Source organism: Vitis vinifera, chromosome 1, assembly GCF_030704535.1.
Source record: "Vitis vinifera cultivar Pinot Noir 40024 chromosome 1, ASM3070453v1".
Taxonomy (NCBI): Eukaryota; Viridiplantae; Streptophyta; class Magnoliopsida; order Vitales; family Vitaceae; genus Vitis; species Vitis vinifera.
Window position 1 is genome coordinate 14,508 of NC_081805.1, and position 72,089 is coordinate 86,596.

General features: G+C 36.8%; 3 protein-coding genes and 1 long non-coding RNA gene across 16 annotated transcripts; 3 read left to right on the forward strand and 1 right to left on the reverse strand.

Annotated features, from left to right (window-relative positions):
• Positions 1-1,533: 1,533 nt before the first annotated feature.
• On the forward strand, positions 1,534-18,440 carry LOC104879287 (uncharacterized). Of its 10 annotated transcripts, XR_002029734.2 has the most exons (9): positions 1,535-1,790; positions 2,531-3,169; positions 3,271-3,374; positions 3,473-3,545; positions 3,643-3,704; positions 3,842-3,964; positions 17,373-17,477; positions 17,578-17,758; positions 18,102-18,440. It is a non-coding gene; the product is annotated as an uncharacterized LOC104879287 (long non-coding RNA). The 10 variants fall into 10 exon arrangements; XR_002029752.2 differs by lacking the exon at positions 18,102-18,440 and having other exon boundaries at positions 1,534-1,790; positions 3,643-3,735; positions 17,578-17,980; XR_009465752.1 differs by lacking the exon at positions 18,102-18,440 and having other exon boundaries at positions 1,534-1,790; positions 2,531-3,374; positions 17,578-17,980.
• Positions 18,441-22,781: 4,341 nt separating this feature from the next.
• On the forward strand, positions 22,782-26,904 carry LOC100259472 (ACT domain-containing protein ACR4). 2 transcript variants are annotated; one of them, XM_010651771.3, is made up of 8 exons: positions 22,786-23,313; positions 23,990-24,062; positions 24,184-24,229; positions 24,330-24,444; positions 24,540-24,607; positions 24,700-25,293; positions 25,457-25,561; positions 26,331-26,904. In XM_010651771.3, the coding sequence occupies exons 2-8, from the start codon at positions 23,998-24,000 to the stop codon at positions 26,634-26,636; spliced, it is 1,299 nt and encodes a 432-aa protein (XP_010650073.2). In that variant the 5' UTR covers positions 22,786-23,313; positions 23,990-23,997; the 3' UTR covers positions 26,637-26,904. The 2 variants fall into 2 exon arrangements, with proteins under 2 accessions (XP_019077417.1, XP_010650073.2); XM_019221872.2 differs by lacking the exon at positions 25,457-25,561 and having other exon boundaries at positions 22,782-23,313.
• Positions 26,905-39,407: 12,503 nt separating this feature from the next.
• Positions 39,408-48,543, forward strand: LOC100257674 (uncharacterized). Of its 3 annotated transcripts, none has more exons than XM_010651756.3 (5): positions 39,408-39,649; positions 41,312-42,868; positions 43,365-43,478; positions 43,698-43,847; positions 48,163-48,543. In XM_010651756.3, the coding sequence occupies exons 2-5, from the start codon at positions 41,318-41,320 to the stop codon at positions 48,301-48,303; spliced, it is 1,956 nt and encodes a 651-aa protein (XP_010650058.1). In that variant the 5' UTR covers positions 39,408-39,649; positions 41,312-41,317; the 3' UTR covers positions 48,304-48,543. The 3 variants fall into 3 exon arrangements, with proteins under 3 accessions (XP_010650058.1, XP_010650054.1, XP_010650063.1); XM_010651752.3 differs by having other exon boundaries at positions 39,408-39,623; XM_010651761.3 differs by having other exon boundaries at positions 39,408-39,623; positions 45,185-48,181.
• A 3,195-nt stretch (positions 48,544-51,738) lies between these two features.
• LOC104879282 (uncharacterized) lies at positions 51,739-52,333 on the reverse strand. The gene has a single exon (XM_010651749.3). It carries the CDS (start codon positions 52,261-52,263, stop codon positions 51,916-51,918), a length of 348 nt encoding a protein of 115 aa, XP_010650051.1. The 5' UTR covers positions 52,264-52,333; the 3' UTR covers positions 51,739-51,915.
• Between the last annotated feature and the right edge of the window lie 19,756 nt (positions 52,334-72,089).

A 72,089-nucleotide genomic window follows, 5' to 3' on the forward strand; every position in this document is an offset into this window, starting at 1 on the left:
TTTGGATTAACTAACTTTTTATTAACGTAAGTTCTATAGTATTCTATCTATTTTGGACTTATTTTACACAAAATAGTATTGTTACTATTTTGGAAAGGTGCTGATTTTGATATTTGGTTTACTTGTTTTCATTGGTTTTGGATTGAATGTCAAAATACTGATTATAATGTATACAGGTGATAAACTTTAAACATTTGGTTGTACAGTAGGTAATACTAATTAAGAGATAGATTTTTTTTTTCTTTTGTGGAAGGTGTCTCTTCAAGAGACACCTTCAGCATAAATTCGAAATTTTCTACTGTGTATGGAAATTGTGGAAAGTGTCTCTTGAAGAGACACCTTTAGTATAATTTTATTTTTTGGGAATTGTAGAATGTCCCTTTTCAAAATTCGAAATTTTCATTGAAAAATTGTTGAAAGTGTCTCTTGAAGAGACACTTTCAGTATAAAGCAAATTTTTTTACAAATAATGAAAATTGTGGAAAGTGTCTCTTGAAGAGACACCTTTAGTATAATTTTATTTTTTGGGAATTGTAGAATGTCCCTTTTCAAAATTCAAAATTTTCACTGAAAAATTGTTGAAAGTGTCTCTTCAAGAGACACTTTCAGTATAAACCCAATTTTTTAAAAATTATGAAAGGTGTCCGAATATAATTTCATTTTTTTGTAATTATGGAAGGTGTCTCTTCAAGAGACACCTTCAGCATAAATTCAAAATTTTCCACTGTTTGAATGGAAATTGTGGAAAGTGTCTTTTGAACAAGTACTTTCAGTATAAACCCAATATTTTTAAAATTGTGGAAGGTATCAAGAGACACATTTCACAATTCCCAAAAAATGGAATTATATTGAAGGTGTCTCTTCAAGAGACACCTTCTATTATTTTAAAAAAATTGGATTTATACTGAAAGTGTCTCTTGAAGAGACACTTTCCACAATTTTCATACATTAAAGAGAGACATCTTTAACTTTAAAATCATTTCCACAAATAAAATACATATTGGATTTTGTGAAATTGTGTAAAGTGTCTTTCCAAGAGACACATTTAGTATAAATCTAATTTTTTGGAATTCTAGAAGGTGTCTCTTAAAGAGACACCTTTGGTATAAATTAAAATTTTTAGGAATTGTAGAAGGTGTCTCTTCAAGAGACATCTTTAGCTTTAAAATCAAATTTATAAGACATTCAAATTTTTGAGGAAAGTGTCTCTTCAAGAGACACCTTTAATGAATATTGGATTTTTTGCCACGTGGAAAGTATCTCTGCAAGAGATACCTTTAATACATATTGGATTTTTTGCCACGTGGAAAATGTTTTTTCAAGAGACACCTTTAATGTAAATCAAATTTTCTGAAATTGTAGAAGGTATCTCTTCAAGAGACACCTTTAGCTTAAATTCAATTTTTTCATGATTTTGAAAATTGTGGAAGGTGTCTCTTCAAAAGACACCTTCCACGTGGCCAAAACTGTGGTAAATCTATCAATATTTTCAAAACTACCATTTTTTAATTATAATTTTTTAAAATTGCCGCAAAAGTAAAAAAAGCCCCACCCACGGGTATTGCATTGCCAGCAGCGGCTACTAGAGCAGCTTATTCTTGAACGACTCGTCCGAAAACACTATCACCAGTTTCCGATGTCCTTCTTAGTCGCTTGCACAAGTCACTGCCACTCCTTGCGCACCCTATTAGGGTTTGCTTGCAGCAGAAGAAGCGTCATCTCTATTTACACAAAAGCATTCGATCATTCCTTCTCTCTACATTGCATTTCGATTGATCTCTAGGTTCCAGGTACTATTCCAATCTCTATTCCCAATTCAATCATTTCACTTTTAGATTAGATACAATCGTTTGAATGCCAAGAAAATAATGATAATATGATGGAAAATTTTCTCCCTCTAGGTCTAAGAATACTGAAAAATTGTAGTTGATCTGAGTTTTAAAATTTTTCTTCTTGTTGTGCATCTTTGGGAGCAAAGAAAGTGAGAGAGATAACATAGCAATCAAGATGAGGTTTTCTTTTATTTCTTTTCATTTTCTAACCCAAAACAGAGCGTTATAAATTGGGAATGCTATTGCTGGAAATTTTGAATTGTACGGTTTCTCTTTAAACAGCCGTGGAACTATTGACAATTTGGATAATAACTCAGACTGATATTCTTGTTAGATTAACAGTCTTTACTATTTCGGAATGTTTCTTCTATAAACATTTGATTTAGTTTAGATACAGAAAAAATATGAAGAAAGTAATTAAGATTTTGAATGATAAAATTTTCACTAATGATGATTCAAGAACACAGAAATGCGTAATGATGATTCAAGAATACAGAAAATGTTTTGTTACTTAAAATTCACCTTGAGGGTTTTTTCTTTTTTCCTTTTTCTTTTTGAAAGCAAAAGATGAAAAATAACATAGGAATGATAATGTTGTTTTCTTTTATTGCTCTATTTTCTTGGAAACTAAACAGAGGGCTAGGGTTTTTTCTTGAACTGCTTTTAACCTATTATTGTTGAATTTTATTTTTTTCTAGGATTCCATTCTTGACTACATGGAAAATGCCAGATGATTATTGGTTTACCAATTTCCTCATGATGTGAAAACCTTTTTTAATTATAGGATAACCATGGAGAATTCCTCACCTGGATGAGGAAGTATTAGAACAAATTGACTGATTCTGGAAAGGAGTCTAAGAAATAGAGGAATTTGTAGAAGGTGTCATCTGGAATGACAAATAAAATTGGTTTGATAAATCACAATAATAAAAAAAGGCAATTGATTTGGACATCCATTATTTGTCAAGTGGAATATCTTGCAAAGCCAATCCTTCTTCACAATTTCTTATGCATTTTGCTTATAAAAAATGGAAAATTCTTAGGCAGTTTCTACAATTAATCTTACGTGAGTGTATATTAATGTTAATAAAAAAAAAGGGAAAATGTCAAATGAAAAAAAATAAATAAATCAGTAGATTATAAAGAATAAGGGAGAAGAAATTAGAAGTGCGAGAACTGAGAAGAAATAATGGAAAGGAGAACGAAGAGAGTAGAACCAAGGAGCATTCATGGAGATCTTGCAGGAGCAAAGTGAAGATGTTGAAGCTACCTATGCTAGGGTGAACTACCACTGATGGTTTAGAAGTCTGAGATCCTGCGGTCAGAGTTAGTGTTAGGTTTTTTTTTCCTTTCCTTTGTTTTTGACTCTCCATGGGTTGTTTTAGGTTAAAAGACGTCGTTTTTTAAAAAAAATTTATTCATTTATTTATTGGTCTAGTCATCTTAGCAACAAAAACACCTTTGAGGCTTTCATCACAAGCTCTGGCACATTGAAGGTGCATTGGTCCGGTGCATTGAAGGCGCACTGGAAGCGCGCCTTAGGTATGCTTGAACTCACATATGCCTTTTGTCACTAGATTTATTTATTTATTTATTTATTTATTTATTGAATGCTTAAATGTGTTTTTGGAATGCTCTAGGGTCAGCCTTGAAGCATGCCTCACTAATAAAATTAGAATTGCATTGCCGCTTGCTCATGATATTGGTGTGAAGGTAGAAAATAATTAAGGGATGAATTACCACTCTATGATTAGTGAATGATGCTAAATCATATTATATTGATTTAAATCTAATACTTTTATTATTTTAGGAAAAATCCAAAACATGCTTTACAAATTAATGAACAAACATGAGCATCGAACCATTTAATAGGTATAGTTTCACTTTGTGCCAAATTTATCAGGTAAACTTATTATTTTAGTATGTCATCAATTCTCCAAAACAAGAATGGTGATTTAATTTTTGTCCTGTTTCTTCTTTTGTTTTGCCTTTTGATGAATTTTTCACAGGTTGGTGAAGCTTGCAACTAGGGCATTTTATGATGATATAACAACCAAGGGAGACAACCAACCTAAGACTGGGAGGAGCGATAACCGGGGCATTGTTGTAGTGATGCTTGATGCTCTCACAAGGTTTTACTATTTTACTAATTTTACTAATTTGATTTCTTCATTTTGTTAGTGAGACATGGAGCCAGAATGGGATATAATATTATGTTCTATGCTTGGTTCACTACCACGGTAGATATGGGATTGGGATAACAAGTTCTATGTTTGGTTCAGTACCAGGGTAGATATGGGATTGGGATCTGTTATCCCACTAATAAAAACATGGAGGTTTGACATATGGTTTGGAGTTTGGAACCTGCAAGCAAAAAGTAATGTTAAAAATAGTTTAAATGCATTAAAGATCTCCATATCAAACACTGCAATAATACGATAATATACAAATGCTTTACATGATAAATGATGAGTGAGTTGGACAATTTTGTGGGGAATTAAATAATAATGACCTGGGTTTACCTATCCAAAAAAAATAAAAAAATTGATGACCTAGGTTTGTTGCTAACATGTGCTACATAACGAATTATGAATCACATCTTTGTTTCTCATAGTCATCCTGATCAAAATATTATTGAAGAGCCCCCTTTCTTTGATGGTTAAAATTTTTTGTTTGTTTGTTTATTGTTACATGGAATCAAACTTGAAACCTCCATTATGCCTACCTAAACCCCTTGCCGCTCGAGTGAGTTGAATATGTAATATCATGGTTGTAAATCAATATGTCTAATTAAAAAAATGGCTGTAAATCAAAGACACCCAACCCAAGTTCCTACCAACCCCCAAGCTTCTAACAAACCTATCACATCTCCTTCATTTTTGTCTCCTGAAAACACACCAAATCTGGCTTATGCTTTCTCACTATAGACTTAATGACCATCCTTTTATTTGGGTCATGTAATCCTCTCACATTCTAAGATAAAATCCTAAGCTTCATAAGGGACCACAACAACTTGCCTTCCCGAATCCCCATCCCCTGCTTCTCTTCCAGCCATTCCGTCATAGTTAATAGTGCTAAAGAGCTTCTTCTACTCTCTATCCTTCCTTGAACAGGATATTGTTCCCCTTTTGCTTACTTTCGGCTTACTAGCAGAGCACCTCCTGATCTCAATCTCCATAAAGATTCTCAAAATATCCTCTTCGAAACCTTCAATCGAAACCCCCATAGACTTGCAGAACTAAAGGAATTTCTTATTCACCCAAGGGGGTTTCTCCCTCTCCACTTCTCCTGCTACAGTGATCTAAAGATGTGGCGTCTCCTCTTTTGATAATTTGAATTGCTCATGTAAGATGAGAGCTTCTTTATTTCGATCCCTTAGGGTTACCGCCTCAACCCCTCTCCCCAAGTGGGTGACCCTATCGTGATATGGCAGAGTAACAAAGCGTCCATCTTTGAGAATCATACACAATGATGCACTCATTAACTCAAGCTTCAAAAGATCTTCAAACTCCCCCTCAATCTCCATTCTCCAAACATTCCACATAGAATCCCCCAAACCCGAAAGAGAAAGAGAAGAAGTGCTAAAAGAGTCCTCTCCCCCTCCCAAGAGCAGGAAAACATAGGGGTACGAACCTGAAAAACACGTCGCCAAAGAAGCTTAGTTGAACCTTGGTTCCATAGGGGCGTCTCCTATAGTGAGACTTCCTCGTCATAAGCTGGCTTTGGGAGCCCTAATGAACAATCCCTGCTACCCGCTATTAATAGGGGAGAAACTTGGGCCAACTGCTTTTTAAACCCTCTCTTGCTTTTGTTCCTAATAGGAACAACCCAATACCCCACCTTTTTAGAGAAGCTCAGCCCACTCTCTTATTAAGAGACATAGCCCGAGAGAAACTAGGCTTCAGTGTGCTAGTAGGCCCACCCAAAGGAAAAAATTGTCTTTTAGTCTTCAACCTGGCCCACTTGGTCTTTGGGCCAAGTTATCCACCCTCGAAGACCCCTCCTTTGCCAAAAGGCTTCTTTCCTTTCAACTTTAAACCTTCAAAAACCCCACTTTTTCCAACGTTAGAAACCCCATTCACCTTAATGGCAACCTCTGGTAGAGAATCAATAGCTTGACCTTCAGAGTCTTTTTGCATGGGGTTGACCTTGGACTTTCGAGGCACCAAGCCATTATCCCTATCAACTGCAGCTATAGCAGGGATTCCTTCTCCATAGAAACCCTCATCCACATGCACCAAAGCGAGTGAATCAGTCCCCACTTCTTCCTGCTCAATGGAAACCTTGTTCATCGGCGCAACTCCTCTCTAGGGCTTCACATCAGTGGCTACCTATAAGGCTAAGAACCACACCAAGTCCTCCCACCACAATGGGATGGAAAAAGAAGCTAACCCTGCTATCACCTCTATTCTTCCGGGCACCTCACAATTTTCTATTCATATCAAAGCAATCATATCAAAGAATTTCTCTATGTGGGTTAGGGTATATATAGGTGGTGGTTATATGCATTTGATTTATTTCATAGAGTGGTTGGGTATTGGGTGAGGGAGGGAGTATTTTTTTTTACCCTCTTTTCTACTTCTTGCTTGTTTTATTTGTATGTGACCTATATACTCTTGTGCACTTTTTTTAATACAATTTCTTACTTATCAGGAAAAAAAAACAACAATCATATCAAATAAATGAATCACATGAGAGAAAAATACAAGAGTACCTAAGCTGCCCCTTAAAGCGCTTTCATAAAAACATCAAAGTTAGTTTGACAAATAATACAACATACAACATGCAATTCATCTCATTCAAAAAAACCAAACAATAACCAAAGCATAGGAAAGCATAATCATACATGAATAGGTTTGCAAACTAAGCATGTCTATTTATAGAACTAAAAGGACAAAAGATGTGGGGGACATACTTGAATAGCATGCATAGTTTACAAGTTGCTTGCATATAACTTGAGGAGTTAGTTTATAAGCAATAATAATTAGTAAAAGAATAACATGATTAAAACCTCATATACTATGCGATATATATACTGCTTAAATGAAATAGCAAGAGTCTAAAGAAATATCAACTATCACATATGATACACAATACTACCCATTGTTAAGGTTAATTAATGTACAAGATAGCTATGAATGCCAAAATTAGGGATTAAGACAAAAGTATGCAACAAAGGGGTAGAGTAGTAGCATCCATAAGAAAAATCCCAAATAAATATCTAGAAGCATTAATTCATCATGTAAAAAAATTAGGCAACATCCTCAATATGTCCATATCACAATACACAAGCCAAAGTCAAGTCAAGATGAGTCAATTAACTTCGGATTAAATAAGAAAGTGAGCATTGTACAGAAATTCTAGCACACAGTTAGAATAGAAAGATTCATAAAATAAATATTAAAAATAAATCTAGAAGGGGAATTTAATTACACAAAAAATCAGGAAACCTCTTCTATGTATCTAGATATCATCCAATTGGCCAAATAATTTATTGAAGTCTCATTTCATCCTGGTTCACAAAAACATACAAGAAGGTCCAAAACAAGACAGAATTCCATGGCATGCATAAACCAATTTTTTTAATCAATCACGAAGTGTAATAAAATCATATAAAAAATCAGAATTCATGTTCAAAAAGTCTAATTTACAAGAAAAACAATGGCAAGATTAGAAGGCACACGGATCAATTCTAAAAACAAGCAAACAACCCCTCTATTCAAATTCTAATTAATGCAGTGGGTACAACAAGGGAAAACTAGTTCTCTCAGTTGGGGAGTCCGTTTTTAATGAAACAAGTGCCTTAAATTAACTTTAAGAAGTTTAGAATAAAGGAAAAATATCAAAACAAATTTACATAATCACCCACAAATTTATTTTTACAAAAATATTTCAAGCGTCCAAAATTGGGTGAAAATTGAACCCGCTAGAAGATTAATTTATATCTCCTATTTGAAAATTGTTTTTTGACTCAACTAAAATTCTAAAAACATTTTCAAGAAGTCCACAACACCATACAAACATCAAAATAATTTTAGAAAAACCTTAAGCCATTTGATTCTAATTTTTTATTCTGAAAGCCAATGAGTTGAACAAACAGTGGTAGTAAAGCTTTTGTTCGAAAGAAACAAAAAATTATTTGAATGTTGGACTTTAGCAAGGTCTAAATTAATATAAATGAATTTAATCCATGTTTCCCGATCTTTCATAATCGTAAGGAACCTTATGCGAACAAAAAATTACTCCTTTATTTGGAGTTATGAATTTTTATTCATGTAAACCCGAAAATCAAAAACCTGTTTTTATTCTCAAATCTGCATACCAAATGAAACATGATTGCATGTTTTTCAAAAAATGATTTTTTTTTTTTTTTTTTTTTTATGATCAAGAAACATAAGATGAACTTGGAAGACAAAAAGATTGAATCTTTATGAAAAGAAATAGAGAAAGGAAATCATATGATAATCAAAGATGCTTAAAAAATAAAGAAAGAAAACCAAAACAATTCACAAATCCCTATCATCAATAAACAATCATCCTTAACAATCATCAATCAATGGAAATCAACAATCTGTGTGGCATATGCATCCACACCAACCAAAGATAAACCTAAATCTAAACAAGATGGAAGGAAAGGAAGAAGGTAAAGAGATGATCGTAAACAAGAAGTGCAAAAAAAAAAATAAAGAAAAGAGAACATACCTCTCCTAGCCTCTCAAGACTTTACCTTTACCTCTCAAGATTTCACATTTCTTTTCAAGACCTCACATTTCTTCTTCCAACTCCACTTTTCAATGGCATGTGAGTCCACTTCTATGTGCAACTACCACCTTCTTTTCTTTTGAATCTCCAAAACGTCCACACCAAGAGAATCCTCCAATGAGGCTAATTCTGCACCTGAATCTTGTCACCAACTTTTCTCCTTGATAACGATTGATTTAGGAGAAATTGTCAACCCTTTCTCTTAGCTTTCCACATCTTCAAGAATCACCTTGTTTTAATATCTGTGGCAAAATTTATCCTCAAAAAACCTGAAAAAAAACACCTAAGTGAACCTAACCTAAAAATGGTGCCTAAGTGACCTAAGCCTAGAAACATCTAAGTGAAGAAACCTAAACTAAACAAAAGGCCCTTGATGGTGGTTCAGAAAAATTAAGTCGTATGAGTGTCAATGGGCCACTAAGGGATGACCACAAGTCAAGAAAGAAGCATGGGAAAGCACCTAGTAGCACATGTGTTAAGAAAACAAAATGAAGGTTCTACACAAACACTTTTGTAGTTGTTCAACAATCCCTCCTATGTCCACTCTCCTCAATCTCGTCCCAAACAAGAGAGCTTGGTCATTATTTTCTTCAAACATATTTATGGTAAAATCCCTCCTTTTAGCCCTATCCAATCTACTAGGTCTTGTTCATTTATCTCCAACAAAATTCATATGGTATTTGTATGGCTAGTGACCAACAAAAAGATCAACACTAACTTACTATAGCTGAGAAGTCCTCATGAATCCCTTAGTCTTAATCCTTATACTATGTGTATAAAGAGTGGTGAATCAGTCACAATATCCTAGAAACTTATGGAATGCATTCTCTTTGTCCGGCAGTGTGGTCAAAGCATAGAAGGTGGTTGTTGATGTCAATGATCTGTCTCAATCCTTTGGCTTGTGATTCTTTTGAAGATTGAGATATAGAAGAATAGTGCTTGTAGTGTTCGTGATGCCGATATCCTCCCCTGGAGGTAGGTGCTGGTTCGGTGTCGAGTTGAAGACGTTTGAGATTAGCATAGAGGAGCACAAAGGAAAAGTGCATGGGAAAATCTGTGAAAGAGGCCCTAAGTTTTCTTCATGGATCAGATTTGGAGGGAAAGGTTTGTCCCTACTGTTAGAAGGGGTTGAGTCATGCTGTGGGCTAAAGGAAAGAGCTCCTTTCAAGAAGTTTTGGTCGGAAGGAAATAGAGGCTACTGTCTGGAGCTCCGTAGAAACAATGCAGGGCGTTTCTTGTTTTGTGTTGTTAGAGATGCAGAGAACAAGAGATTCTCCTTGGCTTTCCTTGAAGGAAGAGGGCTTGTAGGAGGATGGAAAGTTCTTGCTAGTAAGCTGAGAAGCTTGGGAGTCTCTCCCCTGCAGTGGAATGGAGCTCTGATGGAAAACCTCACACCTGCTCAAGCCCCTGGCAGTAGTATAATCAGAGGCTCTTCCTCTCTGCAGGATTGCCCTGCGCCACGTGACGCCGTCTGGATAAAAGCTGAGAAAGAAGCTCTCGTTAGAAACGAGGAGTTGCTGGGCAAGTGCCTTGTGGGCTTTTAGGAAGGAGACTCTGACCGCTTCCTTGACCTTGCTTCCTTCGGGTCGTGGGCAAAAAGCTCCTGGTTCTTAGAAGGGAACCTTTGACTATCAAATCTAAGAGAAAATCTCCTCCTTGTGGAATTTGAGTTTGCAGATGAAGCAAAGAGGGTGTTTCAATCAGGAGCGAGACGCTTCAGAGGAAGAAGCTTCTGCCTAGAAAAGTGGAAGCCTTCTGTGGGCTGTTTTGAGGGAGACAGAGGGGACCTGCGCCTTGTTTGGGTCAGAATTCTTGGCCTCCCTCTGCATCTTTGGGGAAGAAGTCTCTTCAAAAAGTTTGGAGACTCTTGCGGAAGGTTCGTGGCTGTGGACGAATCCTCGTTGAAATCAGAGGATGGAATCACCCAAGCTCGCTGCAGGTTGTAGCTGGTCCCCTTTGCTACGCCTTGCAGCTTTGGTGGGAAGACGAGGCCTGCATCTCCACTGTACTCCCCTCCCATGGAGCCGATGCTTGGAAGCTCGAGGATGATGAGGCGGCCCTGTCACGCGCCAAGGGGAGCGTAGGCGCCCAGCCCTTACCTTCAGTCACACCGCAGCCTGAAAAGTTGCTCCCACTGGTCATGGGAAGTCGTGCCCCTCCCTCGGACATGACTGGTGCAGCAGCCCCCCCTCCCATGCTTGCGACGTGGTCACAAGCTGGCGTAAGGGCACCATGGCCCATTCAAGCTTGGACTGTGCCTTTCCTCTTGGGCCTGGGCTTGGGAAGGCCCAAGCCTCAGCCTCTTTGGGATCACTTCATCCCCTCGGCCCAGCCCCTTCTCTTGTCTTAGGGCATGAAAGCCCCATCTGCTCGCCGCGACGGAGGAGAGGAGCCCCCGCTCCTTCTCCAGCCCCTGCTTCATCTCTCGTCTCCGACAGGCGCCCTCTGAAGGAAGCGTCACCCTAAATGGATGCGCCGCCGCCTGCAAATGGGTCCCCCTCCCCCCGTCGGAGCTCGTAACCCTCAAGGTACGATCTCTCTGCCTCCGATCTCCCCGAGAGGGGAGTCCTCTTCTTCTACTCCTTCCTGGGGCTCGGGGCTTGAGAGGGAAAGGGATTCTTGTCTTGGTCTACTAGAGCCGACGCTTAGAGAGGCGGAAGCGACGCCGATGAAGGATGGGTCGACAGAGATCCCGAACTCTGATCTGGAACAAAACGAGGCGAAACAGAGAAACCTATCAGCTGCTCCTCCGTGTGCAGAAGGATGGTCAGAAGGGGAGCTTTCCAAACTTTACCACTTCAGTAAAGTCTTGGGAATGTCTGTCGAAGGGCATGAAGTTGAAATCCTAGCCCTGCTCAAGAAATTGAAGCTGAGCACTGGAAGTAGCACCTTTAACAAGAGAAGGGAAAAGAAAAAAGCTTGTATCACCCCCTTCGAAAGAGAATTAAAAAGATTGGAATGCTCTATTAGTTATGGGGGGACATTAGGGATAACCAAAAAATCAGGCCAGAGCTCCAGGGTTTTGATTCCAGTGGATTAATGAGAATCAAAATTCTTTGCTGGAATGTCCGTGGGCTTAATGATCTCGAAAAAAAAAAGCTAATCAAGGGTGTGGTGAGGAATCAAAAACCAAATTTGGTTTGCCTCTTAGAGACGAAAGTGAAAGAAATGTCTCTGCAAATGGTAAAAAGCGTGGGTATAGGAAGATTTCTTATTTGGGCGTCAGTGGACGCTAGGGGAGCGGCAGGAGGCCTCCTTCTCTTTTGGGATAACAGAGTTATGGAGAATTTGGAGGTTGAAAACGGAGGGTATTCCATCTCTGTTCGATTTAGAAATTGTGTTGATGGCTTCTCTTGGATTTTCTTTGGAGTGTACGGGCCAGTGATTGGCAATGAAAAAGAAGATTTTTGGGAAGAACTTGGAGCCATCCGTGGCCGCTGGGATGACCCTTGGTGCGTAGGAGGGGACTTTAACTCTGTAAGATTCCCAGAGGAAAGAAGGAACGCCCCTAACCTCACAGTTGAAATGAGGAGATTTTCAGAGGTGATAGGGGAGCTGGGGCTAAGGGATTCTCCATTGACCGGAGGTCCCTTCACTTGGATAGGGGGTTTGAACTCTCAAGCTGCCTCTAGGTTAGACCGCTTCCTGATTTCGAACCAATGGGAGGACCACTTTTCAGCCATCACTCAGTCAACTCTACCTCGTCTGGTCTCCAATCACAGCCCCATAGTCCTAGAAGCTGAAGGTTTCTCCTCAGGAAAAAGCCCCTTCCGTTTTGAAAATATGTGGCTGAAAATAGATGGATTCAAAGACCTAGTAAGAAGCTGGTGGAATGGGTATTCTGTAAAAGGCTATAGCAGCCACTGCATTGCTGAGAAACTCAAAGCTCTTAAGAAGGACTTGAAAATCTAGAACAAGGAGGTGGTAGGCAACGTCTCTTCCAATAGAGCAGAGGCCTTCGCTGGCCTGCAGTATTGGGAAGCCAAGGAGAAGAAGAACCCGCTTAACCCTAGAGATATGGAGGCTAAAAATCTGGCTCTTGAGGATTATAAGAAATGGGCCCTTATGGAAGAAACTTCTTGGAGGCAATAGTCAAGAGATATCTGGTTAAGAGAAGGCGACAAAAATACCAAATATTTCCACAAAATGGCCAATGCTAGGGCAAGGAGGAATTTCCTGTCTAAAATTAGAGTGAATGGGGTGACGCTCTCTTCCATTGAAGATATAAAAGATAGTGTTTGCAGAATCTACCATTCCCTCCTCTCAAAATCTGGGGATTGGAGGCCTAGTAGTAATGGCCTCATTTTGAAGGAGTTGGGAGAAGGAGTGGCCAGCAACCTGGAAGTGATGTTCTCTGAGGAGGAAATCTTTGCAGCCCTTAGTAGCTACTGTGGGGACAAAGCACCAGGCCCGGACGGCTTCACAATGGCATTTTGGTTGTTTTGTTGGGACGTTGTTAAACCAGAAATTTTGGGTCTCTTCAGGGAGTTTTACCTCCACGGAACCTTCCAGAGAAGCTTAAACTCCACCTTCCTTTTACTCATTCCCAAAAAGGAGGAGGCTGAAGACCTAAGAGATTTCAGACCAATCAGCCTAGTAGGGAGTGTGTACAAACTGCTAGCCAAAATCCTAGCAAATAGGTTGAAATCAGTGATGGGGGAGGTGATTTCTGATTCTCAGCAAGCTTTCATCCAAAGAAGACAGATTCTGAACGCCGTTCTTATTGCTAACGAAACCCTTGATTCTAGATTGAAAGACAACAAACCGGGTCTCCTTCTCAAGATGGACATTGAGAAAGCTTTTAACCATGTCAATTGGGACTTTCTCATGGAGGTGATGTCCAAGATGGGATTTGGGCATAGATGGATTAATTGGATGAAATGGTGCTGCTCTACGGCAACCTTCTCGATCCTCATCAATGGGAGCCCTTCGGGTTTCTTTCATAGCTCTAGAGGATTGAGACAGGGGGACCCCCTTTCCCCCCATCTTTTCCTTTTCGCCATGGAAGCCCTTAGCCAACTATTGTCTTGTGCAAGAAATGGGGGCTTTATTTCTGGCTTCGGAGTGGGAGGAAGAGGAAGAGAGGGGCTGATCGTGTCCCATCTCTTATTTGCCGATGACACCTTGATCTTCTGTGACGCCAAAGCAGATCGGCTGCAATATCTTAGCTGGACCTTCATGTGGTTTGAGGCGATTTCAGGATTAAAAGTCAATCTGAGCAAAACTGAGGCTTTTCCAGTGGGGGAAGGCATTCCTATGGAGACCCTCGCTTTGGTTCTGGGATGCAAGATAGGGAGTCTTCCTACCACCTATTTGGGTCTCCCCCTTGGAGCCCCCTACAAATCCATCAGGGTATGGGACACAGTGGAAGAAAGATTCAGGAAAAGGTTGTCTCTCTGGTAAAGGTAATACCTTTCCAAAGGCGGCCATCTCACTTTGTTAAAAAGCACCCTCTCCAGCCTCCCAACCTACTTCCTTTCCCTTTTTGTGATCCCTAAGAAGGTGTGTACAAGGCTTGAAAATATCCAAAGGGACTTCTTATGGGGCAGTGGTGTCGTAGAGAACAAGTTTCACTTAGTAAGTTGGAAGGTTATCTATACTGCTAAAAATGATGGAGGCTTGGGCATTCGCAATCTAGCTATTTTTAACAAGGCCCTTCTTGGGAAGTGGTTGTGGAGATTTGCTAATGAGAATGAGTCCCTATGGAAGCAAATTATCTCTAGTAAGTATGACCTTCAAGATAGGGGATGGTGCTCCAAAGGCGTAAGAGATCGTTATGAGGTGGGGGTTTGAAAAGCCATCAGAAATGGTTGGGAGAGCTTTTGTTCTCACTCCCGCTTCCTTGTAGGGGATGGCACTAGAGTGAAGTTCTGGAAAGACTTGTGGTGTGATAACCAATCCTTGGAAGAAGCTTTCCCCACCTTATTTAATCTCTCTGTCAACAAAGACAGTTGGGTTGCTGAGGCTTAGGAGGAAGACGGAGTTGGGGGAAGCTGGGCGCCTCGTTTTAATAGACACCTTAATGATTGGGAGGTGGGAGAAGTTGAAAGCTTGTTAGGCAAGCTCCTCCCTATGACCATTAGAAGAGGTGTGAACGATTCGCTCCGGTGGAAAGAGAACAAGAATTGAACCTTTTCAGTTAAATCATTTTATAGCTCTCTCTCAAGGGGTATCAAAAACCCCTTCCCGGCCAGAACTATTTGGACGCCTTGGGTCCCAATTAGAGCTAGCTTCTTTGGTTGGGAGGCGGCTTGGAGTAGGCTGCTTACCATTGACCGTCTGAAGATATTCGGTTGGAGCATCCCCAACAGGTGCTTTTTGTGTAAAAATGAGGAGGAAACCATAGATCACCTTCTTTTGTTTTGTGAAAAAACCAGAATGTTATGGCTTTTGATTCTCTCACTCTTTGGGGTGCAATGGGTGATGCACTCCTCTGTGAAAAAGAACCTCCTAGGTTGGCATGGTTCTTTTGTGGGTAAGAAAAGAGAGAAAGCTTGGAGAGCGGCCCCCATCTGCCTGATGTGGACCATTTGGAAAGAAAGGAATAGGAGGGCCTTCGACGATATTGAGAGGAACGACCAAGATATTAAGTCCATTTTTTTGTACACTTTTGTGAATTGGGCTAGGGTATATATAAAGGAACACACTTTCTCTTTGATAGATTTTGTAGATTGGCTAGCCACCACTTAAGGGTGAGGTTTGTTTGCCCTTTGGTGTTTTGCTTCTTTGTATCTTGGTATACTCCGTGTATATTCTTTCCTTTGCCTTTTGGCCTTTAATGAAAATACTTTACTTATAAAAAAAAAGGAGTGGTGAATCAATTGATCATCTTTTTTCATATCATTCAATGACTTTGACACTTTGACATAGATTATTCAAGCTAGTTAGGTTTGATAGGGTTCCTTCTAGGAGTACAAGTGATATGATAACAAGCTCCTTTAAAGGTTCAAGAAGCACAAATAGAGGCAAAATTGTTGGCAAATTGCATGCCTCTCTTTAATTTGAATAATATGGTGGGAAAGAAATGTAAGGAATTTTTAGGATAAGTAAAGAAGTACAAAGTTGATATGGGACTTAACTTACTTACATTCATCTTTTTGTGCCTTAACAACTTTAGGTTTCAAGGGCATTCCTTTCAATGTTATTCAACTTTATTGGAATTTGGTGTGTAAATAAAGGATTAAAATAGCAAAACTTGGGGCAAAGCTTTAGTCTCTTTTGTGTATGTTTTGATCTCAAAGGAGAGTAGAACCACATTTCCTTCGTATTTTTTTGTGTGGTATATAGGAGAAATCTTATTCATTTGTTCTTTTTATCAAAGTTTGTTTATTTGGATAGGATTTCTCATCCTCCTCGTGTTTTTGATAAAACATTAGTACTAATGATAATGACATGATAAAACATTAGTAGTAATGACAATGACAATGACCCACTTCTACTTCAATAGGGGGTCTCTCTCTAAAGCATATCATCAACACCACTTCCTAAGCAATGCCTAATTTAAAATAGCTAAATCTCTTATGCTCAAACTGCATTTCTTTTTGCTCATATACACAATTGACTGATTCACTAAATGAGGTTTTTTCTAATAGGCTCCCTCCCAAAAGGAAATCTCTTTGTATCTTTTCAAGTCTCAAACGTATCCTTCTTGAAATGAAAAACAGGGATATATAATATATTGGCAAGCTAGACAGAGTACTTTCAATCAATGTTAGCCTTCCACCCTATGAGAGTATTGTCTTTTCCACATAGCTAACCTCGTGAAAAGTCTTCTTTCTATTACCTCCCAAACTCCATGTGACTTAAAAGAAGCACCTAGTGGAAGACTCAAACATGAGGTAGGGAGCTTCCCCATTTTGCATCCAATAAATCTGCTAAATCTCCCCCATTCAAGAACACCCCATCCCCGTGACTAGAATAAGCTCATTTTTAGTTAGATTAATTTTTAACCTTTAAACCATTGCAAACCACATAAGGGTCTAACTTATATTCATTTGCTCTTCACATGCATCACAAAAAATGAAGCCATCATCTCCAACTTTAGAAAACCACTAAAGGTCTCCATCTCTAAAATGAACAAATAAAGAGAAAAATGATCTACTTGCCTTAACCTCTTGAACTCTGGAAAAAAAAACCACTAAGAAGTTCCATTTAGCAACACAGAGAATCTTGTCTTTGAGATACACCATTGAATTAAACCAATCCATTTTTGCCCAAAACCCATCTTTTTGAAAACTACTAAGAGGAATTCCCAATTGACATGGCCATATGCCTTCTTTATATCTAGCTTGCAAAGCACTCCTCTCCTAGAGCTCTTCAATCTCGAATCTAATGCCTCATTTGCAATAATTATTGCAATTTGCATCCTATATTTGTTTACTCACCAAAGACCACCTCTCCTTTGCAGCTGATCTAAAGTTAAAATAGTTTCTCAACAAGCTTCCCATATATGTGTGTGTATATATATATAGAACTCTACTTTAGTCAAAACCATTAAATTGCAAATAACCCTCATAGGGATCACTTTTGCTCTTTCCTTCCCAAGAAAAGAATAGAAGGATTTGACTGAAAATATAGACTTGCATCCATCCATTCTATTATGTCTTCCTCATACATTTTGACCGTGTTTTTTAAAAAGCTTGATGTAAAAATGTTTTCTTAGTGCTCTTTGTATACTTCATGTGCACCTTGATGCACTCTTTCTTTGGCATGTGTTTATAATATCTCATCATTACTTATCAAAAAAAAAAAAAAACTTGATGTAAAAATCTGTTACAGATATATGTTGTGAGGTATAGATTGCATCGTATGAAGAAAAAACTAAAAGATGAACTGGAGGACAAGGACACATCAGGAGTATATATGCTCCACTTGTGGGAAAAGGTTAGCTTCATCCCCACTTTTTTTAAGTTTTTAACTAGTACATACATCTGGAATAATTACCTTATTCTGAAGGGAGCATTCCCTGATGGCTTATGTCCAGATACAATGCTTTAGATGCACTGCGACTGATATCTATGGAAGATGAATATTTTCACTGTGAAAGTTGCAATGGAGAACTTGTAGCGGAGAGTGACAAGTTAGCTTCTCAAGAGATAGGTGATGGGGATGACAATGCCAGGAGGCGGTGACATGAAAAATTGAAAGACATGCTTCAAAAAATGGTGTGATTTTTTGCGATTACTCCTTTCTTACCATGTTGATGATATTCATTTGCCTACCTTATTTTCTGATCAGTTCAGCTAGTGCAGGAATAAATATTTTTTTCCCTGAAATTCCACAACAGCAAACCTATGTTTATAATCTGAAATATAGGCATGGTTTTGTAACTAGTTCAAAGAGAAAATATCTTAATGGCTATGATTAAATAATGTTTTGGCTGTCTACCATGAGTCCCTTTTGCCCTGTGGGACAGAATGGGATGGACTGGGAAGGCTTTGGTAATCAACAGACGGTAAGGCAGTAACAATCTTTATTTTAATAGTGATGCTCTTAAATTACTTGCAGGGAACCCTTCATTTCATCTTATTCCTCAATAAATCAGCTAGTGCTCTCCGAGGACTCACCACATCGACATTTGTCATTTTGTCTCAATCTCGCCTCTCTGTTATGCATATATACTATCATAAATTATACATGAAACCCTGACAGCATGTAGTGCACAAGATCACTGGTCCCATTCAAGAACTCCAATTTCATACTTTTTGAGTATGCTTTACTAAATTGCTTTTGAAAATATCTGTCCAAAAATTTGAAATTATTGAGAATTTTGGAAAATTCCGGAGGTTGTTGTGGTTGTTGACATTGTTAATGTTTTTATTGCAATTCTATTCAAATGTTTCCTAATATTGATTGTTGTCTACGAAGTTTGACAATTTCTATTTTTCATAAGTTTACACAAATTACTGAACAGTGAGTTAGTGACCATAATCAATGATATGTGGTTTAATGTCACTCAGACCAGAGAAGAAACATGGTTATTTGGTATTTTGACCACAAAGATTATGTTCAACTTGACTTAAAAAGTATGATCGAGAATAGGAAAAACAACAAAAGTATTGGATGAAACAGTCTTTGTCTTAGCATAATTGCCCAAGTAAAAAGAGTGGAAATATTTGTTGGTGGTTGAGTGCAATACCTTTTTATTTTATTTTATGTTTATTTTTTATTATTAGATCTACAAAATGAGAAATGAATAGAAGATCATTGAGTCTACAAGATTTACAATGCCTGCAAACTATCTTCATCAAATTTGAGTTAATTTTGGAACATCCAAATCCCAAGTATGAGTCTTCTATAAACATTATAACCACATGATATTAAAATATGTACATATATTCATCCTTAGGACATGGGATGAATATCAAACCCTACAAAAGAAGGCTAGTACATCCTAAAAAGGTTTCTAACATGCTCAAAGCCTAAGCTCTAAAACAAGTTGTAAGGCATTTTGGATTACTCTAATCCTATCCTTGGACCAGTTAGGGTGTATACTATTTTTCCTAAGGCATCTACATCCTAGCAACAAAAGCATACTTGCATATTAAAACTTTTAAGCTCTAGTATAGAAGTGCTTGCCTCAAATCTAGATGTTCTCATATCAATTCGTGTTGGTGAAGAATATGCCAATTGTGTAAAAGATCTTGTAGGCTCAATAGTCTTTTGCTTGGTGGTTTTTTTCAAATCTTGATGTGGAAAAGTGGAAACCCCAATTGATGACTAGGTTCTCTTTCTCTAAGTGAATAGAAAGAATAGACTGTCAAAAGTGAAGTCCAAACCCCTAAAAAAGGTTTATATAAGCTTTTAGTAGGTTTAAATGATTTGAGTTCAACTTGAACTTGAGTCACTTAAACTAGCTTACATGTGTCTTGATTGATTAATTAGCTTTAGTGAGTTTCAATTAATCAATTAGTTTAATTTAGAGAGATCATTTACAAGAAATTTCTTTGCAATTATTATAATGAAATGTTGTGTAAAAAAAATAAATTTGCTAAGATGAGAGTTGGACAATACTACATTAAAGGATTTTTATTTTTTTATTTTATATAGCCAAACAATAATTTTGGTTCTTTCAAATGATAGGGTTATGGAGATTTGATTGTAAGAGAAATTTTATATAGATATAACTAAACCACCACCCCCTCTCCTTCCAAAAACAAAATAAAATTTATCATTATAAATTTCTGTATGAAAAAAAAAATCATTATAGTTTACATTAAATTTCCCTCAATAATCACTTTTGATAAAACAATAAATTTGATTCTTTTGAATGATTAGGTGAAACAATTCTAATTATAAAAATATGAAAAATATTCTATGATTTTTTTATATTATACATAAATGTATAATTCCTTTAGATAAGATATGAAATTATTCTTAAATTTTATTTTTTAGAAAATATTGATAAAGGAAATACTAAGATACCATAGTAGTATCTATGGAACAAAAAAATGTTGAATATGTATGATGAAATTTAGTTTATTAAATAAGAGTATAAACAAATAAGATTAATGTATAATAATACAAACAAATAGGATTGAAGTACAAATCACGCAATCAAAATACGTAAGTTGAGTAAGTGAGCCTATCGGTAAACATGTTTCTTTTTCGTGTTTTATTTTTAGCCAAAACAATTTCCATGATCGGTCACCTCTTATAGCCGACCAGCCTGCGTAATGTTTGCTCAACAGAAAGCTGATTGGGACACCACTTGTTGGATGATGGCCGGAAGCCAATGTGAACGGAACCATCTCAGGTTCGAAAATACAGAAATTCAGGAACCCTTGGCATGTGTCCGCTACGGATGTGCCTATTCCACATGGAACACGATTAATTCGTAGCCCTCTTCCCAGCTGCAACATGCTATGGCCTATTCATGCCCTTTGTCTAATTTCTTGAGTTGGCGATAAGTATTGATTAGGATATACCTGAAGTCCATCACACTTTGCTTCCGAAAGGCATGGCAAGTGCTAGTGAGTCATGAGGCAGCATCATCCAAGCCTCACCATCACCACTGTTATACGTACACATATGGCCGGAGGCACAACTGCTCCCACGTGGAACACACCTATTTCATTCCCACTGTACCATTAGAGCATTCAGAGGACATCCCCAACTTTAATACCACAATTTCATTGATAAGATAGGCTATCGTTTATGGGTTGTACTGCTAGTAAAGACAGTCAGTTTTCCCATTTTCTAATATTTTTAGGCTTCATAAAATTTAGAAAATGGGGGAAAGAAAATATAAAAAAAATATAAAAATAAAAAGAAATAAAATAAATAAAAAATAAATTAAAAGTCAATAAATTATTTTTTTATTACTTTAAATTCATTTTTATTTATTTTAACTCATCAATATAAAAATTAAATAATTTAAAAATACATAAATTTTTAATTAATTTTAATTATATTTTATTTTCTTTTATATTTTTCATAAGATAACCAAAAAAATCATTTTCCTTTATATTTTTTTTATTTCCTTAATATTTTTCGGGAATCAAATATAACCTTAGTTTCAAAAGTAAAAGTTTAATCATTACCTTTTTCAAACAATGGTATATATATATATATATATATATTGCTAAATTTTATTTCATTTATCTTTTCTCATATTTTTTATTAAATACATCTAGTTATCATAAATTTAAAATTTTATTAAATATTTCTCTTATTTTAAATCAAATGAAGAGTAATACTACAATTTCATTGATAAGGTAAGCTATCATTTATGGGTCATACGGCTAGTAAAGACAAAATCAATATTTCCATTTTCTAATATTTTTCGTTTCAAAAGTAAAAATTTAGTTATTACCTTTTTCAAACAATGGTATTTATATATATATTTGCTAAATTTCATTTCATTTACCTTTTCTATGCTAATAAAGACAAAATCAATTTTCCTATTTTCTAATATTTTTCGTTTCAAAAGTAAAAGTTTAATCATTACCTTTTTCAAACAATGGTATTCATATATATATATTTTTGCTAAATTTTATTTCATTTACCTTTCTTTGAGTTTTTGATTAAATACAACTAATTACCATAAATTTGAAATTTTATTAAATACTTCTTTTATTTTAAATCAAATGAAAAGTGAATGAAAATAATAAGTAAAAATGGTAAGCGATTATTAACAATGTAAAAGTTTTTAAATTACTTTTCATGTTTCCAATTATTATTCTCTACAAGAAAAATGAAAAAAATTGTCAAAGTTTATCGATGTGCTTTTTAAATTAGAAGATTATTTAATGCTATTTATAATATAAAATTGTTTTTAAAAATCATTATCAAATAAACTATAGATTTTGGGTAAAGTAGAAGAATATTTAGTTAATCAATTTAATTTAAATTGTTAATTATGTTTAATAAAATAATCTAATACCATAGCTTAAAGTAAAAAATGACTCAAAATAAAAGATTAAAAAGACATTTGTTAAGATTTAGGTGGTTTTGTTTTGTTTTTTTTTTGTTTTTTTTTACTTAATTCTAAATAAAACTTAATTTAATTTAAAAGTAAATAGTACCTAACAATATTAATTATTAAACTGTTTATTTTTTTAATATTTTATTTCTACTAAAGGTTATTTTTTTTATATATATATGCTAAAAATTAACATCTAAATGTATTATGAAAAATAATTTTTATATTAATTCTTATTTGACCAAAAAGAATGCAATATGTTTCTAAAAATCTTAAAATAATAAAAATTATTCTAATAAATAATTTATCATTATCATATTTGAAAATTTATTTTTTATTTTTTATTTTTTATTTTTTATTTTTATTTTATATAATTAAAATCACATATTTTAGAATTAAATGTAGTTGAGTTATTATTGTGTGAATGAAATGAGAGTAGCAGCACATAGGACGTTGATAAGGAGTTGTGGTGGTAATGGCAGGAGGGGCATGGAGTTGAATAGGTGATACTCCTCATTTTCATCATTGGAAGTGTTAAAGAAAAAAATCTAGGAAGTTAGACGTAGATAAATAATAAATAAAAAAGTGTTGGATTAAGGTATAAAATAAGACTAAATGAACATAGAGTGCGATGTGATTGAAAGTTTTAAGTAGACTTTTATGTAATTTAACTTAAATTCATTTTAAATAATCAAGTATTAAGCAAACTTGGCCTGGCCCGGAACAAGATACAGCTGTCAATCGGAGTTTAAATGGGTCGTTAATTTGTGAATAGTGTAGAGCTTCACTGGACTTACACCTGGTCCTATAGCTCCACAAACATTGGAGTGGTTATTAAATAAGCTGGCCGAACAAAATGGGTGAGCGCACTTTAGCAGCCACCCAAGGGGTTGTTATTTGTTAAGATGCGCGCTTGTTCTTGGGAACTTTCTTTTTTAAGAACAGTACACCGGTGATTTAGAGAGAGACTGAAATTAGAAAGCCCGAGAGAGCTCATATGAAAAACAAGGGACCGAGCATAAGAGGAGAGAGAAAGCAGAAGGAGACAGTGCTGTTGAAGGTGCAGCTTTTTGGAGTATTGCGTCGGACTTGGTGTCATCGATATGTAGTTATATATTTTCTGTAGTGTGAGAAAGAGAAAAGGAAGGATACGGTGATCGGCGGAGGAAGATCTCCCCCTCTATATCTCTATATGTATCCTGCTTTCTTGTCATTTATACCAGCTTTTGGGTTGGAGAGAAGAGAATCAAGAAAACTTGGTTTCGCAGGTCACAAATTCTCAAAGAATTGAAATAGGTACGTGCCATTTTCAATTTTTTTTTTCTTCTCGTGCTCTGTTTGCCGGCTCGCATTTCCGGTTCTGGATTGTTCTTGATTTTCTTTGCTTTGGGCATTTCGTGGAGGTGGGGATTTCAGGATCTTGTAATTTTGTTTGTGCTTATTGTTTGTTTTGGTTTTTGGACTTTTGCTTATGAATATTTCTGGTGATTAATGCTTTCTCTTGGTTGTTCCGGGTGCTTGTTGCTGGTTTGGATTTGCTTGGTTATGGGGTCTATGTCATCTTAATTCAAAGTTTTTTTAGCCCAATCTTGTGTTCTTTCGTGTCTTCTCCTCTGCTTTTGTCCATATGGTTTCAATAGCTTGATATGGATCATGGTCCCCAAATCCCCATCACATAAAAACCTCTTTTTGTCGTGGTTTAGGTTTCTTGTTTCGCCTTAATCAACATTCTTGGTATCTGGGTTAAGCTGGTCTTCTTGTAGTTATGGGTCTTGTTTTTTTTAACGCCTTTTCTTTTCTCTATGTGCCCATTTTTCCTTTCATTGCTCACTTACAATCCATCCTTGCAGGCTTCTCTGAATCCCCTTTTAATACCACTTAGGGAGTGTCTGTGCACATATCCTTGTAGTTTTAATTTGGTTGGTTCTCTTAACATGACTTTTAATTTAACTTGGTAAATTTAATTTCTCAGAGACCAATATGAGCTTTTCACAGGACATGGATGATGAGTATGAGAAACTTATTCGAAGAATGAACCCACCAAGGTGTGTGATTTCATTGTCATCATCTTCTTCTTATTCTTCCTCCATGTGTTTTAAAGTCACTTGAAATTCTTTCTTAAACTAATCTTGAGATTCACCTCCTTGTCACTTACCTTCTTGTCAGGGTTGTAATTGATAATGAAACCTGCAAGAATGCTAGTGTGATACGGGTCTGCTTTCATCTCCTCTTTTTGTGTACTCTTCACTGTGATTATAGGCCTTTTTCCTTCATGGGGATTTTTTGGTAGTTACTTCCATTTTATGAGGCAGGTGGACAGTGCAAACAAACATGGAATACTTCTCGAAGTTGTACAAGTCCTTATTGATCTTAACCTTATTATAACTAAAGCTTATATATCTTCTGATGGTGGATGGTTCATGGATGGTAAGAACCTTTAGGGTTTTTTTTAATTGAATTAATTTTTTTCCCTCTTACAATTTATTTGTGAGTGAGAATTAATTTTTTTTCATTTTCGCTAGTCTTTAATGTTACTGATCAAGATGGAAACAAGATTACAGATGAAGAGATTTTAGATTATATCCAAAAGGTGGGCGTGTGATTAATTGGTTATCCATGTGAATTTACTTTAGTCATTCTCTGCTTTTGGGTTAATACCCATCTGATTTCCTTCATTTTTAGTCACTGGGTTCGGATGCATGCTTCATATCTTCAATGAGAAGATCTGTTGGTGTTATACCTTCCACAGACCACACTTCAATTGAGTTGACTGGAAGTGACAGGCCAGGACTACTTTCAGAGGTGAGTGCTGTCCTAACCCACCTAAAATGCAGTGTGGTGAATGCTGAGGTTTGGACCCACAACACCCGGGCTGCAGCCGTGATGCACGTAACGGATGAGGAAACTGGCTGTGCTATTACTGACCCTGAAAGACTCTCTAAGGTCAAGCAACTTCTGTGCAATGTACTTAAGGGCAGCAATAAATCAAGGGAAGCTAAGACTGTGGTCTCTCATGGGGTCACCCACACTGAGAGGAGGCTTCACCAGATGATGTTTGCTGATCGGGACTATGAAAGAATCTATAATGATGGCTCAGATGAGGCCCAAAGACCAAATGTGAATGTTGTTAATTGGTATGACAAAGATTATTCGGTGGTCACTATCAGGAGTAAGGATCGGCCAAAGCTTCTCTTTGATACTGTTTGCACTTTGACTGACATGCAATATGTGGTTTTCCATGCAAATGTTGATGCTGAGGGGCCTGAAGCTTATCAGGTATGCAAAGATTATCCTTTTCTGTGTATAGATATACAAGTGCTTTGCGGGGAGGAGAGCAGGATGAGCTTCATTAAGCCTTTTTTCTTTTTTCCTTTTTTTTTTTTTTTTTTTGTGTCTCTGAGTAGTTTAGACTGAAATAATTTTTTGGATGCCTCTGAAGGAATACTATATCAGGCATATAGATGGGTCTCCTGTGAAATCAGATGCGGAGAGACAGAGAGTGATTCAATGTCTTGAAGCAGCCATTGAGAGAAGAGTATCTGAGGTTAGGACTCTGCCATATGTCTCTGTTAAGAAACACAACAATGCCTTTTGTTTCCACTTGCCACTGGTTTACAAGAATGGTGTATTTGGGCATATTGATAGTTGCTTCATGTAGATAGAATTCAATATTTGTTTTCAGCTTCAAAACATTTTAAGACACCAAAATATTTGGAAAATATTTTGAGCTATATTTGCTCTTTCTTCCCCCCATTTTTTTTCTGCCATCTTTTTTTATCTAGAGTCTTTAAAAATGGTAATAATGTAGGTCTGATCACCAGTTATTAGTTAACAAGCCCTGTTTAAAATTACAATATACTGCTTGCGCAGGGGAGTGATATTTTCTTTACATTAAAGTGTATGATTGAGTGGGACTTGAACAATCTGTTGATTCTTTGTTTAAATCATCATTAAACCCATACGCTCCATATGAGGAACTCGTCTCATATTGCATTCCTTTTCTTGATTATGCTTCCATACATATATTCGTATGTCTAAAAGGGTGATGCACCTGGTTCTTTTTGTGATTGAGTTTCATTGTTCAAAGAATATAGTTGTATGTTAGAATGTTAAGCTTGGCTGAAAAGAGATGTTTCTCCAACATCTTTTGTTGTTTTTCACTCCTAATAAATTATTTTGACAATTTATTTATCCAGAGTTAATTCTTTGATAAATGATCACTATGAGTGAGACTATAAAATTTGATCAAATCCTTTTTCTGTCGTGAAGGTGGAGAACTTGACCTACCATTCTATTTTTTTATTTTCATTCAGGGATTGAAGCTTGAATTGTGCACTACGGACAGAGTTGGGCTGCTATCTGATGTCACTCGCATCTTCCGTGAGAATAGCCTCTCAGTCACCAGGGCTGAAGTTACAACTAGAGCAGGCAAAGCTGTTAATACATTCCATGTTCGTGATGCATCCGGTTATCCTGTTGATGCTAAGACTATTGATTCCATCCGGGAAGCAATTGGCCAGACTATCCTCCAAGTGAAAGGCAGCCCTGAAGAGATAAAACAAATTCCTCAAGAATCTCCAACCAGATTCCTCCTTGTGGGTCTCTTCAGGTCCAGATAATATTGTAATTTTGGATTGTTCAAGTCATAGTCTTCAAAGAAATTTATTATAGCTCCCTCTCCAATGAACGTTGAGACCCCGCAGCTGCAAGCTCCAGCACGAATCTAGGCCTTTTTAGCGAGTTTAAAATCATGTCTCAAAAGAAGAGGATCACATAATGAAAGTGCCTGTAAATTTGTGCCACTAGCTCACCCTAGCTTATTTTAAAGAGTGAATCCTACCTTTGTACATAGTAATCATGCAGTTTCATCAAATTCTTTTGCTATCATCATATCTCCTACACTATTTTTCGTTATACTTCTATGAGCTGTTGCTCTTACATCGTGTGATGTTAGTGTGAAGACTAAAAAGCTTGCATTTTGACTTCAATAGAGTGATTGGTGGCGTGGTGAGGAAAGAGTAAACACAGAGCAGCAAACCCAGGAAGAAGGATCATGTTGTTAAGAAAAGTTTGGCATGTGTTCGACTAGTTGAAGCCACTAACTTGGACCACCCCAGCCAACCCTTGTTCACTTATTAGAAGGGTCAAGGGTGAAGGATCACATGTCGGTAGCCATGACTTTAATTATTAAGTTTTACCTGTACTGGATTCGAATCTTCAGCGTTGCTGTCTGATGTAGACTGGCATTTGGACAATAGGTTAATTTTCTCCATGAGACCTCATTGTATTTGTCTCTAAGCTGGCTCCAGCATGTGCTGCCTGACTTTTCACTTCAGGAAGTATCTAAGTATCTACTATCTACCACATCCATGATCCATGTCATCTAAACCTGATAAAATTAATTCTTGCCACCAAAGACTGATATAATTTCAGCTTTCAAGAGCCAACCCTGCTGTTCTCCAGTTGAAACTTGAAATAGTGGAATTAAAAGGGTTCTGAGCCATCCTTTTTGACCTATGAACGCCTAAAGCCGCCACAACCACCTCATCAAAGCTTGGAAATAGAAAAAGAATCGCACACCCACACCCATACTCCTTGGTCACGTTATGTCTCGCTTCCCCAGTCCCCACCACCCCCCTTGATTGGGAGGATAATTATTGGTTGGTGTGCAAAAAGATGATGTGGGGGTGCTGCCACATGGCTTCTCATACTCTGTCTGAGTGGTGCCACCCCAAGGGGTGTTGATGGATAAATGAATTTTATGATTAAGCATATTAATGATTATAAGTAATAAATTAACTAGGATGACTTATCACAAATTTTATGCATCGAGAGAAAATTTTGGGTTAGTTTTGTCTTTGTTTATGTTAGAATGAAGCATGATTTAACATCCTATTCGTGCGATATAGCTAGTATTTCCACTATCATTCGTATCGAAATGAATAGTTGACCATGTTTTAACAATCAGTAACTCTCACCACGCTCCTTTAGCCTTTTAGGAATACAGTTCATCTGCATTTTGACAAAACCTAAAATTTCCTTGCTCAATCAAAATAGATGTTTCAACTAGGAGATGCTTGCTTGATTCCACAAACCCACTTGTGCAATTTGTAAACCTTTTACTCTTAATCCCCAACAAGGAGCCCATTAGTTGCATCATGCAAATGTATTCCTCAAAATAGCCATTTTAGAATTTATCATCCTCTCTATTTTCCGATTTTTGTAGTCAAAATGTGCTTTAGTATTGATAAAGTGTATTTAACCCTCCTTTTGTTTAATTACAATTTAGAATACTCTACAAAAAAATTAAAATGCCTAAAATTTGTTACTAAAAATAATGAATTCTTTAATAACATGTTTATACTCTACAATAAAAATTAAAAATACCTAAAATTTGTTATAAAAAAATAACCTATTCTTTAATAACATGTTTTTAAAATTTTAGAAATTTTTTAAAAATAAAAACACATTTAGTGACCTTGCCCCAACTTTGAGTCCTAAGACATTTATAAAGATGACAATAGGGTGAGTTTAAGATGAAGTATATATATCTCAACTTCTTTGAATTATTCAAACGGATCCTCATTCTTATCCAAATAAATAAATAAATTAAACTAAATGGAACTAGACGGGTATGAAAATTTCTAATACTCTTCACTAGGCATGTTTAGTTTTTTTCTTTCAAAATTTTCTTTTTTAAAATTTTAATTATATTAAAAATAATATAATTTATAAATAAATAAATATTGTAAATTTTTATAATTAATTTAATGACAAATAGTTTTTTATTTTATATGTTGAAAGTTTGTAAATTTAGATTATGATGCACCCGAAGAGGGTCTATAAGTGTCTACTTCTTTTTAGCTCAATTTTTTTTTTTTTAATTCCTTCAATATTTAGGAAGTAGAAAAAAAATCAAGAGACAACAATATTTACTTGGAAAACAACTCATATAGTCTTACATAGAATATGCAGATTTAAAAATCATGAGGTTAGAGACTGCAAATCACAAATTCATCATTGAAAAAACAATACTTACTTTTAGTTGGGAGACATTATTCCTAAGTTTTACTTCCCAATAACAACATTGATTTTCACCTCCACAATGTAATACTACATGTGTTCCCAGTAGAGTTACCTCAACACTGAAAGGATGTAAATCTTTTTTTCTTTTTTTTTTTAACTCAAAGAATACAAAGACAAACTTTTAAGCGTTTCTGGACATAGGGAAAGCTAAAATAGGCTTTTCAATGTTTGCATCAAGAAAACAAAAACATTTTTGGCATGATATTATGTCACACCCCAAAACCCACTCAAAGAACATGACGGTCATTTCACACCTCAAGCTCAAAGGGTCAAAGTGGAAATGACATAAACATTCATATTATAATTGAAAATTTACCAATTACCAAATTATTGTTTAGAGTAGTAAGATAAAATTCTAAAATCTCCAAGTATTAACTTTAAAAAAAGACTAACACACAGAGTCTTATTGTCCAAATAACTCTAAATTCAAATAATTTAAATGGGAATTAAATTTTAATATCTAAACAATGTCCAAAATAAAGTTTGAATCAAAATCCTAACAAAGAAAAATTTCTCAACCTAGCCATCACTCCTCGCTCGGACTGAGAGTACCTAAAAAATCATCAACGAAAGGGCATGAGCTTAAAGCTCAATAAGGAACATCAATACAGTTTCATAAATCAAACAATTTTAATTATAATTATAAACAAGAGATATAACATATATGCATTTTCATAAAAAAACTTTTGAGTTAAACATGCTAATATATTAAAAAAATTTCAACAAAACTTTGTTATATCCAATTCAAAACAATTTCTCATCGAAACCAAATCAAATACATTCAAAATATTTTTACTCTGATTATCAAAAAAACAAATGGTGCTCAATTAGGTGGGATTTCACAAATGAGTGACTAGTTTCAAATTTGTTCTAGTTAAGGTGAACAAAACCAAATGTAAACAATTATAACCCATTGACTAGGGCCATAAAGTCCACTATTATAACCTGTTGACTAGGGTCATAAGGTCAACTATTATAATCCATTGACCAGGACCATATAATATCAACTATTATAACTCGTTGATTAGGGTCGAATATGTCAATAATTATAACCCGTTGACTAGGGTCATAGGAACCATAGTCAAACATTTTATTTCACTAATTCAAACTTGCAAAACAAAATATCATATCTTCAAAAATTTTCATTTTTCGTAAACAAAGAAGATTCTCAAATATAATTTTCATACAAAACACATATTTAATCCATACGAAAAGATAAAAATAATATTTTTACACATTTCAAAATACAATATAAAAAGAAAATTTTTTTTTTATATAAAAATCTACATTAATTTCCCTTACCTCGAAGAAGCACTCAAAAACTTGAAGTATTTAGCTTGACGAATTTACTCCTCACCTAACATAATATTGATTATTGATTATTTATCTAAATATGTAAATTTGACAATCTTAAAAATATTTTATTTAGTATCAGGGATCCTAATTAATTTATCATATTAATATTATCACCATCCAATATTAGTTTCAACTTCCTAAACAATAATTTATTTCTTTTTTCTAACTTATCTAAACTAGATCTTTTAATAATATTTATTTGCATTACACTATTATTACTATTTAATTTATTTCTTGTTTCTAACTTATCTAAATTAAATCTTTTATGAATATTTATTTGCATTAAACTATTATTATTGTTATTTAAATCTCATACCGCATCTTTCATCAATTTTATTTATTTATTATTTTTTTCTCTAAAGTCAAAACTTTTAACCTCCATACTCACAAATTTTATGTAATTTTCACATCCGAAACTATATAACTTTTTTTTTTTTATCTATATCTATTCATTAAAATTTGTTCAATTTCCAATAATAAATCAAACTATGTTCATAAATTTTTAATCTTTTTAACCTAGAAATTAATTAAACAAACTCTAATCAAAATTGAGATATTCCAAAGAATATCTAAAGTGTTCAAAACTAATTAACAAATATAAAATATTAACTAGGGTTAGAATCTTACCTGGAAAAATCTGAACTTCAAACTCTAGACCTCCAAACCTTTAGCCCTACGTTCTCCAATTCTCTGATTTTTGGTTAATAAAGTTTTCTGAATAAGAAAGATAAGAAGAAAATCTAATTTATACATAGGATTGTTAATTGTAAAAGGACTCTTTTACCTTTAATGAGTTTAATTAATTAATTAATTTTTAATTTACTATTTTGCTTCTAAAGTTTATTTTGGAGCGTTACATCATCCCTTCCTTAACAAAAGTTTAGTCCTCTAAACTTAACGTATATAAATCTTCAAATAATGATGATGTTTTTCTCTATCTCCTTTTCTAATTCCTGAATGACCTCTTGAATACTAAGATTGCATCACTAAACCTTTATCAACTTGGCAATAATAGATTGCAATTTTAATTTTATTATTATTTTTTTAATCACGCACCACATAAGCATAAAACCCTTAACAACCCTTCCTAAGCAAGGAACCAACCCATAAAGCTAAGATCATACACAATGGTCTAATCACATGTTTTCCCTCAAAACTAAACTTGAGCTTACCAGAAATGTGGAAAGTCACACTTTTCCTAAAACAATCAACATAGACATAGCAGGAAACTAACAAATCTATCACCAAAATCTTGAATATTAGGGAGTACTAAGTCAATTGACATCTTTCTATAACCAATCATCACAAGACAACCTCTAAACATTATAACTTATATTAAATGAAACCAAAACTTAAACTAATGTGTCACTCATCTATCCCCAATTTAAACCAATTCAAGTTCCTAACAAAATCATAACCTAGTGCTCTGATGCCACTTGTAACGACCTGCTCTCAACCGTGTAAATATTGTCTGATTTGGACCCAAAGGGGTCCTCATGGCTTTAAAACGCGTCTACAGAGTTATGAGGAGTCCATATTTATATAGCACAAGAAACTTCCCCCCCTATCCGATGTGGGATGTCACAAATACCCCCCATGTAGACATAACATCCTCGTTGTGTCCCACGGGATTGTGAGGCCAAATAGACAAACACTCTTACAAGGCCAAACAAACCCCACACCGAGGTTGAGGATCAACTTTGATACCATTTGTAACGACTCGCTCTCAACCGTGTAGATATTGTCCGCTTTGGACCCAAATGGGTCCTCATGGCTTTAAAACGCGTCTACAGGGTTAAAAGGAGTCCATACTTATATACTGTCAAGAACTTTCCTCCCTATTTGATGTGGGATGTCATAAATACCCCCCATGTAAACACAACGTCCTCGTTGCGTCCCATGGGATTATGGGACCAAATAGACAAACACCCCCTACGGGACCAAACAAACCCCACATCGAGGTCGGGGATCGGCTCTAATACCATTTGTAACGACTCGCTCCCAACCGTGTAGATATTGTTCGTTTTGGACCCAAACTCTCAACCATGTAGATATTGTCTGCTTTGGACCTGAAGGGGTCCTCACGGCTTTAAAATGCACATACTTGGTTAAGAGGAGCCTCTACATATATAGCGTCATGAACTTTCTCCCATATCCGATGTAGAACATCACAAACACCCCCCATGCAAACACAACGTCCTCATTATGTCTCATGGGATTGCGGGGTCAAACAGACAAACACCCCTTATGGGACCAAACAAACCCTCACACTGAGGTTGGAGATCGGCTCTAATACCATTTATAATGACCCGCTCTCAACCGTGTAAATATTGTCTGCTTTAGACCCAAAGGGGCCCTCACGGCTTTAAAATGCGTCTATAAGGTTAAGAAGAGTCTCTACATATATAGCGCCATGAACTTTCTCCCATATATGATGTGGGACATGACATATTATAGGACTAAAACCTAGTAGATGAAATCTATAATTTTTCAAAAATAAAACGGATTAAAAATATGAAAAATAAAATAAAATTACATAGATTTGAAATTCTATCACAAGCACACAAGGAGTTTTAAAAAATATTTTTAAAATATTTACACTTAATTTTAAACCTAATATCCAATTCACGTCATAAATGAATTCAATTAACCTTTTTTAGACCTCTTTATCGTTACCTATGTTGTCCTATTGATTACACAATAATATTAGGTTTTCACTAGGAAATAAGACATAAAATTGGAAAAGTCTTAAGTCAGGATGATTGGAACAAAATTTTCTGAGAAGGCCTCGGAGCAGGTTGCAAAGGAAAGCTCCCTGCCCACTTCAGCTAACGTCAACAGTCTCCCTTGAATGCAATCGTGCATCAAAATCAATGGTATGCAGTTTGAATTCATCATCATCTCCAGCACCATCTTCTGCTTCCTCATTCATGAATTCATTCTATCACGGTACTAAAGATCCCATTCCTCTTCTTTCTCCACTTGTGTTGCCTTCTTTGCTTGAACCCCACTACACTGAAGAAAAAAGTAATGCAAGATCGCTCTGAATTTCCCGTAGCTCTAGTTTCTAGCACAAATGTACGCGGTCAATCTTTCTTATAATTGTATTACATGTGCATTTGGGGTGTAAATGAACTAGATTTCCTTCTGTTTCAGATTATAGATTTGGCATTTCAACTTTTCATTTCTAATATCTGGCTCCCCATTCTATTTTAAGCTTACCGTTTGCTGTCGCTAGAATTACACAAATCCTGCAAAGCTCCATAGCAAATTTATTCCAAGGGCATCGACCAACTACAATTCAAAGTTCCATAATTTGGAATAATTGAATCAGCCTTCGCCCTGCAAAGATCACTCTTTAGCATCCTTAGTGCTTATTGTAGGATTTTAACAAATAATATATAATAGATTATTATTATTATTATTAATTTATATCCTTCATGAAGCATTAATTTCCTGAACTGGAGCTTGTAATAGAGGACAACCAATTCCACAAGCTAGAGTACAATTCCAAAAGGTATAAGTATGTACGTAATGCGCCTCACAAACTGAGCCCATCATTCATAGAAACCAGGCAAGATCAACTTTGGTGCAAAGCAGCCCGATCACTTAAATTAGTTGTTAACATAACATGCAAGCTATGAGAAATATAAGAATGAACCCACCAAGGTGTGTGATTTCATTGTCATCATCTTCTTCTTATTCTTCTTCCATGTGTTTTAAAGTCACTTGAAATTCTTTCTTAAACTAATCTTGAGATTCACCTCCTTGTCACTTACCTTCTTGTCAGGGTTGTAATTGATAATGAAGCCTGCAAGAATGCTACAGTGATACGGGTCTGCTTTCATCTCCTCTTTTTGTGTACTCTTCACTGTAACTAACCTTCTCAAGAAAGCAATTATTGCTTAGAAAATTAACCTGGAAAAAGGATGTCAAAATGCATGCGGTTATATAATTTCAGTTTAAATTTAAAATTTAATCATCAGACCAGATTTAAGGGAGAGTCAAGCCAAGTTATATTTCTTTATGTCATTGTCCATGCCCCAGCCAGTGTGGCAAAAATTTAAAAAGTGGCTTTTTATTTTATTTTATTTTATTTTATTTTATTTTATCCTAATTAGAATTAAAAAAAGAAAAAAGGATATGTCATTTTGTCTATTCCATTTCTTAACCAGCCTGTGCTTGGTAACTGGTAATTCATTATTTAGAGACACTTTAGAATAAACTAAATTGTAAACAAAGAGAATAAGAATTTAACATGGTTCCAAAGTATACGTCTATATGCGCCCATAAAGAGAATTTGTGTAAGTAAATTGATAAAATTGAAGGAAATTAACAAGAAAAATGTGCAATGAAATTTATCATTTATAAATATGCTTGTAATTTGGATTGAGCACGGACATGACTTATTCCATGACTGAGAAAAGGAACCAATTTAATTTGAACATCTTGACTGTGGTGTAAAATATTAATACTTCACGAGTGTTCACAATCCAATAGCAATATTCATTTCCACCAATTAAATTATGTTTCATTTCTTGAATTTTAATACAAAATCACATATCAATTATTTTACAAATACAAAAAGTATGTCTAGATAAATAATTTAACTTGTTCATGAAATTAAAACAAGTGAAAGTTACATTATGTTGTTCATAAATTGTGATGAACTTTAATCGACAATAGAACCACAACTTGAAAATGAGTTTCAATGTAAGGTTGATTAAGCTAATTATTGATTTTCTGGTATTAATTAACATTTAGTAGTAATAAAGAGAAAAAAGTTGACCTAGCAAGAATATTGGGAATGCAAAGATAATGATAATAAATTATAAAATATTATGATTGTTAAAAGAAAAACATATTTAAACTATATATACAATAATTAACTCAAAAAATCTCACAAATTTAGTGTAAAATAAATAAATAATGTATTTAAATTAAAATTTGGTAAATGTCATCATTAAGGATTAAAATGGTATTAATTTTTCTTGATCTATGAAAATTGGTTAGAAAATAATCTTACTATCACAAAATTTGGTGTGGAAAAGTGTAATCCTATTTATATATATCTAATCCCAATCATTTTTTCAATTCAATTTCATGTCTAAATTCAATTATCTAACTTTGAATCTCTACTTAGTTTTGTACATGAATCTTGAAAGTTAGAGTTGGTGTCATTTGCATTACCTTATACTTGGTTTAATTAGAGAAAGAATTTTTCGTCCATTTAAATAAAGTTTTTATAAATGATCAATGGCTCTACTCTTTTAGGGATGTAAGAGTTGAAAATCTTCTCATCATTGGCTCTCATCATGAGCCTATTGTCTTGCACTTGGACAAAAGGGTTATAGAAATAAAAACTAAACTTTTTAGATGTGAGGAGTTTTGGTTCCAAATTTTGGGTTTTATTAACGTTGTTAAGGAAGAATGGAAATCAAAATTTGTAGATTTGAATGTCTTTCAACTGGTTAGAAAAATCCAAGTTTTTAGACAAAAAGTTAAAGCTTGGAATAAACGTAAAGTTGAAAATTAAAAGAGAATATAAAGCAAATTAAAAAAGAAATTGATGTTATACAAAGAAATCTAATGGTAGACCCATAATGTAGTCTTTCAAAAGAAGAGTGTTTATTTATCACAAAAACTTAGCTAAGTTTTGAAATTAGAAGAGATCAAGTGGGCCCAAAAAGTAGGCAAACTTGGACCCAATTAGGAAATAAAAATAATTGTTATTTCCAAACGTTAACCCTAAATAGGAGAAAAATAAAATAAAATTTGGAAAATCAGAGATTTTAAAGGAATATGATATGATGATCAAAATAAATTTCAAAAGTATTCATAGATGACTTCTCTAAAAGATTTACTTTTGAAAATCCAAGGATATATCATGAATTATTTGATACCTTTAGTCCTTGCATCTCAGAAAAAGAAAATAGGGAGTTAATTAAAGAAGTCACATATGAAGAAATTTGTGCAGCTCTTTCATAAATCATTAGTCTAAAAGCACTTAGGTCTGATGGTCTCCAAGCTAGTTTTTATCAAAAATATTGGAAAATCTATTTGTAGAATGGTCAAAGCATTCTTTTTCAATGGCCATATGCTCAAAGAGATAAATTAGACTTTTATCACCTTGATTCCTAAATATGATAACATGGAGTCTTCAAATCATTATAGATCTATTAGCTTATGCAATGTCTGTTATAAAATAATAGCTAAAATCTTGGCTAATGTGGTAAAACCTCTCCTAAACAAAATTGTATTTCCTTTGCAAGGTGCATTTGCCCCTAGAAGACTTATTAATGATAATGTTCTTCTAGCCCATGAAATCATGCATTCATTTAAAAAGAAAAAAGGCAAATCCGGATATGATAGGCTTGAATAGGGTTTTATTAGGGTAATTCTATTCAAAATGAGCTTTCACCTGAAATGGATTGAATGGGTTATAGAAAATATTTCTAGTGTCCTACTCAATCTTGATTAATGGTATTTCAAAAGGAAAAATTTAGCCTTCAAGAGGTATTAGGCAATGAGACCCTTTATTTCCTTACATTTTCTTTATTTGGGTAAAGAGTTAGTAAAAGAAATAGAGAACCCTAGAAATGATATAAGAATCCTAACTCATTGAAATGGACCTAAAATTCCCTTACTTAAGTTTATAGATGATTGTATCATCTTTGTTAAAGCATCTCAAAATGTTTGTTCTAATATTAAAAGGATTTCAAATAATTTATGTGCCATGTTAGGAAAGTTCGTGAATTTTCATAAATCCTCAGTCTAGATTTCTAGTAATATTCAAGGGACTATGAAGAGGAGGCTTGGGGAAGCTCTAAACATTCTTATGTCCAATGACATTAGCAATGTCTTGGTTGTCCAATAATTTAAGGTAGGGTTAAAATAAGCATTTTTTCTGAAGGAATTCTCAATTTTTTTAAAAAGTTTGCATCTTGGAAAACTCAATTCCTTTCAAGAGCTAGTAAAATAGTCTTAATAAAGGTTCATTTAATTTGGCTAGTTTCATGTTATGCATTGTTTCAAACTTACAAAGAGAAATTATGAGGATCTATATAAAATCAACAAAAACTTTTTATGGTTACCAAATGTAGGGTCTAATGAGTCTAAAGGATTTCCTTTGGTAGCCTAGAAAGAACTTCCTTCCTGGTTGCAGGATCGGCCCTCAACCTAAGTCCATGCTACCTCATAGGTTTGAGGTAGGAGTACTGCTATAAATTTCTCTGGAGCCTGTTGGATCTTCCATAAACAATGGAAATTTGGTTGATCATGCAATGCGATACATAGAGGTGGTGCTTGTTGCCCGGAATCATTCAGCCCTGATTGCTTCATCATAGATGTGTAGGAACCAGTTATTACAAGATCAGTGACAACAAAACCATCATATTCTTGGATGCATACTTCTTTTTGAACTTTTTTTTTTTTTTGTATGAATTCGTTTTTCTTTGTCTGGAAGATTTTTGTTCTAACTGAACATCTTTTCTGAGTGTAGTTTAGAATTGGAGTGCTGGAAGGCTGGGATTTGAGAGGTTGGAAGGTTGGTGAATTACTTTGTGCATGTTTGGCTGGTGATAAAAAACTGATGGACTCAAAATCAGACTCTTCGTTGTCCTGCAGGCGACTGTAATGGTGCATATGTGATAATCAAATATATCTATATATTAATATATTTCAATTTTCAACCCAAACTTACATGTTAATTTCTAATCCAAAGATAAAATAACTGAAAATATAACTCATATTTTGTTAATAATGATGCAGAATAAGCTACGGATAATATTCTACTCCACAAATCCTTTATTTCCTCTTCGTGGAAGACACTTGCTAAGGATGAAATTGAAATGATTTTATACTCAGCATAGAACCATCAGCCAGTGGCTAAGGATGAGAAAAAAAAACTCTTGTATCTATGGAAACATCAATATATTTTATTATATTAATTAATGAATTAATAATAAAATATTTTAATTTAAATGAAGTGCTTTAATTTAAAAGAAGTTCAATTTTATAATAAAAATGATTCATTAATAACAATCTTTATTTTATAGAAAAAATGATAAAAATGGAATAAAAAATTATAGAAATTATAATTTTGCTATAAGCTATTAATTAAGAGGGTATTTGGTACAATTTAATATTTATTATTTAATAACTTAAATTGACTTTAAAGTTAAATTGTTTTTAAGTTACAAATATAAAATTTATTATTTATTTTTTACTTTAAGTTAAATTGTTTATTTTTCTTTTTAATTTAATATTGAATACAATTTACTTTTAAACTTTAAATAATTTGTTTTTAACATTTTTTTTTTGTTACTTATTACTTATTTTTTAAAAAAAAAATCATTGAATAAAAAAAATTAAATATTTGACTTTTTGTTAAATGATGAAAATAATTTTTTGAAATAAACAATCTCAACATTAGCCACACTTTATTAATACTTAAACTGAAAAGAAATAAAATAATAAAAAATCAAACAACTTAATATTTAAAATTATTAAGTTGTATTTGAAGTTAAGTTAAATTAAAATTTATTTAAATTTAAGTAAAATAAATAAATATCTTCACACTTTCATAAAATATAAGTAAATAAAGTAAAAAATATTTGAGATTAGGAATAAATTAACTTTTTTTACTTAATATGTAAAATTATTTTTAGTTTTATGTTATTTTTATTTTATAACTTAAATTTAAGTTATTAAATTATTTATGAAACGCATTTAAATTTTTGAACGAAATAAATTATTTTTAATTTTAAGTGGTTTAAAATTTATATTATCAAGGCTCATCATTCAACCCCCTCCTTACTTCCAAAACGTGCAATTATCAAAATTTCGCAGCGTCAACAGTTGCCTTGCCATGGCTGTTTGGTAAATAGATTCAATCATAAGGGTAATTTACCCCTCTGCTGCACTTAATAAATTAAATGCCAAAAAAACACCCCTCCCAGGCTGAATATCAAAATTTTCATTCCTGTGTCGCTCGTGCCGTTCATTCATGGGAAAACCTGTGCGTAAGTAGCACACCATTGACATCTCCTCACCGCGTAGACCATTTTCCCTTCCGACCCTTCGTCTCAATTTTCTCGCCAGAAAATTCAACTCCCATTTTTTCAAGATACCCTCTTCTCATGCTACTGTGAGCGAGGCCAAGGGTAATTTCAATTTCTTTCGCTCTAAGGTTTGATCTTTGTTTCTGATCATATATGCTTCAATTCCTTCATTGCACATGTTATTCTGTGCAATTAATTATTTTCTTTTTCTCTTTATTGTCTTTTTTCTCCTGGGTTGGTTACTGTAACTAGGGTTTGCTCGTTCTTTCCAATTTACACATCTTTCTTCTTTGTGTGATGATTCGGATTCAATTCTTCTTCTTCTTCTTCCTCTTCTTCTTATTTAGGGTTTTTGAGTCAAGAAACATGAATTAGACTTAACAATTGGCTCCTTTGTTATTGTTGTTGATGCCTCTGCATGGGATTAGAATCCTAATTGGTGTATTTTTATTTTTTTAGTTTTATTGTTTCTTCTATTTGGAAATTATTTTGCATTGCCTTAGGGCAGACCTCATGGGCCCTCTGTCTGGTTGCAAAGAAACTGAGGGAAGTAAAAGAAAATAAATTTGTTGCTTATTTTTTGTGTTTTGTTTTTTGAAACATAAAATGCTTTCTTCAATTCAATGGAGTAGTTTTATTAAGCTCTGTCATATGTAGGTTTTTCTTTTCTGGGTTCCTAAATAATTAACCATTTGGCCACCTAGCAATGACTGCCTCAACAGTAGTACAAACCGCCAAGCTAGAACTCCACGCCTACCACGCCATGACTTTAACACTATGTTTCAGGCTTCAACTATCACAATCTGTGTTCTAAAAATTGGTCTTTTGGTTATTTGTGCTTTCAAAACTTATTTGGAAAACAAGGCAATGCTTGTGGAAGTTGGAATCAACCAAAAAGCAGCATGTTTGCTGTAGGAAATAAGAAATAAAAAGAATTGAATCATCCAAAAAAAAGTTTATTGACCAAATTAGAGAACGTGCATGCTTGGGAATAGTTTAATAGTTGCAATCTTGATTGTTTCTTATGAGGATGAATCTCTAAGTTATACATTGAACAACAGAATTACTATTAATTTCAATTAAAGTGTTATTAGTATTACTTGGAATTAAATTAGAATTTGCATTTGTTGGAGTTAAATTAGGAGTAGCTAATTAGGCTATAGGAGAATTAAAATTAGAGTCATGATGGATTATGAGAATCCTAGTAAATTTTGGATTTCTTAGAAAATGCTATAAATAAGGCTAATTGATGTAAATCAAAGTAGTTGATTAATGATTAACGATATTATGTTATTTTTCAGATTTTGCAAATTTCAATGATGACACTTCATTGATTTTCTTCTAAGTGAGACTTTAGTGAGACTCTAAGGTTTCCGTGTTTTCTTCTTCTTATCTTCTTTCTCTCTATTTTATTCAGCTGTGATAAACATTCTCCCTTGTTATCCTAGCCCACCTATTTGATTGCAGGCAACCATCCTAGGGTTGTCCTACATCAGTTTCACCTTCTTTTTTTTTAATGTATTTTATTAAAATTATGGACTTTTTGAATATTGTCTTCAACTTATTAACCTTAGACAAAGAAGATTATTAAATTCTTCTCAAAAGGAGTCCTACCTAACTCCAAAGTCATTTGGTTAAGATTTGATGATATGATGTAGGACTGACATTGTGGAATTCATGGTATTTCTACTACAGGATTTAGTAGCTTGGATATCTTCCATGAATGCTTTTTTTTTTTTTTTTTTTCTACTTTTGATTTATTTTTCTAAACTCATATTCTTGTAATGCAGAATTAAATGACAGGAGAAGGGAATTCAGGACGTCATTCTCAACCTGAACCCTGTTTTGGGATGAAAACACTAAAAAGGCACAAGATGAAACGGAACCTTAATGATGTTGTCTTCATTGATGTAGATGGTGATAATTTCCATAATGTTATTATCATAGATGGTCCAAAGTCTGTACAACAGAATGTACAAGATTCTGGTGTAATGAGAAGAGACAAAAGGGTTCCATTGGAAAGCATTATTAGTATTGATGATGATGAAAGCACGGACATCCATCCTGAAAATGGTGCGGAAAGTCGTGGTGACTTGGATAGTGATGCCAGCTCAAGCAAGAGATCTTGTCCTGCTTCCAACCATTCACAAAATTCTGTGGGCTTAGAAGCTGAGGAATGTCAATTCATCCGAGAAAGAAAATCCCCAGTGAAGTTGTCAAAATGTAAGCGAACCTATTCTGGGAAAGCTCCCTCCAGAAACCGTTATGGTTTAGATCCCATGCCTGAAAGTACTTCGCCTGAAAGTACTTCATCTGAAAGTGGTTTATCTGATTGTGAGCTTATGGAAGGTTCTAGGGGAAAGCTTCATGAACAGTGGGAACAAGCTTACTTAAAGAGAAAAGATGTCCCTCAAACTGCCAAATCTGATTTGGGGGATCAGCCTAGTGCCTCTGGTTCTAACACTGATACTCCCCCAAATATTGAAGTAGAAAACATGACTGAACAACATCAAGAAACCCCAGTATGTTCTAGTTCAAGCAATGAAAATTTTGAAAAAGAAAACCTACCTTCCTTTTTTGCTCCTGATGGCAGCAATTTGGGTGCTACTTCTCCAAATCCTGAAGTTGAGAATCCCTTTGCAGAATTTGAATTTAAATTTGATGAGGAGAGTTCAAGGTGTAAAATTGAGTCAATGGAAAAAACACAATTTTCTGATGTCAACAATGATGTTCAAGATGAAGAAGCTTCGTTCTGCAAGAGCCACAGTTCGGTGGAAACACAGGTTAATCTAGTTGCTTCGAGTGAAAAAGATGAAGGGCTCCATGAGGTACCTAATGGGTCTCATTTTCCAAATGAATCAAAATATGGAGGAACTATTTTCAAGGGAAAAAAGAAATCAGTTTCTAGAGAACAGTCATTTTGGAAACCTCAACCATCTGATGAAACATGGATTAATTGTGGTGTAGCACCCTTCAAGGACAAAGTTCAAGTTGTTCCTGAAAAAGCTTTCTTCTGTACCTCTCTATTGGCAGAAAAGTTGGATGTTAGTAATGAAAAAGGTTCTTGTCTGGAAAGAAAGAAACCAGTTTCTGGGGAACCTTCTTCATGCCATGCTCCACCTAATGAAACACAAATTAAAAAGAGCAAATCTTGTTTGATGAGGAAGGAACTAATTGCTGAATCTATGCCTGTCAGTGAACAAGATAATAAAATTGATGATATAACACATGCTCAAAATGGTCAAAGAGATATAATCAATGAGCGAGAGAAGCTCAAGGAGACTGAGGAGTACAAGCGAGCGATAGAAGAAGAATGGACATCCAGGCAGAGGCAGTTACAGTTACAGGTTTGACATATACATAATTTCTGTAAATCCCTTTAAAATCACAACAAGAATCTGCAATATATGCACTTTTAGAAAATAGAGTTAACAGTTCCATATGCTGAGAGATGACTGTTCATAATTGCTGATGGATCTAAACTCATAAATACTCGTTATAATCATTCAGTTATTAGTTGCACACGAGTCAATTAAACAAGTAAATTTTCACCATTATATTTATGTACTAGTTGAAATTGTTCTGCATGATGCTCAACTTCATTGTATAGGCTATGCCTATCCAAAAAAACAGATGAAAGAAAGAAAGAAGAAAAAAAATGTCTTATAAAAGAAAGGAAGAAGAGAAGAATGAATAAATGAATGAAAGAGACTTCACTGTATAGTTTGTAGTTTTTTGTACACTCCAAGTACATGATAAGCATTATGTGAATAAGGAATAAAGATTCCAATGCACTTAAGTGATTCTCTAGATAGCAATAATGATATCCTTGCTTTTGTATAGGCAGAAGAAGTGCAGCGGTTGAAGAAGAGAAGAAAAGCCGAAAATACACGTTTATTGGACATGGAGAGAAGACAAAAGCAGCGTGTCCAAGAAATGAGAGAGACACAAAAAAAGGTTTAAATCTATACTTCCATACATTTCTCACCTTTTCTTTTCTCAGGATTATGTATTCTTCATCAAACCCTGCTTTTGTTTGCACATGTTGCGGGTATTATTGCATTTCTTTGCTGCTTGTATATTTTTCTCTTAATTGTAGCCAGATATGACTACTATAACTTTTAAGATTGTTCTTAATATTATGTTTCTTCACATGTTAATTGATTTTGAATTCAGGATGAAGAGAATATGAACATGAAAGAGAAAATTCGTCTTGAAGTACGGAAAGAACTTGATAAATTGGAAATGACATGTAGTGATATGGCCTCATTACTTCGTGGCCTAGAAATCCATGTGGGAGGTGGTTTCTGTCCCTCATCAAATGAGGTGAGTTACTTTCCTTATTTTATTTTTTTATTTTTCATTTTTCTTTTGTAAAAACAATGCTTTATATTCCTAAGTTGTGAAAGTGAATAAACTAAACCATGAATCACAAATATGCTTAAAATGCTTATGCAGATGCATTGATGTGTACAGAATTAGGAACACCCACAAAAATATAAAGATAAATGTATGGCTAAAGATGTGGAAATATTTATATTATGATCAAACTGAATTACATGCGTAAAATATTAGAAGAATCTAAATGGATATATCTGTTTCGTATCGATCATTTTAAGCTAATTTGGGAATGGGAATTGGTAAAGTAGCTGCTTGGTTGGGCTTTCGAGGCTTGCCTCAAATGGTGAGGGGATGGAGTGGAGTTGTGGGAGGTTCCATGTTAGAGTCCTAGTGGGGCCAAAAAAATGTTTTACCAAAAAAAAAAATGAAGTAGCTGCTTCCTTGGGACATGCAATTGACATCTTAGACTGTGAAGCTTTTCCATTTTTTGGATCTGACGCACCCCACTACCATGTGTGGCTGAACATAAGTTGTTTTGGGTTCACTTTCTAGCATTAGCACAAGATTTTTCATTTTTTATTGTTTTAAAATCATTTTAGAGGTGACACATATTTTGCCACTTTTTTTCTTGAGATCATCCTAGTCCCTTTCTAGCCTTTTGAACATCATTCGGATTAGAGATTGCATTTCCATATAATCAAAGGAGGCAATGTGTGAACCACCAGTACACTGGTGCTTGCAGCGCCTATTCAAATTTGTAGGCATCAGGGTACAGGGCAGAATGTATGTGGTAGGGTATATATGCCATTGTTGCAATCTTCATGGTTATTGTTAGGAGAGGTTGATGTATGGCACGAGCTGATCATCCATTGATCCAATTCCCGGTTGCTTGGAGTTGGGGCTTTGATTTTCTCTTTATATAAGATATGTTGAGTGCTCTCTTGATGTTTAAAGAAATGCTTCTCCGTAAGCAAGTTCACCTTATTATGAAAGGTAGGAGAAAGGTTTATAGGATTAATCAATTATTCTTCATTATGTCACTTGGTCCATCTGAAAAGAAGGAATTGAAGATCCTTCAAGGGCACTGGGATTTGGGACTGAGCTATTTCCCAACTCAAGGGAGTTCTGTTGTACTCGCTCCATTCTGGAATTCTGAGTAGCTTGGTAGTCAGGAAACATTCTTTCTTAGATTTTATCTTCAGTTTTGAGTTGAACGCCTGGTTAACATGTGCACAATAGTTTCTTCTTTTCTTTCCTTTGCTGTTTTCTTTCTTCAGCTCAGTCTGAGAATACTTCCTGAGTGCATTTATCGTATAATACAGAGGGTCATGTTGTCAATCCTTGCAAGCAATGGAGCTGTCAAGGCAGACTATCTCTGAGATCTCATAAACTGCCTATTAATGTGGTGCTGAACGCATGATCTCAGACTATATCAGAAAAAAGAGTACATCATCACAGATTTCACAAAGGAAACATTTTATAGCCAGTAGATCATGGAAATGCAGACTAATAGTTAAATGGCTGTTAATTGTACAAGGGACTTATGGATGAACCCTTGTGGTTGAATTTGAATGGTGATTAATGGAGATTGTGAATAACAAATTGGGCCTCTGATAAACCTGAATGCTGATAAAGATGGTCATACTTCTAGCAAGGGAGGGCTTGGAAGTCTCCTTCCTACGCATCAATCCAACCAACTTCCAGACAAGGAATGTGGCTTGAGAGGAGGAAGCATCCCTAACAAAATGATGAGAAAAGTACTATTTTGAGTGGACATTATCTCGACATGCAATTTCCAAATGTAAATACCGTGTGATTTCTATTACATATCATGTGTTACTGCCAGAGGGGTCTCTAGATGAGAGTGGTTGTCTTAGGGGTAAGAGAAGGAAGGAGAGAGGAGGAATGAGAGAAGAGAATTCCCATGTATGTTTGAGTGGGAAAGGATGTGTTTCTTCTCATTCGGCTTATTCCTAGGCCCTTGAACCAGCTGGTTGTGAATTGTGAAATGGGAATGCTGTCAATTGTGTGATGTCATTGTCTATTATAGCCAGTTCATATAATAATTTACTTGGCTTCTCATCCCAGCTAGCTTGCCCAACCATGACCTCCTTTAAAATCCCTTCTCCTTCTCTTTCACCTGTTATAATGTACTGTCAATGCATACAGAGAAGAAAAGATAAAAAGCCATTGTATGATGTGGCACATGTTTGTTCATGTGGTAGCACACACTCAAATCCCTGCTTCTATGGAGGGATATGAGGAAGGATGAGAAGGGAGTGAATGTGCTGAAAATAACGTTAATCAATTTAAAATGGATAGTGCCCCCAAAAGGCAAAGCTTCTGAAACAGAGATCTCTTAAAACTTTTAACTAGAAGGAAATCTATTTTAATGACTTCCCAAGAAGTTTTCTTTTCTTTTTATATTTCAGTTATTAGTCATATTTTAATGGGATTCCATGTGTTGCATTTTGTGAATTTTTTCTGGATCATCTTCTTAACCCTATAGGATTCTAACATCAATAATTTTCTGGATCATCTTATTAGTAGCCCATTTCTGCACATCTAAGGTATTCCAGCTAACACTTGAGCGGTCTCTATCCCAGCCAGGCTCAGGGTCTAGCTGAGTTTGTCACAAGCTTGACCCAAAGCCTAAATATGAACAAGTTTACAGAGCTAAGCCTTGAGACTATCAACTTGTTCAGACTTTTCTGCCTTTATCATGTTACAAAATTCTATTATGAGCTCAACCAATATGTTCCACCCACTAGTGAAGAATTAATTTCCACAGCTCTGCCTTATACAAGGACTAATGTTTTGGATTGTATCTCAATTGCAAATATCTGGAGATCTTTAAACTTGGGTGTAAATGCCTAGGCTTGATGGTATGGAAGATCCCTGCTGAGACAAGTGATTCAAGCAGGTTTTTCAGGTAATAGCCCCTAAGATTTTGGGGCCAAAAGGGTCCAATTCCCTGACATGTATTTTCATCTGATGTTTGCACTTTAGCCCATGCAGTATAGATGATTAGCAAAACTAATACAGATACTTCATGTTGAAGAAAATGCAGTTATAGAGATTAGCCTACGGTTTATGCAGTCAATTGCAAAGATGGTTTCCAGCCTAATTTTCTCATAAAAACATTAATAATGTTATTCTTTTCACTTTGTTTACCACAGTTTTTGCTGCCTGCTTACATAGCAAGTGATGGTTGAATGTGTTAAAAAACACTTAATATGCATAAAATGGAAACAAATTTTGGCATTCCTTCACAATTTGCCATATAAACATGTAGTAGAAAAAGTGGTAAAAAGGCAGGACGAATAGCATTACTCAAAATAATAATAATGGTTGTATCAAGTCTCACAGTGGTTAAGTGTCTATAGATCACCTCCTTAGCAAATAGATGTTATCTTTGCCATATGGATGAAGAGTCTATTGATCTCCTCCTTATTCACTATGTAAAAACAAGGATTTTATGGGAGTTGTCATTGCTTTTTTTGGGGTGTCTTGGGGTGCTTTCATCGTCGGTTAGAGAGACTATTGGGTTGGTATGGTTCATTTATGGGCAAAATGCATAAGAAGGATTGGAGAGCAGGGCCTTTATGCATCTTTTGGACGGTGTGGAAGGTAAGAATACAATTGCCTTTGAGGATGACTTGCCCTTGATCCAAAGACTAAAAAGTTCCTTTATTTGCTTTCTTTGGTCAAAGACCAAGTTGTTTATAGATGATTGTCCTTTGACATTAGTTTCTTTAATTGGTTGGAATCTTTTTGAGGTGTTGTAGCCCCTTCTGTTTTGTAGATTGTTGTCCTATTTGAGCCTTTTTTGTGGTGGGTGTATAGGTCCTGTATACTTCGAGTTGCTCTTTTGCTCTTTTGATGCCTCTTTTTAATATACTCTCTTCTTTATCTATCCAAAAAAAAGTCTCACAGTGGTTAAGTGGCTTTTAGTGCTTATGTCTCATTTATTTAAAATACATATTATGGACTTTGTAGCTATTGGAGATCATTTCATTATGTGTTGTGGGGGGCTAATTTGTATTCTCAGGAGATTCTTTGGTTGTTTTTGGCTCCTTTTAACACTCATTGTATATGGTGCAAGTTTCATGGTCTTTCTACCTTAGCGCTTTCCAAAATTGAAAAAAGAAAAATTGTCATGCAATGCTTGAGAATTACCAATATGCATGCCTGTACATACATCAAAGTTGTGAGGACAACTGTGACAACATGAATTTGTGCAAGTTTATTATTCATCTATTTATCCTTTATTGTCCCCTGATGTTCATCTCCATTTCAGGTCCATGCAGCTTATAAACGAGCCTTGTTAAAATTTCACCCAGACCGAGCATCTAGAACTGACATCTATCATCAGGTGGAGGCTGAGGAAAAATTTAAGCTTATTTCTCGCATGAAAGAAAAGTTTTTATTGCCTTCATGACAGAATATATAAACAACAATCTGTTTTAAATTTTGATCTAAAATTTATCAATTCTGCTCTGGTATTCAGTTGAACATTGTCTTGATCTCTCCCAAGCTTCATTTCTCATACAGAAGCTGAGAGCTTTTATTTCAGCATGCTCTGGCGTTGTACACGAATCATATTTTGTGAGCAGTTGTAGTTTCCTGTGCCTTCCAGTGAAGGAAATTCTTGATTTAAAGGTGGAACATTTCTGCTGCTTATCGTGAGTGTTCATGGTTGGAGAACTGTGTTGATGACCTTCATTTTGGTCTGCTGCCTTGTGCTTTAGCCTATTAATAGATAGTACATTTGATGCATGGGAGCAGTATAAAAAACACATGAAAGTCAATGTATTTTTGCTGTGTCCAAACATGTGCTACTAGCAGTTGGCTTGGATCGGGTAAGTTATTTTTGTCCAAATATGTGATATTCAATTAAGTAGACCAATTTCGTTGGTACCAACACCCCCATTTATTAAATTTGTAATATGGCAGTGTGACATGCTTGGGCTGTATGATAATTGAGTAGATTCCAAAGTACATTTATGTCATGGATTCCTTTTTACCTATACTCTCACCTTTCTTTTTCCGGGTTTTGGGTAATCGGTATTTTTTTGCTTTCGAGTCTGATTGGCTCTTGTTTTCTATTTCTAGTTGAACAATCAAAAGTTGTTTTTCACCGGTTTTTTAAACTAAAAAACAAAAAGGCAAACAAGGATTTTTTGTTTTTGAAAATATATATATATATATATGATATTATTCTTATATTAATACATTCTGGATTTTTGTTACTTCTCTAAAATTATCTATTAAGTAAATAAATTTTAAATTAAATTATATTTGATATATAAAATTTATTAATTTTAAAAAATAATTTGAAACTCAAAAAATGATTTAATTTGTATTAGAAAGATATAAAACTTAGTAACATGAGAAAGTTATATATCAAAATTTATTTTAAATTACATAGATTTTTTTGTTTTTTACATATATCATATTTTTATAAATTTTTTTCACTTGACTAATGAATTCCAAATCATACCAAATTTAATACATTAGATACAATAGTGAGTCTAGTAGTTTTTATGGATAAAAATTTATAAACAAAAATTGATTTAAAATGGCTATTATTTCTCTTCTTCACAAAATCATATTTTTTTCAATTTTTCTCATTAAACAAGACTTAATGAGATGAACTCATTAATAAATCTATTCATTTTTAAAAATAATTTGAAAATCAAATAGTGAATCTATCATTACAAAAAATTTATGAAAAAATATTCGTTCATATTGACTATTATTTCTTTTTTGTATATAATTTTATTTTTATAAATTTTCTTAGTAGAGAAAGAATGATGCTTTGTATTAAATTTATTAATGAGCTTAATTTTTTTAAAAATAATTTGAAACTCAAAGAATAGACTTAAGAACTACAAAAAATAATCAAATATATTATGAGTGATGATGTTACTAGTCCTCATATACACACAAAAATATTTTTTAAAATTGTCTCACTAAGTAAATAGATTTTGAATTAAATGAAATGTAATTAATAATTTAATTTCTTTAATGAATTCTTTTAATTTTTAAGAATAATTTGAAATTCAAAAAAAATGGTCAAATTAAATCAAAGCATTTTAAAATGTCGTATTTGTAATTAAGTATTAAATGTGTGCATGTATACAAAACTTGATTCATTTACATGTTAAAAAAGTTAAACTTCATTTGTTATTTATTTTTAAATATAATATTATTAACAATTGTTATTTTTAAATTATTATTATTCATTTAAAAAAAATATCAATTATGTTTTTATGAAGATGTTAATATCTATATTTTTCTAATATAAATTAAAACAATGTATTTTTTTAGAAAAATATAATTTATGATTTTATTAAAACATTACTATTCATGTTTTATTAAAAAATATTTATTTTTTAATTATTTATAATTACAAACTATTTTCATTTTTAATAAAAACTTGAATTAAATTTATTTTATATTATATAAATTAAATTTACCATATTTTTTACAAAATCAAAATAAAAAATTTATTTTAAAAATAATTGACCTTAATAAGTTTTTATTTTTTATTTTTAAAAACAATCTGTCAAAGATCCTTATCCGTATAAAATAATAAAAAATTATTTTTTGATTTTTAACTTAAAAACAATTTTTAAAAGTAAGTGTAAGAAAACATAATCAAATGGAGCATTATTTTTCTTTCCTCCCTCTTAATAGTCCTTTCATAGTTTTTGATATATTAGGAAGTATTTAATTCATAGTTTTTAAGATTTGTAAATAGTTTTATGTTTCTTAGATAATTTATTTTAGAATAGAAAATAGTTTTTAAATTCAAAAAATATATTTAACAAACTTTTAATAGAAAATAAGTTTTTTAGAATTTATTTTGAAAACTTTTTTTTTGGAATAAATTTTATATGTTTTTAATTATTTTTTTTGTGAAAAAGACATTAATATAGCCTTTTCCTCCTATTTCTCGCGGATCAGAGAATGGACGCAATCAAAGAGATGGCCGTTTTCAACATTTTTAAATTAAATATTTTGAAAAAGAAATATCTTGGGATCAATTCTTAAAGAACATTTCTGGTTCTCAAAATCGAAAAGAAGTGAGTATTTGAGTGAAATGTACCAATTTTGGTTGATTTTTAGAGGGTATGCGAATGAAGTGTTTTTTTTTGGTTCATTGAGCAACGTTCTTCTCACTGGATTTTCGTGCCAAGGAGATTTACTAATGAGATAGTTGTAAGTTTTTACTACTGACTTAAAAATAAATGAAACAATGGTGATGCCTGCGATTTACTTGAAAAGTTTGCCTTCTCCGACAACAAGGAAGTAAAATTTTCTGATATTCCCCATTTCCCAGGTAATTTGCGTAGGGATTCCCCCGTAGCCCATGCAGTATTTGTGGGGAAGAAGTGGCCCTTGAGTTCCCTTCTCAATCTGGGGACAGGCAAGGTTTCCCATCTTCCACCACATGCTCATGAGTCTGACCTCATGGCCTGACACTGCTCCTCCTCCAATATTGTTGAATGCCATTTGTCATGCTTTTCACTCTTTAATACATGAAAAATATATTGATGGATTATCATGGAAGATGTAAACAATCTTCATTAGAAAATTGAAAATATAAAATAAGCATAAACAAGCATTATCATCTGGCAGAACAATCTTTATTCTTTAGCAGCATCACATGATGTTTCTACCCAAACTTCCATAATTACTGCACAAGAAATTTGGAGTGTGCCTTTTCTCCCAAATCCCAACCACCCTATTTATGTTCTTGCCTCCTTCGTTTAGGGACAAATCCATGTTCTTCTTTATATTCTCCCAAAGGTAATAATTTAATGGGACTAGTATATTGTTAACTGCTTCTCAATAAGATTCAAAGAAAGAAATAAAAATCAGAGGAAACACATAAATTAAAGAAAACATATATGTATTACAAAGACGCATAAAAATATATGGATGGAAGGACTGAAAGCTGAAACCATTAATTCTACCATTCCAATGAAAACCCCTGTGGGCCTATCCCATCCAGATTCCAGACATATATAGAAAGAGAGAAGGCCTAGCGAACATGTATTCGGTCAGCGCGAAGGCCGCGGAAATAGCCTCTGGGGTTACTCTCGAAAGGAGGCCTAGCCATCCTATAATCTCTACCAGGAGCTTTCATCATCTTAACCCCCCTCCTCCCACGGCAGCAGCCACAGCAACAATAGTAGAAGACGACAAGGACTAAACCCAGTATGAGAAAAGGTGCCCCTACTTGTATCCAATGACGCAGCTTTTCTCCCCTGGAGTCTGGTGGAAACACCTTGTCCACCTCATCGACCAAATACCCACCAAAGTTCTCTAGTAACACCAGCAACTCCTTCAGCTTCTCCACCACAAACTTCATTACGCTTTCTGCTCCCATCTCTTTCTTTCTTTCTGTTGCCCTCTCTCGCTTTGTTCTTCTCCCTTAAATGAAGATAAAGGCTAATAATGTAGTGGGTAGTGGGTGGTGGGTGGGGTAGGGACAAGTTTTTTTTTTTTTTTTTTCTCTGCTTTATCTTTTCTTTACTTTTTCACTTTTTTTCCTTTTTCATTGATCGATGCCTTCTAGCTGTAAAACAAAGTCTTCTTCAAAACGAAGTCTTCTTCACAGGTCTTTGTTTATCATTTTTTTTTAAAAATTTTTAAATAGTTTTTGTAGAATATCGCGACTTGCCTCTCGACAATAAAATCATTTTTAAAAATTTAAATATAGAATGTAAAAATGCTACACTCTTATATACAACATAAAAATTTATAAAATATTTTTTATGTTTTTAAATGTTGATAAAAAATAAAAAATAAAAAATAAAAAACCTTTACAAAAATAACTGAAAATATTTTTAAATTGTTTTAAAAATTAATACATTTTAATAATAAATCCTAAAATACTATTTTTTTATTAAAAAAAAGTATTAAACATGTGTAGACCCCCTCTTTTTGGCTTTGGTTTTTTATATATCTATATACATATATGTATTCATGGTTAGCCTGCCCGCCACTTGGGAAACACGTGGAGAAAGGCGTTTGAAGGAGGGACCGGGTTTCTTGGAGGAGCAGCTGCATGGAGCACGTGGCGAGGCAGGAGACTGGAGCCATGGTGGTGGTTGGGACTCCACAGATGCTGAGGTGGTGAATAGCACAACAGGTGCTGACTTTCCGGGGAGGTTTTCTTGGACAGGCTATAGAAGAGGAGAAACAGCTGTAGAGGGGCAAGGGGGATGGAGAGATATTTCCTGGAAGATTAACCGAGGGGCTCGAGATCTTGCTGGTAGAGGAGATAGAGGTTGGCGGTAAGCTAAGTGAGCTTCATTGAAGAGGAGATTCACAGGTATTGAGTATCGTTTTTTTTTTTTTTTTTTTTTTTTTAAGGTCTTCCTCATTGTCACTGTTCTTCATCATATTCTCTGGCTACTTGGGCATTGTTGGTTTTCTTGGTTGTGGATTGAGATTTGCTGAATTTGGGTTCGTTTTTGTAATTGCTCTGTTTTGGTTCTTTTCTGCTTTCTTTGTTTTCTCCTGTCAATAACTGATGTATGGGTTGTTTTTGAGATTGATGTTTGATTAATCATGCCCCGACTCCCAGCTTGTCTCACCTTTTTAGACCCATTGAGTGTATCATGAGATGGAGTCTTGATCAATGAACTCTGGGCGTGCCCTGTTTCTTGAGTCTTTCTTTTCTTTTCTTTTTGCTTTTAAAAAATACCGACCATTATTTTGTAAACTACCCGAAAGCTCTTGGGATGAGGGTAGAAAATGTTTCTAACTTCAAGAGGTTTCTGGATTCGACGGACCGGGGAAGTCGAAGGTTCAAGTTATTGGTCTGGTTTTAGTTGCTGTCGGAATGCGTGGAGGAACTAGCAGTAGTGAGGCTCCCATGATTGCTAGGAGAGGGAGGTTGGGTGCTGATCAGCCTATGATTCTGCACATGCTGGATATCCCTCCTGCTGCAGAGGTCTTAAATGGGGTCAGAATGGAATTGATGGATGCTGATTTTCTACTTTCTTAAGGGTGTTGTTGCTATAACCGATGTTGTTGAGGCATGCACTGTGGACAATGTTGCTGTCTTGGTTGTTGGCTGGTTGTTGCTAACCCGGCAAACACAAATTGCCTTAATCCTGAAGGAATTTGCACCATCAATTCCTGAGAAAAGCATTAGTTTGAAAGTCTGAACATTGAGGTGCCCAAGCATGGAGGAGGATGTGGAGGGGAAAGATTATTTAATTTATTAAAAAGAGTCAATGGCCACGTGCAAGCCAAGGGAATGTTCTTAGGGTAGCAAATAAAAAAAAACAACCCAGACCACTTGATGGTCCAAGTGTTAGCTTATGAGACATGAGTTTTATTTATTTATTTATTATTGTATGTGTTTCTAGTTTACCGTGTACCCATTTAAATAATTCCTCCAAGTTCCGGATTTCAAATTCTAATCCCCAATTCTAATTTTTCACACTTGTTTATTTAGTCATTATTATTATTATTATTATTATTATTATTATTATTATCCTATATTTATTTAATTATTTCATTTAAAAACTCTAATCATTAAAATTCAGTTATTCAAAAATTTGGCTTCCCAATTTAATGTTCAATCTCAAAAATTCCACCATTCATTTTTACTCGTTTAAATATTGTTTTCGTTAATTAGTATTATTAACCCATATTTCTTTATTATTTCAATCATTAAAGTCCAATTCTTCAAAAATCTAACGTCCTAATTCAATTTTCAATCCCAAAAATTCCACCATTCATTTTTACTCGTTTAAATATCGTTTTCGTTAATTAGTATTATTAACCCATATTTCTTTATTATTTCAATCATTAAAGTCCAATTCTTCAAAATCTAACATCCTAATTTAACTTTTAATCCCAAAAATTTCACTATTCATTTTTACTCGTTTAAGTATTATTTTCGTTAATTAGTATTATTACTCCATATTTATTTATTATTTTGATCATTAAAATCCAATTCTTCAAAAATCCAGTGTCCTAATTTAAATTTCACTATTCATTTTGTTCGTTTAAATATTATTTCCGTTAATTAGCATTATTATTCCATTAATTTATTTTATTTTACAAATTCCAATAATTAAAGTTCAATTTTTCAAAATTCCGTTTTCCGAATTTAATTTTCAATCAAAAATTCCACTATTCGCGTTCATTCGCTTAACCATTATTTTTGTTATTATTATTATTATTATTATTATTCCATATTTATTTATTTATTTATTTTAAAATTCAAATCATTAAAATTCAATTCTTGAAAAATCTGACTTCCGAATTTAAGTTTCAATCTCAAAAATTCCACTATTCGCTTTCATTCGCTTAACCATTATTTTTGTTATTATTATCGTTATTATTATTCCATATTTATTTATTTATTTCTTTTAAAATTCAAATTATTAAAATTCAATTCTTGAAAAATCTGACTTCCGAATTTAAGTTTCAATCTCAAAGATTCCACTATTCACGTTCATTCGTTTAAATATTATTCTCATTATTATTATTATCATTTCATTAATTTATTTTACAAATTCCAATAATTAAAGTTCTATTTTTCAAAATTCCGTTTTCCAAATTTAATTTTCAATCTCAAAAATTTTACTATTCACATTCAGCTGTTTAATGATTATTTTCGTTATTATTATTATCCCGTTCATTTATTTATTCACTTATTCATACATTTAAAACCTCATCTCCAAATAATTTCCCAAAATTTAAATCTCTAAATTCAATCTCCAATCTCTAAAATTCTATTTTTTTGCAATTATTTACTTAATCTTTATTATTTCATCATTATTATTATTCCATTCATTTATTTATTCACTTATTTATTTATTAAAATTCCGTCTTTAAGTAATTCTTCAAAATTCTAATTCCCAAATTTAGTTCTCTGAAATTCCAATTCCTTTCAAATTTAATTTCTAAAATTCTCATTCTTATACTTAATTTCTAAAAATCCAATTTTCAAATAATCTCTAAGACTCCGATTTTCAAAAAGCTAGTTTTCCTTCGAACAATCTTAATTTATGTTTGGTAATGCATGTGATATATTTCGTGTGCTATATTGTGCACTGACTCTGTTTCCATGATAGCGCGTTGCTGTTTGCTGCCCAGGTATGCATTCACTCATTTTGATCATTCACTATACACATTCTGATTCCCATATACGCATGATTGATGTGAGTATCCATAGACTTTCTTATTGACTGCCACGTCAGCTTCATTCTATTAGTAGAGACCCGACTTTAGGGGCTTAGAGGGGTGCTACGGTCTTTACCGTACCTTCCCAATGAGTAACCTGACCCCCGTACCCGATCCGATTTTTCGTAGATCACCTTTTCCAAATAAGGAGTTACACTTAGGGTTTTTCTTTCTTATTTTGTTTACCCTTTTAAAAATAAAACAAAAATAAGTGGCGACTCCAAGTCAGTTTTCTTAATCAAATAAAATCAATTTTTCAAAATAAAAATCGAGTTCGTCATCGAGTGGGAAACGCATGAGCCGAAATGCGGGGTCCACAAAATGGCGACTCCACTGGGGAGTTTTTTTAGAGGGTCAAGCTTGAATTTAGAGTGAAGCAAACGTGGCATTTGATTGGACGATCAGTGGATGCTCATCTCTTGATTGCACATTGAGGATTTCTTGACGCATGCTTAGATGTCGTATTCATTTGAGATTTTGACATGCTGGATTATTGATGATTGATCTTATTGCATTGCTTAGTGTAGTGATTATGATTTTGGCATGATTTTTCTGATCACTTCACATGCATGCACTCACCATTGTATATCACTCGGCTTGACATGTTGATTCTCTGACTTGTATACTATTTTGATCGCCTTTGAGCATGATGTTTGTATCACTATTCGTCTTGATTGTCGTATTCTCGCTTATCTTGTGTGTACATGAGTGATATATTCTGCTCTGCCTGACTGTATGATGCATGACTGCCCTCCCTCTACATGATTGCATGTCGCTTGTCTATGTGGGTCTCACTTCTATCCCCTTACTTCCAAATCTCTTGGTCTCGGTCATTCCTTTCATCTCGGTTCTCACTATTGCAAGTGTGAGACCTTCTGTGTGCTTGCTCTCTGACCGAGCCAGAGATTAGGAGTAGGGTCTAGCGACGGGCTATATCGATGCACGGGAGCATTCTGGAGGAGAGCGACACTTTGATGTCGATTGGAGTCCGATCATTGAAGACCTGTATAGCCCCGAGCTAGGTTTCATGGATAGTTGTGCGACCAGTGTGTTTCCTCTTTTGCTCTAGACTCTTAGGGTTTTCGGATGCACCCACACCATTCACTGTGCACTTTAGTTGACCATTGAGCGTCGAGAGTTTGAGAGGTTTCACCATAGGAAACCCCCTGGGATGTCGAGGTAGTGCATGTGTGGAGGTGATGACCACCTTGCATGGAAGCACCCCGTCTCTTTTTGAGGCGTGCAGATGGTTGCGTACCGCCGGAGGGTACGATCGCTTCTGCTAGGGATCTTTTAAAGTCCACCCATATCCATTTAGAGCCACCTTCACCTTGTAAGTTGAGCCATAGATCCTCCGATTAGGACTCCCTCCCTACACATGGGTGCATCTGTGGGCCTTCAGAGCCGGTTCAGTAGTAATAGGTTTGGTTACCTTCGCAGTAGTCTCTTATATATCTGCTCAGGATTGGATATCGGTTTGTTTGCTTCTAGGCTACCTTTTGACACATTTGATAGACATTCTTTGTGAAGTTTCCCTTACCCCGCACCTTATCTAGTATTTCCACTATTACAGGAGTACCGATACGTTCAGTCTGGGTTCGACTTCTTGGATCAGAGTTGGGAGTAGATTGATCAGGGCATCGGACCAGTTAGACCAGAGATCAGATCAGAGGGATATGGATTCACAGATAGTTACCGTCGATCAGTTCGCTGAGGCCATGGCTTCGATTCAGGAGGCTATAGCTAGCCTTGGCCGGAGGATAGATGGGCAGCAGGCCCAGCAGGTCCCGCCCCCGGATGGTGCCCAGTATGACCATACAGTGCCACCACCCCCTCCACCCAGTCAGTCAGCACCACAGGCCATGCCGTTCACCCTACATAGCCAGACCGAGGTTGCTCCGCCTCCCGCCACCGTGCCTACCCCGACCTCAGAGGACCCACATGCTCGCATGGATAAGCTTGAGCAGGGGTTGAGGCAGTTGAGGACTTCCGACAGAGCCATTACTTGGGAGGGTTTTGATGGAGTGCCGGTAGCCAGCTTGCCGGCTAAGTTCAGGATGCCTGACATTGAGAGGTATACTGGCATTGGTTGTCCACGCCTCCATCTCCGATTATACAGCACCGTGATGAGGGCTCATGGACTGGACGAGCCTCAGATGATTACTCTTTTCCCACTATCTTTGAGCGGGGCGGCCCAGCGTTGGTTTGCATCTCTGGAGGCCTCGAGGCGCCGCACATGGGACGACTTGGCCCAGGAGTTCCTACGACAGTTTTCGTTTAACACTGTCGTAGATGTATCGAGGAGAGAGCTCGAGGCTTTGAGACAGAGGGCAGAGGAGTCTGTTTCTTCTTTCATTTCCCGCTGGCGCGGGAAGATAGCTGAGATTATCGATAGACCATCAGAGAGAGACCAGATTCAGATGGTTTTGAGGAGCCTACAGCCGCGGATCGCCAGACATGTGGTAGGGGCCCCGTTCACAGATTTTGGGTCTCTGGTTATGGCTCTGTATGATGTCGAGGACGGCATCTCGAGAGGATTATGGACAGATTCTTCCCCTAGTGATATTAAGGGGAAGAAGCCCTTCGTAGGACCGAGGCCAGTAGATGTGAGCGCTATCGGTTCTTCCAGTCAGAGGCCTCCTAGGCGTCATCAGCCGGTCCCACAGCTCCTAGAGACTCATCCATCTTACACACCTCAGCAGTTCAGGCCACGGGCACTTTGCCCGGCTTTTGATCAGACATATCAGGCTCAGCCATTGGCTCTACCTTACTATGCCACTCAGGGCATTGAGAGGCCTCCTATTTCATACACGGCCACTGGACAGCCATGTTACGCTGCACAGTTCACTCCGAGGCCCGCACCTTCATACCCTAGGCCTCGAGCTCAGCAGACCTCTACTCCATTTGCTTTGAGGGCGCAGAGGCAGTTCTCACAGATAGGCATGTCGTTGAGTCAGGCTCTTCGGAAGCTTACAGAAGCTGGGTTATTGACTACTCTCACCCCTCGGCCACCGCCTCAGCCGATTCCACCTCAGTTCAGGATGGATTTACACTGTGCTTATCATCAGGGGCTTGGACATGAGACCGATCGATGCACTGCTTTGAGGCATGCCATTCAGGATTTGATCGACCAGGGTTTGGTACACTTGGGTCAGCCGAGTGTGACCACGAACCCGTTACCTGCTCACACCACACATGCAGTCCCTCCACCAGCTGATGACATTCATTTCTTAGAGTTTGATGTGATCGATGACCACATCCACATGCTGAGTGATGATGATTCAGACCCAGAGCCCATCATGCCAGATGTGATTTATGAGACGAGTGGGGTGACTCTGGGTCCTCGGATGCCTGCTCCCTTCCGATTAGTTCCCGAGGCGGCGTCCGTGCAGGCTGCCACAGTTGAGCCATTGATTTTGCCGCATTACAGTGTCCAGACGCCTTTCATCTTGATCCCGGATGTTGAGGGGGTTCAGGCTCCGTACGTTGATGATTCTCAGACTCTGGACATTCAGTATGTTCTTCGAGGAGGTAGAGTGATGAGACAGCCACCTCCAGCTGCTGCCGCTAGACCCTTAGGCGGTACGTCATCCCAGGAGGAGGTCAGAGCAGAGGATGACGAGATTTTGAGGCAGTTGCAGAGCACTCAGGCTCGTATTTCTATCTGGAGCCTTTTAGCGTCCTCCAGTACTCATCGGGATGCGCTGACTCGAGCTCTGAGCCAGATCAGAGTTGATACCACGACCACTCCTGAGGGACTCATTCATATGATGACGGCTGGCAGAGCCACTTGTATCGTCTTTTCCGATGACGACTTGCCACCAGAGGGTTCTGCCCACACGCGTCCTCTCTACATATCTGTTGGCTGTTCAGGTCGCCGAGTTCCATCTGTCCTTCTGGACAATGGCTCGGCCCTGAACGTATGTCCTTTGGCCACCGCCATCGCTCTTGGGTACGCACCATCCGATTTCGGTCCATCCACTCAGACCGTTCGAGCTTATGACAGCACCCGTAGAGAGGTCATGGGTACATTGGAGATTGAGCTACTGATTGGTCCAGCCACTTTTGTCGCCGTGTTTCAGGTTTTGAGGATTCCTACATCCTTTAACCTGCTTTTGGGCCGACCGTGGATTCACCGAGTTGGAGCCATTCCTTCTTCACTTCATCAGAAAGTGAAGTTCATCCATGATGGCCGGGTCGTCGTGGTACAGTCTGTAGGGGATATGTTCATTTCGGCCGAGCCCGTACTTGAGATCAGTCATGCTGATGATGATCTTTTTCTGACCGGATTCACCTTTGATGAGGTGCAGACTCTGGAGATGGAGGACTTCTGTCGAGACTTTGTAGCCCTGTCCTTCGACCAGCACAGCAGCACGGTGGTACTCGATATTATGAGGAGCATGTCTTATCTTCCTGGTATGGGTTTGGGGCGGCGTCAGCACGGGCCTAGTGAGTTCATGACCTTTCCGGACCGCGATGTACCATTCGGGCTCGGATTCATTCCCACTGAGGCCGACTATCGTCATATGGCGCGGCTGCGCAGGGAGAGGGTGAGGGCTCGCTTGACTCATACGCCCTTTTATTATCCTGTCCGCCCATACACCACGAGCCTAGCCGATTACTTTGTGAGGGCATCAGAGCCACATGCACCATCTGATGGGATCATCGGAGGACTCAGCACCACTCAGGAGGCCGAGCTTCAGCGCCTCGTCCAGCAGTTACAGTTGAGTGACGGAGCCCCTGGCCCTTCAGCTTCTGTGTTGATTGCTCCTCCCTCCCCAGATCGCACGAGCCTTATGACGCTTTGCTTCCCGGATGAGATCGATGATCACGGGACTTTTGCCGAGACTGGAGACGTAGTGGATGGAGCCGTGCCGCATGACGAGTACGTTGATGAGATGCTCGCAATGAGCTTGAGCCAGACTGAGGAGATAGCCCCGCCGGAGCTCGCTTCACCATTTGATCTCTTCGGGGTGTCCGTCCTCGAGATCGCCGGGGAGATCCAGGTTGCCCCCACTCCAGAGGTCGTCGAGGATGTTGTAGTTGCTGTTGATTTGTTTGATGGCCCTGTTGGCCTAGTTGAGGGAGCGTCCGACCTTGTGGACCCACCTCTCCCCTTTGATGTTTTATCGGGATTTGTCTCCCGTCATGACTATGTTTCTGACTTTTCATCTATGGATTTGAGCACCTTTGAGTATTTGCTTGTCTCTCATGTTATTGATTTATCTGCACCATCTTCACCCACATCACAGATTTTTGACATTGATGATGAGATTGCACAGCATGATTCAGATGATGACTCATCTTCTGCTTCCGATTCAGACCCCGTTGATCAGAGAGTTTCACCTGCTGTAGGGGACACCGAGATTGTTGACTTTGGCACGGCAGATCAGCCTAGGGAGTTGAGGATCGGATCGGATTTGTCCACAGATGAGAGAGACAGCCTCATCCAGCTACTCAGATCCTACTTGGACGTTTTCGCATGGTCCTATGAGGACATGCCAGGCCTTGATCCATCTATCTTCCAGCATCGTTTGCCACTTCTGCCCCATGCTAGACCGGTTAAGTAGAAGTTGAGACGATTGCACCCTCGTTGGAGCTTGCAGGTGAAAGAGGAGATCCAGAAGCAGCTCAGAGTAGGATTCTTATCAGTGGTCGAGTACCCGGAGTGGCTGGCCAATGTCGTCCCTGTTCCCAAGAAGGACGGCAAGGTGAGAGTCTGTGTTGATTTTCGAGATCTCAATAAGGCCAGTCCTAAGGATGATTTTCCTCTTCCACACATCGACATGCTAGTTGACAGTACGGCAGGTCATTCGATGTTGTCCTTTATGGACGGATTTTCCGGGTACAGTCAGATCTTGATGGCTCCAGAGGACATGGAGAAGACGTCCTTCATTACCGAGTGGGGTACTTATTGTTATAGAGTCATGCCATTCGGATTGAAGAACGCAGGAGCCACATATCAGAGAGCAGCGACCACGCTCTTCCATGACATGATGCATCGGGATGTCGAGGTTTACGTAGACGACATGATAGTGAAATCCCGAGATAGATCAAATCATTTGGCAGCTCTTGAGAGGTTCTTTGAGAGGATCAGACAGTTCAGATTGAGACTGAATCCCAAGAAGTGCACTTTCGGAGTGACTTCTGGGAAACTCTTGGGATACATGGTCAGTGAGCGAGGCATAGAGATAGATCCGGACAAGATTAGAGCCATTCTTGACATGCCTGCGCCGAGGACAGAGAGAGAGGTCAGAGGCTTCCTGGGCAGACTTCAGTACATCAGTAGATTCATAGCCAGATTGACAGACATCTGCGAGCCCATATTTCGACTCTTGAGGAAGAGTCAACCTACTGTTTGGGATGACCAGTGCCAGCGTGCCTTTGAGAGGATCAGAGAGTACTTGTTGTCACCTCCTGTTTTGGCGCCTCCTACACCAGGCCGTCCTCTACTCTTATACTTGTCCGTATCAGACGTGGCCTTGGGTTGCATGTTAGCTCAACTCGATGATTCGGGCAAGGATCGAGCCATTTACTATCTGAGTAAGAGGATGCTAGACTACGAGACGAGGTATGTCATGATTGAGCGTTATTGTTTGGCATTGGTTTGGGCCACTCGCCGATTGAGACATTACATGACCGAGTATTCCGTGCATTTGATATCTCGCTTGGATCCTCTGAGATATTTGTTTGACAGACCCGCTCTGGTTGGTCACCTTATGAGATGGCTGGTACTTCTTACTGAGTTTGACATCCATTATGTCACTCAGAAGTCCATCAGAGGGAGCATTGTAGCAGATCATCTAGCCTCATTACCAGTTTCTGATGCCAGAGCTATTGACGATGATTTTCCAGACGAGGATGTCGCTGCTGTGACTAGTCTGTCAGGTTGGCGCATGTACTTTGATGGCGCGGCCAACCATTCCGGATATGGGATAGGCGTCTTGTTGATATCCCCTCACGGTGATCACATTCCCAGATCAGTTCGTTTGGCATTCTCGGATCGACACCCTGCCACGAACAACATTGTTGAGTATGAGGCTTGTATCTTGGGATTAGAGACAGCTCTCGAGCTTGGGATTAGACAGATGGAGGTGTTTGGTGACTCCAATCTGGTATTGAGACAGATTCAGGGCGAGTGGAAGACTAGAGATGTGAAGCTTAGGCCTTACCACGCGTATTTGGAGCTACTGGTTGCGAGATTTGAGGGTTTGAGATATACACATCTGCCTAGAGCGCAAAACCAGTTTGTTGATGTTTTAGCTACTCTAGCTTCCATGATCGATATTCCCGTTGATGCCACTATTCGACCTTTGTTGATCGAGTCGAGATCTGCTCCTGCTTACTGTTGCTTGATCGATGATGTAGAGCCAGATGATGGTTTGCCATGGTATCACGACATACATCACTTTTTGAGACTTGGCGTATATCCTGAGGCTGCTACGGCCAAGGATAAGAGAGCATTGAGACAGTTGGCTACCCGATTCGTCATCTGTGGCGAGACATTGTATAGACGATCGCCTGATGGGATGCTACTATTATGTTTGGACCGCACCTCCGCCGATCGGGTGATGAGAGAGGTTCATGCGGGAGTCTACGGACCACATATGGGAGGACAGATGTTGGCTCGTAAGATCATGAGGACAGGATACTTCTGGTTGACCATGGAGACAGATTGCTGCCAGTTTGTTCAGAGGTGTCCCGAGTGTCAGATACACGGAGATCTCATTCACGTGCCGCCCTCCGAGCTACACGCACTGACTTCACCATGGCCATTTTCCATCTGGGGTATTGATATCATCGGGAAGATTTCACCGAAATCTTCCAGTGGTCATGAGTTCATCCTGGTCGCCATCGATTACTTCACCAAGTGGGTGGAGGCCGCTTCGTATGCGAGATTGACATCGTCTGGAGTTGCTAGTTTCATCAGATCACACATTATCTGTCGCTATGGAGTCCCTCATGAGTTGATTTCAGACAGAGGAGTACATTTCAGAGCAGAGGTTGACACCTTAGTACAGAGATACGGCATCCGGCATCATAGATCGTCTGTGTATAGGCCGCAGACGAACGGAGCAGTAGAGGCCGCGAATAAGAATATCAAGAGGATATTACGGAGGATGGTCGAGACTTCTCGGGATTGGTCAGAGAAGCTCCCATTTGCATTGTGGGCTTATCGGACTTCTTTTCGCATCTCTACAGGCGCCACACCCTACTCCTTGGTATATGGCATGGAGGCGATGCTACCCGTTGAGATTGAGATGGGTTCGTTGAGAGTAGCACTAGAGCAGCAGATTCTCGAGGCAGATTGGGCTCAGGCTCGATTTGATCAGCTCAATCTCCTAGATGAGAGGAGATTGAGAGCAGCAGACCATGTTCGTGCATATCAGAGGAAGATGGCCCGCGCTTTCAAAAAGCGGGTCAAGCCTAGACCACTGCATGTAGGTGACTTAGTTTTGAAAGTCATCAGGGGATTGATCAGAGATCCTAGAGGGAAGTTCAGACCCAACTGGAGCGGACCTTATTTCATCAGGGAGTTGACCCCAGAGGGCGCTGCATGGTTGATGGATTTAGATGGAAACCGATTTTCAGAGCCAACCAATGTGGATCAGCTAAAGAGGTACTATGTTTGAGACCATGGTCGCAAGATGGGTGGCCATCATTTCGGTTAGCCATTACCTTGTTATTCCTTTGTGATACATAGTCCGTTGCTAGCCCATTGAGCCTCACATGCGTATTATAGCCTTTCTTTCTTATCGCCTTGCTCACATTTTCACACCGGGATAGGGGCCCTTTAATGTATGCATGCATTGTTTGGTAGTTTCATGAGCCTTGGACCTAGGGGCATGTTTTTCTCATCATTTTTTCCTATCACTGCACCTCTGCATTTTCATCTCATCTTATTGGTTGTGTTATTCATCTCTTCTTTTTTTATCCTATCTACTATTTGTTTGTCTCATATTCTCTCCACCCTGAGTGGTGAGCCTCCTCAGTTCATCACATGGAGGATAGTCACATCATTTCCATCATCTATCTCACGGACACTGGTTTAGAGATCCTTGGTTTGAGAAGGTCATCTCGTCAGAGAGAGTTTGTTTGTTACCTTATCACTTGGGGTGTGTCCATTTGTTATTGATATCATCTTTGGGGTTCATTTGTTCACGTTCAGGGTACGCGTATTTGTATATATGTAAAAAAAAAAAAAAAAAAAAAATCAAAAAAAAAAATCATCAAAAAAAAAAAAATCAAAAAATAAAAATAAAAAATCATTATTATTATTATTAGCACATGTGTGTATGTGCATAGTGTTCTCGATCATTGGGTATGTATATTGATGTCTGGGGATCATTTTTATCGAGTATGTTCGTTATTGGGAGTTCGTATGTGAGCTCTCTGAGATCCCATGTTATTTGTATTGCTTCGTCATATCTATTTGTGAGAGAGATGAGTGACCTTCTCCTTAGGACTCCGAGTCATTGTCTTTCCCATCATTACATTCATTATTGATGTGACTTCACTTCATGTTTGATCTGAGTCGATCACTACCTTTCTTCACATATCCATTGTTTCGCTGTCGTTTTTATCGTTGCTTGTGATTCATCTCATTCCCTTCGCATCTTATTCTCCCCTTATAGTGACCCATCTCGGGTTCGATACTTCGCATCATCATTACACATATCACTACCAGTTCATTTTGCTTCATTTGTCTCCTTATCGATATCATATTCACGTTAGACATTCTCAGGTCCATGGCTCATGGGGTTCACTATACATGTTGCATTTCATATATGAGGGCATGAGTTTTGATCATTGGGTATTTGAGCCTAGTTTCCTTTCATTTCTATCACCCTATCACCTTGGCCTACGTTACGTCCCGCGTCTTAAGACCACCCTGAGGCCATGGGATCAGATGTCGTATTCGGCAGCCTCTACTTGGACAGGTGATTGAGATCTGGTTGATATTTAGATATTGTCATGCTTCTTCTTCTGGGAGTCGCCTCTTTGATGTGTAGGTCTGATTCAGTTGTGTTCGGATTACCAGGATCGTGAGTTTGATGATGATTGATTTGGTGTCACCTGATTTTTGACCTATCATACCTCTGGTGCCACACTGGGGCATATCCCATTTCATTTAGAGGTTCATGGATCCTCACGGACTTGCGCGATCATCACTTACTGGATGCTCATCGAGACGTGGACATGATCGTTACCTTACGGAGCCTTTGAGATCCACCCAGCCGGGTCCGCACTTCTCGACACTTGGATTCCATCATGCCTCTCCATCTGGGAGGTGCATTTTGGGCATGTGTGCATGATTCAGTTATGGATTCGGACGACCATTGTTACATGTTCGATGACAGATGATTTCGTGTCGCTCGATTTCTGACCTGTCGTGCATCCGATGCCCATACTGGGGCATATTTTCCGTCTCGGAGGAGATTTACGGACTTTCATGGAGGTCACATGTGCGATGATGGATGATTTTGTGACATTTGTTCTTCGGACCTATCGCACACCTGATGCCATATTGGGGCATATTCCGTTTCGGAGGATCTTTATGGATCTTCGCAGAGGTCACATGTTTGAGGATAGATGATTCCATGCTATCTGATCTCCGACTTATCATACATTTCGATGCCATACAGGGGCATATTTCGGTTCGGATGAGATTTACAGATCATGAGGGAGTCGCGTGCTTAGCCTTATTTGGCGAGATGTATGCAGAGATGATGATATATTTTCTATCCTCACGATGATTCCTTAGTGGAGCCTATCGAGAGCCGTCAAGCCAGGCATGGATGATCTGAGCTCCTCTGATTTTTCGACGTATTGCATTCTCGATGCCGCATTGGGGCACATTCCCCATCTGGATCGAGATTTATAGATCCCCATTGGTTTACATGATCATCCACGGTTATGAGATACATGTCAGGTCGATGTTTGATCTCATTTTGTCCGGCTACTCCGAGGAGCCTCTCTTGAGTCATTCAGCCAGATTCATACCCTTTGATATAGTCGTATGGAGTTGTCTCTGGTGCCTGGATTTCCCGCGTCATCATTTCAGAGGGATACGATCTGTTACGCGTCCCATTGGTGTTATTCTCGGGTCATCAGGACGGATCGGGTACATCAGGTGTCATACTGGGGCATATTTCCGTTTCGATTGAGATTTACAGATCTTCATGGAGTTGCATGCTCATCCCCACTTACGAGATGCACGTTTACACGATGTTTCCTCCATGGAGCCTCTCAGGAGTTACCCAGTTAGGGCTGCACTTCGCGACGCCTCGATGTCATCATGCTTTCCTTTCGGGGGACGCCCTTTTGATCTATGGGTCTGATTCAGTTGTACACGTGGATGATTTGGATCGCGCATTCGATGACGGGTGATCTGGGCTCATTTGGTTCTTCTGACCTATCACACATCCGATGTCATATCGGGGCATCCCCCCACTGTCATTTACGCTTGGGGCATCCCCCCTCTGTCCTTTCGTTTGGGGCATCTCCCCACTGTCATTTACGTTTGGGGCATCCTCCCATTGTCATTTACGTTTGGGGCATCCCCCCACTGTCATCTTTGTTCAAGGCATTCTCCGTTCTCGTCACTTTGTTTAGGGCATCCCCCTACTTTAGGTTTGTTTGGGGCATCTCCCCACTGTCATTTACGTTTAGGGCATCCCCCTATTGCCACTGTCTTTTCGTTTGGGGCATCCCCCCACTGTCATTACGTTTGGGGCGTCCCCCCACTATCATTATGTTTGGGGCATCCCCCCACTGTCATTTACGTTTGGGGCATCCCCCCATTGTCATTTACGTTTGGGGCATCCCCCCACTGTCATCTTTGTTCAGGGCATTCCCCGTTCTCGTCACTTTGTTTAGGGCATCCCCCTGCTTTTAGCTCGTTTAGGGCATCCCCCTATCGTCACTTTTTTTAGGGCATCCCCCCACTGTCGCTTTTGTTTAGGGCATCCCCCTACCTTTTAGCTCGTTTAGGGCATCCCCCTATCGTCACTTTGTTTAGGGCATCCCCCTACTGTCGCTTTTGTTTAGGGCATCCCCCTACCTTTAGTTCGTTTAAGGTATCCCCCTACTTTCAGTTTGTTTAGGGCATCCCCTTTCCTGTCGCCTTGTTTGGGGCATCCCCCTTGTTTACTTTGTTTCAGGCATTCCCCTACTGTTAGTTCACCTGTGGGCCTTTTAGTTTAGCATTTAGAACTAGCTTTTCGGTTCGGCTTCTAGAGCCATTATTTTCTAGTTTAGCTTTTTAGAGTTAGTTTTTGGTTTGGCTTCCAGAGTTGTTATTTTCTAGTTTAGCTTTTAGGGTTAGTTTTTGGTTGGCTTCCAGAGCTGTTATTTTCTGGTTTGGCTTTTAGAGTTAGTTTTTGGTTGGCTTCCAGAGCCATTACTGTCGTCTTGTTTAGGCTTCCAGAGCCATCAGTGTCATCTCGTTTAGGCTTCCAAAGCTATTACTGTCCTCTTGTTTAGGCTTCTAGAGCCATTACTGTCCTCTTGTTTAGGCTTCCAGAGCCATCACTATCATCTCGTTTAGGCTTCCAAAGTCATCTATGTCGTCTCGTTTAGGCTTCCAGAGCCATCACTGTCATCTCGTTTAGGCTTCCAGAGCCATTACTGTCGTCTTGTTTAGGCTTCCAAAGCCATCACTGCCATCTCGTTTAGGCTTCCAGAGCCATTTCTGCCATCTCGTTTAGGCTTCCAGAGCCATTTCTGTCATCTTGTTTAGGCTTTTAGAGCCATCACTACCATCTCGTTTGGGCTTCCAAAGCCATCATTACCATCTCGTTTAGGCTTCCAGAGCCATTTCTGCCATCTCGTTTAGGCTTCCAAAGCCATCACTGTCGTCTCGTTTAGGCTTCCAGAGCCATTACCATCATCTTGTTTAGGCTTCCAGAGTCATTACCGTCATCTTGTTTAGGCTTCCAGAGCCATTACTGTCATCTCGTTTAGGCTTCCGGGGTTGTTACTTTCCTAGTTTAGCTTTTAGAGTTAACTCTTTGGTTTGGCTTTCAGAACTGTTATTTTCTATTTTAGCTTTTAGAGTTAGTTTTTGGTTGGCTTCCAGAGCTGTTATTTTCTAGTTTAGCTTTTAGAGTTAGTTTTTGGTTGGCTTCCAGAGCTGTTATTTTCTAGTTTAGCTTTTAGAGTTAGTTTTTGTTTGGCTTCCAGAGCTTTTATTTTCTCAGTTTAGTGTCTAGAGTCGGCCTTGTCATCCAGAGTCACAACTCCTGGCGTTCATATCCACTGGCATTGCACATCTTACCTTCAGGGTTTTGCATTCGTCCTCGGTTTTCCTCACTTCGTTACCTGGTGCTTATCGCATATTCATCTCGTACTCCAGGGTGGTTCGACCGTTACTCATCTTTGACATTGATCTATTGGGTTACTTTTGCAGGCATCTTAGAGAGAGATTGGGTCCTTAGTGTGGCTTCAAAGGTATTTTGCGATATCATTTTCCCTTAGGGTTAGAGCATTTGTTCATTTGTTGGCCTGAGTGAGTTCTGGTTTCACTCATGTCCCTATGGGGGTCTCCTTGGTTCTTCAATAGAGTCCACTTCATTCCACTCACTATTCACACTTCCTTTTCACTTCAGTGTTCACGTTCCTTGCACTCATGAACTCTACCGAAGAGGGGCATATTTGTAGACCCCCTCTTTTTGGCTTTGGTTTTTTATATATCTATATACATATATGTATTCATGGTTAGCCTGCCCGCCACTTGGGAAACACGTGGAGAAAGGCGTTTGAAGGAGGGACCGGGTTTCTTGGAGGAGCAGCTGCATGGAGCACGTGGCGAGGCAGGAGACTGGAGCCATGGTGGTGGTTGGGACTCCACAGATGCTGAGGTGGTGAATAGCACAACAGGTGCTGACTTTCCGGGGAGGTTTTCTTGGACAGGCTATAGAAGAGGAGAAACAGCTGTAGAGGGGCAAGGGGGATGGAGAGATATTTCCTGGAAGATTAACCGAGGGGCTCGAGATCTTGCTGGTAGAGGAGACAGAGGTTGGCGGTAAGCTAAGTGAGCTTCATTGAAGAGGAGATTCACAGGTATTGAGTATCGTTTTTTTTTTTTTTTTTTTTTTTTTAAGGTCTTCCTCATTGTCACTGTTCTTCATCATATTCTCTGGCTACTTGGGCATTGTTGGTTTTCTTGGTTGTGGATTGAGATTTGCTGAATTTGGGTTCGTTTTTGTAATTGCTCTGTTTTGGTTCTTTTCTGCTTTCTTTGTTTTCTCCTGTCAATAACTGATGTATGGGTTGTTTTTGAGATTGATGTTTGATTAATCATGCCCCGACTCCCAGCTTGTCTCACCTTTTTAGACCCATTGAGTGTATCATGAGATGGAGTCTTGATCAATGAACTCTGGGCGTGCCCTGTTTCTTGAGTCTTTCTTTTCTTTTCTTTTTGCTTTTAAAAAATACCGACCATTATTTTGTAAACTACCCGAAAGCTCTTGGGATGAGGGTAGAAAATGTTTCTAACTTCAAGAGGTTTCTGGATTCGACGGACCGGGGAAGTCGAAGGTTCAAGTTATTGGTCTGGTTTTAGTTGCTGTCGGAATGGGTGGAGGAACTAGCAGTAGTGAGGCTCCCATGATTGCTAGGAGAGGGAGGTTGGGTGCTGATCAGCCTATGATTCTGCACATGCTGGATATCCCTCCTGCTGCAGAGGTCTTAAATGGGGTCAGAATGGAATTGATGGATGCTGATTTTCTACTTTCTTAAGGGTGTTGTTGCTATAACCGATGTTGTTGAGGCATGCACTGTGGACAATGTTGCTGTCTTGGTTGTTGGCTGGTTGTTGCTAACCCGGCAAACACAAATTGCCTTAATCCTGAAGGAATTTGCACCATCAATTCCTGAGAAAAGCATTAGTTTGAAAGTCTGAACATTGAGGTGCCCAAGCATGGAGGAGGATGTGGAGGGGAAAGATTATTTAATTTATTAAAAAGAGTCAATGGCCACGTGCAAGCCAAGGGAATGTTCTTAGGGTAGCAAATAAAAAAAAACAACCCAGACCACTTGATGGTCCAAGTGTTAGCTTATGAGACATGAGTTTTATTTATTTATTTATTATTGTATGTGTTTCTAGTTTACCGTGTACCCATTTAAATAATTCCTCCAAATTCCGGATTTCAAATTCTAATCCCCAATTCTAATTTTTCACACTTGTTTATTTAGTCATTATTATTATTATTATTATTATTATTATTATTATTATCCTATATTTATTTAATTATTTCATTTAAAAACTCTAATCATTAAAATTCAGTTATTCAAAAATTTGGCTTCCCAATTTAATGTTCAATCTCAAAAATTCCACCATTCATTTTTACTCGTTTAAATATTGTTTTCGTTAATTAGTATTATTAACCCATATTTCTTTATTATTTCAATCATTAAAGTCCAATTCTTCAAAAATCTAACGTCCTAATTCAATTTTCAATCCCAAAAATTCCACCATTCATTTTTACTCGTTTAAATATCGTTTTCGTTAATTAGTATTATTAACCCATATTTCTTTATTATTTCAATCATTAAAGTCCAATTCTTCAAAATCTAACATCCTAATTTAACTTTTAATCCCAAAAATTTCACTATTCATTTTTACTCGTTTAAGTATTATTTTCGTTAATTAGTATTATTACTCCATATTTATTTATTATTTTGATCATTAAAATCCAATTCTTCAAAAATCCAGTGTCCTAATTTAAATTTCACTATTCATTTTGTTCGTTTAAATATTATTTCCGTTAATTAGCATTATTATTCCATTAATTTATTTTATTTTACAAATTCCAATAATTAAAGTTCAATTTTTCAAAATTCCGTTTTCCGAATTTAATTTTCAATCAAAAATTCCACTATTCGCGTTCATTCGCTTAACCATTATTTTTGTTATTATTATTATTATTATTATTATTCCATATTTATTTATTTATTTATTTTAAAATTCAAATCATTAAAATTCAATTCTTGAAAAATCTG

Bases quoted from the DNA above. Each gene is read 5' to 3' on its own strand.
- LOC104879282 (XM_010651749.3), bottom strand. From the start codon at position 52,263: ATGGGAGCAGAAAGCGTAATGAAGTTTGTGGTGGAGAAGCTGAAGGAG.
- LOC100259472 (XM_010651771.3), top strand. From the start codon at position 23,998: ATGAGCTTTTCACAGGACATGGATGATGAGTATGAGAAACTTATTCGA. The intron at 24,445-24,539 runs GTAAGAACCTTT...CATTTTCGCTAG, and splicing joins TGGTGGATGGTTCATGGATG to TCTTTAATGTTACTGATCAA. The intron at 24,608-24,699 runs GTGGGCGTGTGA...CTTCATTTTTAG, and splicing joins TTTTAGATTATATCCAAAAG to TCACTGGGTTCGGATGCATG.
- LOC100257674 (XM_010651756.3), top strand. From the start codon at position 41,318: ATGACAGGAGAAGGGAATTCAGGACGTCATTCTCAACCTGAACCCTGT. The intron at 43,479-43,697 runs GTTTAAATCTAT...TTTTGAATTCAG, and splicing joins TGAGAGAGACACAAAAAAAG to GATGAAGAGAATATGAACAT. The intron at 43,848-48,162 runs GTGAGTTACTTT...TCTCCATTTCAG, and splicing joins TCTGTCCCTCATCAAATGAG to GTCCATGCAGCTTATAAACG.